The 72,089-nt window shown below is 42.9% G+C and overlaps 1 protein-coding gene across 1 annotated transcript; it reads left to right on the forward strand.

Annotated features, from left to right (window-relative positions):
- Positions 1-3,379: 3,379 nt before the first annotated feature.
- glipr2l (GLI pathogenesis-related 2, like) lies at positions 3,380-28,333 on the forward strand. Its single transcript, XM_069913560.1, has 5 exons — positions 3,380-3,611; positions 3,708-3,816; positions 4,022-4,125; positions 13,345-13,422; positions 24,841-28,333. The coding sequence occupies exons 1-5, from the start codon at positions 3,599-3,601 to the stop codon at positions 24,999-25,001; spliced, it is 465 nt and encodes a 154-aa protein (XP_069769661.1). The 5' UTR covers positions 3,380-3,598; the 3' UTR covers positions 25,002-28,333.
- Positions 28,334-72,089: the final 43,756 nt, after the last annotated feature.

The following is a 72,089-nucleotide window of genomic DNA, read 5'->3' on the forward strand; positions in this document are numbered from 1 at the left end:
ATCCCTTTTTAATATCATGTTGAAGGTTCGCTTCCACAGCCATGCAAGCCAATGTCATAATGTGTAAATCTGCCCTTCTCTGTTCCTTCACTTCTCTCTGTTGTTTAAACCTTCTTCTATTCCATATAGATCCTTGTCCTTTTGCCTCATGTTCCTATACCTCCTTGGCTGCTTCCCTCTCTGCTTCTCCTAAGTACAGTACCAGCCGGATTTTTTCAAACCCTCGTGGTACCTTCCCCTGACTCTGCAGCTCTCTCCATATCTGTTCGTACCGTGCCATAGCCTGTACCTCCTCTCCCTTCGGTAATCCTCCCAGTAATTGATTCCTTGTTTTCTCCCACTGTCGGTTTACAGATGGGGGAACCCCTCTGTCTCCCCCGAGCTCTTGCCCTACATCCCTATTTACTCCTTCCATCTCCGTTCCGATCTTTAACCCTTTAGACTTCGTGATTCACTGGGTCTCTCCCCTGGTAGGATTTTGACACCCTGCAATCTACTTCGTCCCTTCCCACGTTATTATAAACACCAGTGGCACACTACACACGATCCTTAAACAAATACTTATTATAAACTATTATGATACACTAGACGATTCCTAAACAGATACTTATCCACTATAGAAGCAAATAACTATAAAACAATACACCTTATACAGATACTGATTATACACTACTATGGTATACGATCCTTAATCAAATACTTATTACACACTATAAAAACAAATAACTATCACAATGCACCTTATACAGATACTTATACACTACTATGGTACACGATCCGTAATCAAATACTTATTACACACTATAGAAGCAAATAACCATCACCATACACCTTATTCTAATTGGCCAAGTGTCTAAAGCTATCTCTCGATATCGCTACGAGGGGACTCCAACCCCGTTCTACTAGGAGGACTCCAACCCCCTTTCTACTAGGAGGACTCCAACCCCCTTTCTACTAGGAGGACTCCAACCCCCTTTCTACTAGGAGGACTCCAACCCCCTTTCTACTAGGAGGACTCCAACCCCCTTTCTACTAGGAGGACTCCAACCCCCTTTCTACTAGGAGGACTCCAACCCCCTTTCTACTAGGAGGACTCCAACCCCCTTTCTACTAGGAGGACTCCAACCCCCTTTCTACTAGGAGGACTCCAACCCCCTTTCTACTAGGAGGACTCCAACCCCCTTTCTACTAGGAGGACTCCAACCCCCTTTCTACTAGGAGGACTCCAACCCCCTTTCTACTAGGAGGACTCCAACCCCCTTTCTACTAGGAGGACTCCAACCCCCTTTCTACTAGGAGGACTCCAACCCCCTTTCTACTAGGAGGACTCCAACCCCCTTTCTACTAGGAGGACTCCAACCCCCTTTCTACTAGGAGGACTCCAACCCCCTTTCTACTAGGAGGACTCCAACCCCCTTTCTACTAGGAGGACTCCAACCCCCTTTCTACTAGGAGGACTCCAACCCCCTTTCTACTAGGAGGACTCCAACCCCCTTTCTACTAGGAGGACTCCAACCCCCTTTCTACTAGGAGGACTCCAACCCCCTTTCTACTAGGAGGACTCCAACCCCCTTTCTACTAGGAGGACTCCAACCCCCTTTCTACTAGGAGGACTCCAACCCCCTTTCTACTAGGAGGACTCCAACCCCCTTTCTACTAGGAGGACTCCAACCCCCTTTCTACTAGGAGGACTCCAACCCCCTTTCTACTAGGAGGACTCCAACCCCCTTTCTACTAGGAGGACTCCAACCCCCTTTCTACTAGGAGGACTCCAACCCCCTTTCTACTAGGAGGACTCCAACCCCCTTTCTACTAGGAGGACTCCAACCCCCTTTCTACTAGGAGGACTCCAACCCCCTTTCTACTAGGAGGACTCCAACCCCGTTCTACTAGGGGGACTCCAACCCCGTTCTACTAGGGGGACTCCAACCCCGTTCTACTAGGGGGACTCCAACCCCGTTCTACTAGGGGGACTCCAACCCCGTTCTACTAGGGGGACTCCAACCCCCTTTTGTTTTATTCTTTGGCTTTAACGAGGGCTTTTGCAGAGTAGTGACAACACACAATTTATCTTTGCCAATAGCAGAACTTCGTTAAAACAGGCGTCTGCTTACCTCCCTTTGTTGAGTGGCCACTTGTTGTTATCACCACACCACAATCGACCGTTGTTTCGTCTCTTTCTCTTCCGTCACTTCTCCATCTTCATCACGTCGGGGTCACCAAATTGTTGGACTCTGGCTATGTGTCGTCTGAGTCCAGCGTGTTTGTTAAATGAAGTGATAGGAGAAGGTATTCGGTTCAACAGTCAATTTATTACACAGCACAAGAATAAAACTTAACAGAGCTCTGGGTCACTCATTAGTTCATAGGTCACCTGCAGTGAGCTACTCCCCAAGACTGACCCCTATTGTCCAGCTGGTTCAGTTTATATAGGTCAACCTTATCATACAGAACAAAAGTTGGCTTCCTTTGCTAGATTTCATTATCATACAGAACAAAAGTTGTCTTCCTTTGCTAGATCTTTTTGCATAAGGGTTATCACAAGTCATCTCCTGTTTTGCAGATATCTGGGGTGTAGCACTCCCATCTTAATCCTCCAGGCCAGACTATCCTGTTGTGTTGATCAGAAATTAATTCATCCCCAGATATTTCTAATCACCATTCAGTTCTTGTCTGGCCAATTTCTGCTTTTCTCTTTAACACCTCCTCCTGCCTTAATCTTCCTCCTAGACTGGTTTTCCATTCCCTTTGTTTCTTGCAGGCCATTCTTTGTTCTGATCTGGCCTGTGTCTCCTGTGCTACTCACCACCTCCTTTAGTTTGAGCATTCCTCCTAAATCGTTTTATGCATTTCCTCTCGCTGTATTTTGGAGCAGACAATTTTGCTCAGCCAACTTTGCTCCATGCTGTGATTGCCACTTAATCACATTCCTTTTTCCCTGAACCATGCAGTAAATATACACTTATTAATTAATCATTTATTTCATACTGTTTTAACCCCTAGATTCCAACACGCTCCTCCATCATTAATGGAATGTTACCCAAGGTGAGATTATCTTCACAAGATGAACTTCCGAGAGAAAGGGCGATGATTCGGATCTCGTCAGTGATCTCTGCCTTTCATATCATTCGGCTTTGAGAAATTTGACCAATGATCCTGTTTCTCCCTTTACATCTGCTCAGTCACTCTTTGCTTTCCTCTGTCACCATACCTTTCCCAGCACAAACCCTCAAGTCCTCTTTCTCTGCATCTTAAGACCTGTTATTTCCAACTTTCCCACAGACCAGATGCAAGGTCTTCCATCTGCCATATTAACCACAAAGCAGGTGCTTGTCACGAGGAGTGATTTGGGGGGTTCTTTTGTTCCTCTTATATATCCAGGTTGGCTTGTATCGAGATCAACGAGTCAGGAACAGGAATCCGCGGCAGCCAGCACCTCCTCCCCCATCCCTCCCCTCCCCGGGCGCCGGCGGCCCACTTCCACGCGGGCACCCGGAACAGGGATCACTTTCCCTTATAAGGCGCCGGCAGGACGGGCAAAGAGGCTCCGTTTTCGTGTCCAGCATCACTTTGCAAAGATCGCCGGCAAACACCGACCATGGGCAAATCAGGTTAGTCCTTTGGCTTCTATTTGGACCGTGGCTTGGCAAGGACTTTTGGTGGGGTGGGAACTCCTGTATTAATCGCTCTCTTTCATTCGTTTTCAGCTTCTAAGGAGTTTTCCCGTGAAGTTTTAAAATCGCACAATGATTATAGGAAGAAACATGGCGCGCCAGCGTTGAAACTGTGCAGCAAACTTGGTAAAGAAGCACAGCTGTAAGCCCGTTTTCTGTTGTACTCCCGGCCCCTCCAGCTCTCCTTGTGATCGTGTCTGCTCCATCCGTGTCCCCGCTCTACTCTCGCCCCTTTTAATTCTTTAGGCCGACTGTCAATCTTGGCCCCCTTACGGTATCCCTGCCCCCACCCCCGCGCGGTTCCTCCTCATGAGCTGAAGACCCACCTTCGCTCATTCTTTCTGTAGGTATGCGGAGGCGCTCGCCAGCACCCGGGTGCTCAAACACAGCCCGGAATCCAGCAGGGGGCAGTGTGGAGAGAACCTGGCCTGGGCGTCATATGATCAGCCAGGTAAGTCTCATTTTGATCAAGAATCAATATGACTATAGGCCATCCTTAAATTTTTATTTTGGAGACAAAATAGAAATGCATTTCAAACGAGGGGAAGCCGAGTGTTTGGAATTCAATGGGAAATTGATGACCGCATCTGAAGTTGAGGAGCCAGGATAATTCTGTATTTTCCACTCTTTCAGATAACGAAGTATTGACAGCACTCTGGTGAGAAACACAAAAGCTGCAGTTGCTGGAATCTTGAGCAGACAAAGGATTGCTGGAGGAACTTTGCAGTTCTGGCACCAGCCAGGGGTAGAAATGGGCAGTCAACATTTCAGCTTTGAACCCTTTATCAAGACTAAGATTTAAAAAAAAAAGTGGCATCTCAAGGGGGGTGGGTCCAGAACTAGGACATAAGATGAGGGAGATGAATAGACAGGAAAAGGGAGAAACCATATAAAGTTAGAAAAAAAAATCAATGTTCATACTGTTAGTTTTAAAGGTGTCCAGAAGGAAAACGATTGTTTTTCCTTGAGTTTACTATTGGATACTGAACTCTTCTTGCTCTGCCTCTGGGCCCATTTCCATGACTCTTTCACCCCCACCCCCAGACCCTTTCTCAGCCTGGACACCTCGTCCTGGCCATCTGCTCACTCTGGACCTTTTTATTTCCAACTGCCACTGAGACATCAACTGTCTCAACTTTACCACCCCCCGTCTCGTATTCCAACCTCACCTCCGCAGAACGCTCTGCCCTCCACTCTCTCTGCAACCATCCCAACCTCACCATCAAACCCGCAGACGAGGGTGGGGCAGTTGTAGTCTGGCGCACTGACCTCTACCTTGCTGAGGCCAGTCGACAGCTCTCAGACACCTCCTCCTATCTATCCCTCCCACAGGACCTCACCACCACGCATCAAGGCACTGTCTCCAAAACCATCTCCAACCTGATCACCTCTGGTCACCTCCCCTCCATAGCTACCAACTTCATTCTCTCCCACCCCCACACTGCACGTTTCTGCCTCCTACCCAAGACACACAAACCCAACCATCTGTGCAGACCCATTGTTTCTGCTTGTTCCTGCCCCACCAAACTAGATCCATCTTGACTCTTATCTTTTTTGCCTCTGGTCCAATCCCTCCCATCTCAAATGCCCTCCATCTCCTCAGCAACTTCAGATTCCCCAAAGTGGACTGCCTCATCTTCATAATGGACATCCAATCTATTTATACCTCTATTCCCTGAACAGAAGGTCTGAAAGCACTTTGCTTCTTCCTGGACCAATGACCTGACCTGTTGCTCCCTATCACCACCCCCCTCTGCCTGGCAGAACTTGTCTTCACTCTAAGTAACTTCTCCTTTAACTCATCCCAGTTCCTCCATATTAAAGGAGTAGCCATGGGTATCTGGTGGGTCCCAGCTACACCTGGCTGTTTGTGGGCTTTGTGGAACAATCCATGCTGCAAGCCGACACAGGCAAGGCCCTTCAACTCTTCCTCCAGTATATAGATGACTACATTGGGGCTGCTTCATGCACTCGTGATGAGCTTGCCAACTTCATTCACTTCGCGGCAAACTTCCATCCTGATCTCAAACTTACCTGGTCCATTTCTGATAACACTTTCCCCTTCCTGGATCTCTTTGTCTCCATCTCAGGAGATCAACTTTCACTGACACAACTACCTGGACTACACTTTCTCACACCCTGTCCCCTGCTAGGATTACATACCCTTCTCAATTTTTCCACCTCCGCAGCATCTGCTCCCAAGATGAGGTCTTTCAGTCCAGAGCTTCTGAAATGTCTGCCTACTTCCACACACGTGGCTTCCCCTCCACCTCTATCAACTCAGCTTGCACCTGCATCTCCTCCATTTCTCACTCATCTGCCCTGGCCCTCTCTGCCCCAGCCCTCTCTGCCCCAGAAGCAACAAACATGGAATCTCCCTCATCCTCACCTACCACCCCACCAGCCTCTGCATCCAACACTTATCCGCCAGAATTTTTGGCACTTACACAGGATCCCACCACTAGACACATCTTTCCCACTCCTCCTCTCGGTTCCCTCACCAAGGACCAGAGACCCAAACAGGCCTTCCATGTTAAGTAACACTTCATCTCTACATCCTGAGGATTTATTTACAGCATCCAGTTGCAGACTGGGAGATCGCTTTGCTTAGCACCTCCTCTCTGACCGCAACTGCAGCAACCTCCCAGTGGCCAACTACTTCAATTCTGGGTCACACTCCCGTGCTCACATGTCTGCCCATGGTCTTGTGCACCCTGATCACTCGCTGATTGGAGGAACGATACCTTATTTTCTGTCTGGGCACTCTCCAGCCAGATGGCATTAATGTTGACTTTACTGCTTTCCACTGAACCTGCTTGCCTTATCTCCCCCCTCCCCATTTCCTGCCTTTCCAGTTATTTCACCTATACACCTCTGCCTTTCCACCCCTCCCTCCCCCTCAGTGCTGCTGTCCCCTCCCTCCCTTCTCCACCTATCATATCCTGCCCTGTCTTCCCTCTCCCACTCTTATATTCTGACACTAGCATTTTCTCATACTTTGATGAAGGGCTCAAGCCCAAAACGTCATTTATGTGCCTTTGCCACATAAAGGATACTGTTTGACCTGCTGAGTCTCTCCAGAAAAGCGGTAAGGGGTGGCAAGGGGAAGATGTAGCTGGTAGTGGGATTGCACTGAAGTTGGTGAAAGTGTCAGAGGGTAGTGTATTGGATGCGGATGCTGGTAGAGTGGAAAGTGAGGACTCGAGGGATCCTGTTCTTGTTCTACCAAGGGTGAGATGAGGTGTGGGCAGAAGTATGATATGGGTGCGTAGAATCTATGTTTATTAAAGAAGGAGAATATTTTGGATGTTGTAGAGTGGAAGGCTTATCCTGGGAACAGATGTAGTAAATTAATTGTGGGAAACGAATGGTGCCCATGCAAGGGACATGATGGGAAAAGGTGTAATCAAAGTAGCTGTAGAGTGGGTTTGCAATAGATATCCATGGATAGTTTATTCCTTGCCATTTGTAATAAATGTCAAAGAAAGCTAGAGAGGTGCCAGAAAATGGCAGGTAAAAGTAAGGGTTGGGTGGAAGTTGACAGTGAACTGAATAAAATGATGAAGTCCTGCATGGGCCTCTTGCTTAGTGTTACACTTAAGACAGGTTTGAAGTGGGTGGATGGATAGGGGAATGTGGGGTGGAAACAATTTGGGGAATTTGTGTTACCAGATCATGTTCCTGCACTGGGTGATATCGATTGTAGAGATTGGTGGATGTATCTCTCAATCAAATCTTTTTTTTAACTAAGCTATTTCCCATTTTGCATTCTTAAATTTTTGAGACATTTGCTATAATGCTATTTAATAAAAATCTACAAACTTATAGATGCATGTTTGCAATTGTACTTTATTTGGAATATTTTAATTTTTTCCATAAATATACATAACAAAATTTTCTATTCAAACACAACACTCCCTCTCTCTCCACCCCCACGCCCCTAAGCCCTTCACAATATAAATCTGTACATTGTCAGAGCTTACAGTCGGGTTTAAAAGAAAGTCTTAATTGGGGAGGTCACTTATATTTTTATAATGTTGATACCTTTTTAATTTATATTTGGGCCTCTATATAGTACAAATATGGTTGCCATATTTTTATAAATACGTCATAATTGTTCTTTAGATTGTATGTGAATTTTTTTTTCTCCATAGGTATGCAACTGTTCATCTCTATCTTCCATCATGCTATCTGTAGAGGTGTCAGATCTCCAAGTAATCGCAATACATTTCTTAGCCACAACTAAAGCTATTTTAGCTAGTTAATTTGGAATTTAATTAGTTTATTACTTATTTCAATGAACTTGCCCAAAAGATAAAGCTCCGGGTTGTCCACGAAGGCCACTCGTTATCCTTGTTAGTATTTCAGTAATATCCTGATAGAAAGGTCTCACTTTCACACACAACCACATAACATGTACAAATGTTCCTATTTCTGTTCCACATCTAAAGCACATCTCCAATATTTCCGAATTTGATTTCTGTGGTATGAGGTATAATTGGTGTAGAAAATTATATTGTACTAATCTGTATCTTGCACTTGTAATTGATGTCATGCTATCCAAACACCAATCAGACCAGCATCTTTCCATTATTGCAACTCCTAAATCTGACTCTCATCTCTCTCTCGATCTCTGTAAACCTGGTTTTGCACTTTCATTTTGGAGAGCAAAGTACATCTTAGATATAAATTTAGGTGTGTTCCCCAGCCAAAATGTCTTTCCATCTCACTAATTTCAGGCGGGGCCAAGCTTGGTCCCCATTTTACTTTTAAGAATTATCTTAACTGGAGAAAGCAAAAGAATGTCTCATTAACTACTCCATACTTATTCTTAAATGTTCAAAAGACACAAGAGATCCTTCTATAGAACAATCATCAACATATCTTATTCCTTTGTCATACCATGAATTAAATATTTTGTTACTCAGATTGATAGGCATTTGTACATTTTTACATAATGGTGTCCTCAGTGATATACCTGCTTTTTTCCCCAATAAATTCATTTATTTCTTTCTATATTCTAATCATGCACAATAATATAGGATTATGTTTTTTTGACTTAATGTTATTGACTGAACGTTCCACATAAATAAAGTCCTTAATTGTCTCTTTTTTTACTGAATTCAGTCCCATTCGAAAGGGGAGGGGGGGAACTACTTTCTTCAAGGAAAGATGATAGAAATCTTGCTTGCGCTGATAAATAATACTTATTAAAATCCGGGAGTCTAAGTCCTCCCAATTTACAAACATATGTTCACTTTTCCAGTGCAATTCTTGGTATTTTGTTATTCCATAGGAATTATACAATTATGTAATAATTAAAAAAAAAAAAAAATAGTTAGTACAAATAGGCAATGTTTGAAAGAGATACTTTAGTCCTGGCATTACTTTCATTTTTATACAATTTACCCCTCCTACTAATGTAATTGGCAGATTTCCATTTCTGTAGATCTTTTTCTAGTAGAGGGATATCATTAAGCTTGTATAAATTCTGTAAATTATTATCTGTCATTATTCCTAAGTATTTAATTCCATCTTTGTTTCATTTAAATCCATTACCTTTTTTGGTATATTTCATAATCAAAGTTCTCCAATGACATTATCTCACTTTTATCCATATATATTTTCTATCCTGATATTCTTCCATATTTTTCAAATATTATTTGTAATCTTATCAGTGATTCAGCTGGGTCAGACTTGTACAATAGCACATCAGAAAATAAACTGCTTTTATGTGCTTGAATAATGCTGGAGATTGGGGACACCCTTGTCTACTCAATCTACTCATGGGGAAAAATAGATGACATTTGGTATTAGTTATAATATTAGCTTGTGGCTTATGATGGAGAGTTTTTATCCAATTTCTAAATTCTTCGAGCATTTTAAATAAGAACATTTTAAATAATTGATTAAATGTCTTTTTTACACCTAGAGAAATAGTTAAGTTCAGATTCAACCTTGATTTTTGCCATAGGTATTATTGAATAATTTACCAAGGGTATTGGAAGAATGACTAACAAATCCCACCTAATCTGGATGCATTAATTTTGATAAATACTCACCCAGTCTGTTGGCTAGTGCCTTTGCTAGAATTTTATAGACTGCATTCAGAAGTGATGTTGGTCTATATGATAAGATTTTTAATGGATTTCTACCTTTCTTCGGTCGCACTGTAATTATAGCAGTTGAAAGGGTTTTCAGAGGGAGTCAAGTGATGGAGCAGTGGCCGGTAGGGGAATACCAGCCCTCTCCAGAAAAGAAGAAATAAAATGAAGTAAACACGAAGTTCAAGAAACACAAAACACAACAAATAAAAGATAAAGTTGTGGAGAAAAGAAAGAAAATGGCACCCAAGAAGGAAAAAGCAAAAACAACGGGGGGGGGGGGGGGGGGGGGGGGGAAAGAAAAGACGCCGGAAGAGAAAGGAGAAGGCCTTACCTGCTTGAAGAAACAGGGACCACCAAAAGATCTTAATCATAAAGTTGTACATTTTCACCAGTTTGCTTTGGCAAATATCAGAAACATGGACAAAACCCCCATGAATTTTTCACATGATAGGCAATAGAACAGTGGAATGAAAAGGTGTTAAAACTGTACAAATCAGAAATAGGGCTATTTTACTGTGGTGTTATCGTGCATGGCCAATGGGACAAAGTTAAGACCCATGGTAATCGTAAAACACAAAATTAAACTGAAAATGGATTTTCCTGCAGGTATTTTTTACATTTTCATGAGAAAGAATGGAGGGATAAAAATGGTGTAAAACTACAGATAGACAATGTGTGTAGAACAGACAGCCAGGTGGTTTATGCAAGGAACGGAGTTTGCTGGTCTGGGATATGTTTTGTAGCCATTTAATTGAGAACACTAAAAGTAGATTAGCACCAAATAATACTTACACGGCAGGTAGTTTGATGTTTCAATTGCAACCTCTCGATGTCTGCTTGAACAAGCCATTCAAGGGCCATGTGTGTGAGGAATGGAATATATGGATGTTGAAGGCAGAAAAGTCATTTACAAATGGCGGGGCAATGTGTGCTGCATCACTTGATGTGCTGTGTAACTTTGTGCTCAAGTTAAAGTAGAGACTGATAAAATCTTTTATAAAGTGCAGTATCTCTCGTGCGATTGAAGGCACAGAAGATGATTTATTGTGGGACAGTGATGATGAAGGTGAAACTGCCTCATCAGATAAAGACTGGGACCCATATAATGACTGTTTAAACAGTGAGTATGGATGAGCTTGCTGCCATCTTTGCTTCAGACGATAATAGAATGATTTTGAAGGGTTCTCAATGGGTTGTTTTCATTACAGCACAGAAGCAGGCCAGTTCAGCCCTTCTAGTCCATGCCAAACACTTCTCCCACCTAGTCCCATTGATCCACATCCAGTCTATAATCTTTTCAGACCATGATAGCGATTTTGAAGAGTGCTAATAGTGTTGTTTTCAATAAAACTCTCAATGAAAATCTGTTGCAGTTGAGTTTTTTTTTCTTTTTCAAAGGTGCACTTTATATGCCAGTTCAGCTCAGATTGGATTTTGAGCTGAATTTAAGGTCTCAAAAGTATATCCAGCGTATAACTCGACCCCCCCCTTTTTTTTGCGATTTCTTTTGGGTTTCATGACACGACTTGTATGCCGAAATAATATATGGTGTATGATGTCATGGGCTGATGACATAATTGTGACATCATCAGCACACCCCTTTCCAGCCGCCTTTACATTCATTTTTTCTCCACTATAAAAAGGCCTATTCTCGATTCCAAGGTACTACCAAGAAGAAAATAGCATAGGACATGGTTTTGTGACAAGCCCATTTTGTAATGGTCACTTGCAGGAATACAAATTTTAGAAAAAATTTTAATTAAAAACTTTTCTTAAAAAAAATGTTCCAATGCATCAAGTTCAATTGAAGGGTGCATTTATGCCAAGTTATTAGATCCAATGCATCTTGCACTCCGAACCCTTCTCCATTGACAATGGCGTGAAGCAAGGCTGCGTCCTCGCACCAACCCTCTTTACTATCTTCTTCAGCATGATGCTGAAACAAGCCATGAAAGACCTCAACAATGAAGACGCTGTTTACATCCGGTACCGCACGGATGGCAGTCTCTTCCATCTGAGGCGCCTGCAAGCTCACACCAAGACACAAGAGCAACTTGTCCGTGAACTACTCTTTGCAGACGATGCCGCTTTAGTTGCCCATTCAGACCCAGCTCTCCAGCGCATGACGTCCTGTTTTGCGGAAACTGCCAAAATGTTTGGCCTGGAAGTCAGCCTGAAGAAAACTGAGGTCCTTCATCAGCCAGCTCCCCACCATGACTACCAGCCCCCCCATATCTCCATCGGGCACACAGAACTCAAAATGGTCAACTGCACCATTTCATCTGATGCAAGGATCGACAAAGAGATAGACAACAGACTCGCCAAGGCAAATAGTGCCTTTGGAAGACTACACAAAAGAGTCTGGAAAAACAATCACCTGAAGAAACACACAAAGATCAGTGTGTACAGAGCCGTTGTCGTACCCATGCTCCTGTTCGGCTCCGAATCATGGGTCCTCTACCAGCATCACCTACGGCTCCTAGAACGCTTCCATCATCGCTGTCTCCGCTCCATCCTCAACGTTCATTGGAATGACTTCATCATCAACATCGAAGTACTCGAGCTGGCAGAGTCCTCAAGCATCGAATCCACGCTGCTGAAGACCTAACTGCGCTGGGTGGGTCACGTCTCCAGAATGGAGGACCATCGCCTTCCCAAGATTGTGTTCTATGGTGAGCTCTCCACTGGCCACCGAGACAGAGGTGCACCAAAGAAGAGGTACAAGGATTGCTTAAAGAAATCTCTTGGTGCCTGCCACATTGACCACCGCCAGTGGGCTGATATCACCTCCAACCGTGCATCTTGGTGCCTCACAGTTCGGCGGGCAGCAACCTCCTTTGAAGAAGACCGCAGAGCCCACCTCACTGACAAAAGACAAAGGAGGAAAAACCCAACACCCAACAAACCAATTTTCCCTTGCAACCGCTGCAACCGTGCCTGCCTGTCCCGCATCGGACTTGTCAGTCACCAACGAGCCTGCAGCAGACGTGGATATACCCCTCCATAAATCTTCGTCCACGAAGCCAAGGCAAAGACAAAAAAGAAAACGATCCAATTCTAGTGTCATCATTTATGGTGTGAATTTGAAGATTATAGTTCAATTCTTATTGTATTTTACAGAGCAGTACATTATTAGTGTGTATAATGGAATTTCTTTCCATATCTGAAGGGAACTTGTTGATACATTGATGGCGTTGGTAAGCAATGGCTTCTTGCACATCTGTTTATTTTTAAAAGGATAACTTAATATAACTGTTATGTCTCTCCTAACTTCAATGTGAATTAACACTGTTCTCTGGAACCCAGACTGAAGAACACTTGACAATAAATGTTGACTTTTGTTTGATTTTTTTTTAACCTATGTGTAATTCTTCCAAGATAAAAAGGTGTAATTGAGTCCAGGTGCCTGACTTTGAGATTGGTAACGAATATATGGTGATTATTTTGTATATTTGCATGATATGTATATTGTAAAATAATGATATCAGTGTATTTGCTATTATTATTTTTCAAACTTTATTGAAAATTGTTGAGTGATTTTTTTTTTTTCTTCTGCCCTGCAGGTAAGGAGGTGGCTGACAGGTGGTACAGTGAGATAAAGAATTACAATTTTAACTGTCCTGGTTTTTCCTCTGGTACAGGTGAGTTCAAAATATCTACTGCTTTGTTTACAAGGTAGTAAAACAGAAGGTGTGCACGACTCCCAGATCTCCCAGATGGGAGAAGAGTTCCCACAGAGAGTTTTCCAAATATTGGTCACAATAGAGTCAGTTTTGTTCCTTCAGAAAATAATATTCCCAATATATTATGACCTAGAACACAGACAAGTTGTATACTAACAATAGAAACATTTTATCTAACATTATTTAGAAGTATAATCTTTTTGTGTTGCAGAGGTGAAGATGTTTAATAATTTGTGCCCTGGGTAATGAATAATTCGGATTCTCTTTCCCCAAATTGTTACTTTTAAAAGCATGTTTATGTACTTTCAGCCCGTTCTTGCTTTCTACAAGAATCTGTTTCACTTCTACGCCAATATCATGCACATTTCTCCACTGTGTGTGAGAGACATTGTTCAGTATTTTTATTTAAATTCATTTCACGTGTTTTGTTCTCTGGTCCTCATTAAATCAGCCAGTAATGCTGATATTAGAATTGCTAATGTTTCATTTGGGAAAAATTGTATAACTTTATTTCATCTAAACCACGGCAAATCAGTTTTTGAACACGTTATTAATTTTGTGGCCAAATTATTTGCTAAAATTCATTTTCATACAGTAGACACAGGGCTGGAGCCTGCCATGAAATAATCACAGTTCTAAGGTCGCTGCTAAACATTTTTCCTCTCGAGGGTTGGATCTGCAAATGTTGACTGTATGTACTTGCCAAGTCCGGGATTCCCATGCAGATGATGAATTCCTAATCTTGCTCTTCACATATGACTTTCTAACTGCAGTCTGATTCCTTGTAAAGTTGCTTTTTTAATAGCTGTATTATATGCAGGGTCTGTTCTGCCCACTTGCCACTTACAGGACATGCAGCCATCTATTGAGGATCAGGCCTCAAAAATAGGCTAATGATGGTGAACATGTAAACATCAAGTGTGTATTTACCAAGTAGGCCAGCTGTGACTGCTGGCAGCAGGTTTTGGAGCATTAGATTTTCTCGATGAGAAATGGCCAAGATTCATACAGTTTTATCTTTTACCATTCTGCTAGCCCTGTGAAATAAACATTCAATCTATGTCATTAAATATGAAACAGACCCATTAAAGAAGTGAGTAAAACTCTCATTGGTGAGAAGATTTGGATTGAAAGTTGTGCTGCTCATAAATATCTGACAGTTAAAACTTTTAAAGTCCCATATATACTGAATTGGCACCATCTGCTTCCCTTTTCTTTGCAAAGACCACTCCATGGTTTGATCACTCAATTACTCACTTGATTCTTTCTATGCAGTGGCTTTTGCATTTTCCGCTTTTGAGTGGAGTCTTTTCATGAACACAGCAATGGAAGGACAAGGTGAATCACCTTGTCATGTTGAGCATGTGAGAGAGAATGGATTACAGCAGGGGTGTCAAACTCAAATTCACGGAGGGCCAAAATTAAAAACTTGGACTAAGTCGAAGGCCGAACTAAATATTTATTGAAAATTTTCAACAACATCTGCATGTTTTCTCTTCTTTCAACATATGTAATGTTAAACTTTTTCTTATTAAAATAAATGTTTAATAATAGTTTTGGATAAACTCTTTCCAGAAGCATTAACAAATGAGAAATAAAATATTCAATAAATAATATTTCTCTATAGAGGATTTGTCAAATGTTGCTAGTGTGCTGTCGAATAGTAAAATCTGAGGGCTATTGAGAATGTGGGAGAATAACATGATTCCTGAAACAATCAAATGGGTGATTGATTGTGGGCATGAACTCTAGCAGGGTTATTTGCCATGCCCTTTTTCCATTGGTACAGATATCCTTTCATAAAACTTTTCAAGTTTTATGCCTAATGAGCTTGTATCCAGGTGCAGGACCATTTTTAAACAGGAATATATTTATCACTGTGACATGAAACTATTGGAAGATCGTTTTATCCTGAGATACTTACTCAGGCCTGTGTGCGGGAGGGCGGGGTTTGCAGGCGATCGGGTTGGACAACGACAGTGCGGGGGCATCGTCTCTCGCTGCAGGGCGGCATCTCGGCAGATCAGCGGCCCCGTCACCGTGAGTCGCGAGTCGGCCTGCGGCAGGGAGGGGGAGTGGGCAACGGTCCTGGCGAGGTCAGGCCCCCCCTGAGTTTCTGCCGGACCCCCCTTGACCTGCTGAGTTTCTCCCGGACCCCCCCTTGACCTGCTGAGTTTCTGCCGGACCCCCCTTGACCTGCTGAGTTTCTCCCGGACCCCCCTTGACCTGCTGAGTTTCTCCCGGACCCCCCTTGACCTGCTGAGTTTCTCCCGGACCCCCCTTGACCTGCTGAGTTTCTCTCGGACCCCCCTTTGACCTGCTGAGTTTCTCCCAGATCCCCCTTTGACCTGCTGAGTTTCTCCCGCATCCCCCTTTGACTGCTGAGTTTCTCCCGGACCCCCCTTGACCTGCTGAGTTTCTCCCGGACCTCCCTTGACCTGCTGAGTTTCTGCCGGACCCCCCTTGACCTGCTGAGTTTCTCCCGGACCCCCCTTGACCTGCTGAGTTTCTGCCGGACCCCCCTTGACCTGCTGAGTTTCTCCCGGACCCCCCTTGACCTGCTGAGTTTCTCCCGGACCCCCCTTGACCTGCTGAGTTTCTCCCGGACCTCCCTTGACCTGCTGAGTTTCTCTCGGACCCCCCTTTGACCTGCTGAGTTTCTCCCGCATCCCCCTTTGACTGCTGAGTTTCTCCCGGACCCCCCTTGACCTGCTGAGTTTCTCCCGGACCCCCTTTTCTTTCCGTGCTGGTGTCCCAGGACCTTTCTAGGGCAGTCTCCGTGCTCAGGACCGCGCTGGGATCCCGGTCAGCGGTGGAGGAGCAGGTGAGCGCGGCTAATCCCGAGATTGGCGGGGGATTCCACCCTACCTGCCCGACCAGCCTCACTCTCCACGTGTACTCCGGGCACCCGCCGCTGGTCCGGTGGGAAGGCGCAGGGCGGCCAGCGGCCGGCCCCCTCATCGCCCGGAGGGGAGCCCCAATCTTCCCTCCGGCGTCCCGACTCCATCTGCAGCTCCAAGAAACGCTGTGCCACTGGGGTTCCTGGCGATGGCAAGCGGCCTTGGGTTCCCCTGACACTGGCCAGGCCGCGCTGCGGTGGGGGGTGGGCGGGGGGACACGACAGCGTGTTTATAAAACCACCCACCACTACTTTTCAAGGACCAGGATTTTTCTCTCTCTCTCTCTCTCTCTCTCACCCTGGGACACAGCGGTTACTGTGCATGCGCTATACTGGCGCGGCGGCCAGCGGGCCACCTCTAGTACATTTTTGATATGATCTTGCGGGCCAAATATAATTACATCACGGGTCAAATTTGGCCCGCGGGCCAGAGTTTGACATGTGTGGATTACAGCAACATTATTTGCTGTACCTTTTTGTGAGGGGCGCTGGTCCAAGTGACCTGCTTTTGGTAGAAAAAGTCAAAGAATTTTATGTAAGGCTACATTTAGAATGTAACATATGTGAGAATAATGGAACATTTTACCTTTTACCTTTATTAGGGAAATAAGATTGATGAGAATGCCCTCAGAATAGTGCGTAGACATAATGTCCTCAGTCCATGTTGTAAGAAAATATTCTGTGTCACTTCCTGATTTGTCTTTAGTTAAAACAATAACCTTTAGTAATGTGGAAACTAGAATTCTATACACTATTTAAAGCAGTGGTTCCCAACCTTTTACTTTCCACTCACATACCACTTTAAGTATTCCCTATGCCATAAGTGTTCTGTGATTAATAAGGGATTGCTTAAGGTGGTATATGGGTGGAAAGAAAAAGTTTGAAAAACCACTGTTTTAATCATTCCAAATTGAATGTGCACGGTTTCATAACTCCAAAGGAAATGGGCCAATGACAATTTTTCTCAAGCAAAAATATTTCAGTAACAACTGGGTCTCGAGCAGTGATTCGCAACCTTCCCTTCCCACTCACAAAACCACCTTAAGCAATCACTTACTAATCACAGAACACTTATGGCATAGGGAATACTTAAAGTGGTACGTGAGTGGAAAGTAAAAGGTTGGGAACCACTGATTTAAAGGATGGCTGCATTGTTTATCGACTGAACAACTGTTTGATGGTGTGACAATGCAATAGGAAATGATCTTGTTTAGATTAGATAATGCTCGGATAATGATTGGTTTCAATATAAACAGCCTGCATAATACTGATAATAGTAGTTTTCATTCTGAGAATTGTGAAAGGCTCAATTGTGAAGATTAATGGAGAGTGGACTGTTATGTATGGTTTATTACTATGGTTTCCAAAAATGATGAGAGCCAAATGAAACTAATATTCTTTGTCCCATAGATTGTGCATAGATGCCATTTTTAAGATGCATTCATTGAACTTGATCATTTGGTGAGGCCATTGAACAAATTGCAATGCTGCATCCAGTGCTTTAGAACCACAGTGGTTTCCTCCTTTTTTAGGCAAGCATTTGGGCTTTTGTGGACCAACGTAAATAGACACTGTCTCATCCTTCATTGCTTCAACTCAACCACCAAGGCAGTATTTAATACACTTGGCTTTCACTCAGTTTGGTAATCTTCTACCAAGTTCTAATTGCCATCAAAATAATTTCTCTATTTTTGACTATCTCAATCCACTATCCCTTTTAGGATTGAATTTGGGTTAATCCTGAAAACATATGTAAGACTTCTGATCTATGCAAGTTATGTCCACCTGCACATATGACCAAAATTTTATTTTTTTTTTAAATTAAAACTACTGTACAAGTTCATATAATGCTTTGGAAGTACTGTATACAATGGTCCCCATTCCCTGACTTATGACCAAACCCAAGTTACAAACAATCCTCCCATACCCATTACGGTCCTAAGTCAGGAACTACCTGCATCAAAATGCTTCAGAGTAATTGAAGTAATTCTGAAGTATTGTTCCTGTTGTAATACAGTGACCTCACTCAATGACAAAAGACAAAGGAGGAAAAACCCAACCCCAACCAACCAATTTTCCCTTGCAACCGGTGCAACCGTGCCTGCCTGTCCCGCATCAGACTTGTCAGTCACCAACGAGCCTGCAGCAGACGTGGACATACCCCTCCATAAATCTTCGTCCGTGAAGCCAAGCCAAAGAAAGAAGAAGAACAGTGACCTCCACACAACAGGTTCTAACAGACAATAAAAATGATAATTATCAGATAATCTTTCTGTTGAGTTAGGAATATTAATGAGATAATTTCCCTGTTCTTATAACTACCTGAGGAAGCAGAAATGGTGTCTTCTATTATCCAGAAGGCCTTCAGTACAACACCACAATAGGCCTACACATCTGTGAACTACGGAAGTCTATGCTCATATTTTTGGTGTCATGGCTGATAGAGCTGCTGTCTCAAAGCTTGGTCTCTGGGATTTGATCCTGACCTCATTTTCTATCCTGGGTGGAGTTTGTATTTCTCCATGTGCCTGAGTGGCTGATCCCATTTTGTTACACAACCCAATGGTATATTTATTTGCCAATTTAAGTTGCACATGTATAGTTGGATAGCAGGACGATCATTAAGAAGCAGGACTATTTGGACAGTCCAGTCTGCTCTGCCATTTACTAAGAACATGGGTAATCTGCCTTTCTGCTTTACCCTCTTCCCCCTTAATTCCCCTACAATGCAAAAACCTATCCAAATGTGTCTTAACATATTTAATGAGGCAGCCTCAGCTGATCATTTGAACAGAGAATTCCACAAATTCACTACTTTCTGAGAGAAGCAATTCTTCCTTGTCTCCTTTCAAAATGTATTCCTCCACTCTTGAGGCTCTGTCCCCGAGTTCTAATCTCACCTACCAGTGGAAATAACTTGCCTGCCTTTATCTTGTTTCTCCCTTTCATAATTTTATGTTTCTATAAGATCGTCTTGTTCTTCTGAATTCCAGTGAGTACAGTCCCAAGCGACTCAATCGCTACTCGAGTGCTAGCTTTTAATCTCGTATCAATCTGATGAACCTCCTCAGCATCAGTTCCAAAGCCAGTACATCCTTTCTCAAGTTAGGAGACCTGATCTGCACACAGTACTTCAGGTGACCTCTGCAGTTGCAGCAGGGCCTCCGTGCTCTTAAATTTGATCCCTCGAGCAATGAAGGCCAAAGTTCTATTTGCCTTCTTGATAACCTGTTAAACTTACAAACCATCCTTTTGCAGTTCATGCATAAGGACTCCCAAAGTCCCTTCTGTTTTTCTTTCCAAAGTGGATGACCTTGCATTTACTTAATCAGGATCGAGATGAATGGCATGTGAAAGAAATGTTTGTGGGGAAATAAGTGCTGGAATGGAATTGATAAATCACTCTTCATCAAAATTGTACCCACTTCTTTAGCTTCCTCTGGCAGCTCATTCCAGACATAGTCTACCCTTTCAGTGATAAGTTGCTCTTTTCTTACTGTAAGCCTATGCTCTCTAGTTCTACCTTGTTGGGGGGGGTGGAAGACCGAGCATTCACTTTATACTCTAGTGATTTTATATACGTTTCAGGTATACCCCTCAGACATGCGCAGTTCAGGGAATAAAGACCCAGCCTATCACCACAAGTTCTCTTTTGTTCCCGTACCATCTTGATGAATCTTTTCTGCATCAGTACAAACTTAATGACATCCTTCCCAAAGCTGGGTCACCAAAACTGCACAGTTGTCGCCCGTGGTTAGATGGCATCATGCAATAATGTTTTTTTAAATATAAAAAAGCCTAGAGTAGAATGAAAAAGCTGCCTCTGATTCAGAGACCAAGTGCCACTAATTAGTTCACAAATGATGCTCTGGCGATGCAAACAAGGAGAGGTTTGACATAACTGAGGGAGAAGCAAGTTTAGGGAGAGGAGTCAAAACTGAGAATAGGTGTTAGGTTAAAAAGGTTTGTGTAGAGGATTAACTTTGGTGAGTAATTGAAAAGGTGGGGCAGAAATTATGTTTTGATTGCTTCTTGCTTTAAAACAAATGGGTGCATTTGAAGTCAAAGGGGTGGAACTACATTGTGCATTTACTGCACATAATCAAGGACATATTTTTATGCCTATGCCTCTATTGTGTTAACTTCAGACCTCTCTCTGCAGCAGAGAACAGTAACTTTGAAATAATTTTATCTACGCTTTAAAAAAAACTTGATTATCCTTCAGGTTACCTGATAATTTTAAGAAGTGCATGTGCAGTCTTGTTCCCATTGTATTACTCCTGTGTTAGCTAAAACTGAAGGTTATTATCAGTCCTCGGGCCAGAGAATCATAAAGCACAGAAACGGGCCCTTCAGCTCATCATATCCATGCTGTCCATCAAGTACCTATCATGTCTAAGGAGGAAAGGTTGAGCGAGTTAGGGTTTTTCTCTTTGGAGTGAAGGAGGATGAGATAGCAAAGATAGTTGGCCCTTTATAATCTTTCTCAGGAGGAAAGTTTAGTGAAGATGTCAGAAGTAGCTCTTTTTCTTTTACATGGAGTGGTGGATACCTGGAATGCATTGCTGGGGGTAGTGGTTAGCGCTGATGCATTTGGAATATTTAAAAGACTCTTAGACATATAGTTGTTAGAAAAATAGGAGGTTATGGACTGTGATCGAGAGAAGGGTTAGATTGATATTAGAATATGATTACATGAGGGATGAGTCTGTACTGCACTGTTTTGTGTTCAATACAATTCCTATCTACCATCAATCATTCTATGCTATGTCAATTCAAATGCTTCTTTAGATAACGTGTTCACAATGAAAATCAGACACTTGGGCGGCACGGTTAGTGTAGCGGTTAGCACAACGCTGTTACAGTGCCAGCGACTGGGGTTCAAATCTGGCTCTGTGAGGAGGTTGAACGTTCTCCCGTGTCTGTGTTGGTTTCTTCTGGATGCTCCGGTTTCTTTCCATCCTTCAAAATGTACAGCAGTTGTAAGTCAATTTGGTGTAATTTGGCAAAACGGGCTTATGGGCTGAAAGGCCCTGTTGCTGCACTGTATGTCTAACATATTAAGTTTTAAAAAAATTTAAAATTCTCAAATCTACCTGTGTTTTAGTTTTGTTGGGTGCTGTCTTGTTTTTGTTTTGTGAAATGCTCAGCACATAGGCTATTTGAAAGTGCTCAAAATATAAAATTTGGTTTATTTGCTTCATTAGCTCCTTTGCACTTGTTTTGTAAAAGTATCCTGTTGATCACTAGAATCACATAAGCCTAAATAATGACTAGAACTGTCCCATATATTTTGAGGTTTAGGCAGCTCTTAACCTCAAAATTATTAATACATCAAGGTAATATATAATGCTAAGGAACATTATCTGTGTTTGGGCCCAATTCAAATGCTGCCATAATGTTGGTCTCCTTGTTAGAATAGTTACCAGTTCAAAGCATTTGAGCTATTTCCCTCGACTGGTATTTAATATAGAACATTACAGCACAATAGAGGCTCTTCTGCCTTTGATGTCATGCTGACCTATAAATTCCTACCAAAAAAATTACTAAAACTTTCCTACCTTGTAACTCCATTTTTCCACCTGCCTGTCTAAGAGTCTTTTAAATGCCCCTAATGTTTCAGCCTGCATCACCACCCCTTGCAAGGCATTCCAGGCACACCCATATAAAACTCATCCCTGATGTCTCCCCTAAACATTCCTCCCTTTACTTTATGGAGATGTCTCCTGGTGCTTACTATTCCTGCCCCCCCCCCCCAAAAAAAAAACCAGAGGCTGTCCACCTATACCTCTCAGAATCTTGTAGACCTCTATTATGTTCCTTTCATCCTTCTTTGCTCCAAAGAGAAAACCCCTAGCTCTGCTAACCTTGCCTTATAACACTTATTTTCCAATCCAGGCAACATCCTGGTAAATCTTCTCTTCACCCTCTATCACTTTTGCATCCTTCCTTCAGTGAGGTAACCAGAATTAAACACAATACTCTTGTGTGGTCTCTCCAGAGATTTGTAGAGATTGTAAGGTAAAACATCATGAGATGGGAATGTGTAAGGAGTTACCCTGTACAGGGCTGTAACAAGATGTGAATGCATCCTTGTACTTACAAGATAAGAGAGACATTGATGGATTGAGAGGCAGGAAGCTAGCAGGGAAAGGAGAGCAACAGTTTTAGTCATTGGACAAGTAATGATATGATGATGTTCTAAGCACGTATCCAAGGGTATAAAAAATCACCATTTTGCTGATAACGGCAGAATGCATTCTCCGACTAACATTGTTAGTCGCAAGTGTTACAATCCGGTAATAAAGAACAAAGAACCCTGATTTCGACTCAGTCTGGTGTTTGTCTCACTCATTCATGAACAAAGCAGACCTAACAAGATGTAACATGACCTCTTGACTCTTGAAATCAATCCCCCTATTAATGAAACCAAGTATCTCATGGGCCTTCTTAACTATCTTATCAACCTGCATGGCACCCTTGAAAGATGTATGGATCCCTCTGTTCCTCCACTCTGTTAAGTATCCAACCATTAACTTTGTACTTAGCTTTCTGGTTTGACCTTCCAAAATGCATCACCTAACACTTATCCGGATTAAATAGACATGATAGCATGTTTGAAAGGGGAACTTTAATGCTGATATTAAGATCAGAAACATTTTCCCTTAACATCTCAACCTCAAGAGAAGTTTGAGTTTAGCCTAACCGAAGCAATGTTCAGCAAGGTCATTATAGTGTTCGTTACTGGAAATGGTACCTTGTGAACATGTGGGTTTTCCAATTACACATTTGCCTCAAACTTCACTTGGTTCAAAAGAAATGCTGGCAACAGAAACCAGCACAGAGGCACAGGAGACTAGAGGTGCTGGAATTTGGAGCAAAAAAAACCCAAGCTGCTGATGGGAGTTTAATCTAAGAGAAGGAAGTTTTGTGCAATTGTATAAGGCCTTGGTGAGACTGCCTGGAGTTATTACGTACATATTTAGACTCCTAAAGTTCGAATGTATATGCACATTTTTAATTGGTGATCTTTGCATGGGGCCCTAGCAGATGTACATAATTTCAGCGTATCAATACACCAGTCATTCTGCATTAAGGCTCCAGGAATGACCACAAGGAGTTTCTGGCTCCTCCATCTGGACCTGTTGGCAAGGCTTCCCGTGCCACAGCTTTTCCACAGTGACTCACAATTCAGAGAAATATAAAAAGCTAAAAATTACAAAATTAAAATTTTAATTTCTGAAGAAAAACACGACTGTGTCTTGCAGCTTGTCAGCTGGCTTATTAATATTTTTCTTTTTTTTGCTGGATTAATGGAGCCAATTTGTTTTCTTCTGCATTCATTAGCTTTTGTGACATAAATGATGCTGTTAATTGTATTCTTCACTTCCACACATGTTTCTTTTAACTCAGTTACTGACTGGGTTTACAATTTGGTGGAACTCCGACACAGATCAGGGAGGTGAGTCTGCAGTGGGACAGGATCAGATGTGGTTGGTGTAACCAATAATGTACTGAGTGGATGGAATCTAAGTGAGAGAGAAGATAATGGCAACAATTGACTTTATCCATTGGGTACAGTATATTGGATACTTCTGATTAGCCTTGCAGCTTCACAAGGGCAACAAGTGTGCCAGCCATGCCATTTTGGAACTGATGATGTGCTGAAGTAGAGAGAAGGCGGGAAATTAAGTAGTGGTACAACTTATAATTAAGGAGCCAACACATCCTTTGGAAGCAAGATTTAGAGAGGTTAGCGTGGTATGTGGCCTACTTCGTGTCACAGAAAGAGACATATTAAACCAGGTTCATAGCATATTGGAAAGGCTCAAATTATTTTCCTACCTAATCTACATATCCCTTACTTCCTTTTCTGTCTCAAAAGGTATGGGTCTTGTCCCTGAATATTCTGAATATCTCAACATTAGAAGACCTGTTTGATAATCACATGGAAGGCTTTGGCTCCTGAACCACATATGTGAATGTGGGGACCTCAAGAATATATGCTGGGGTCTCAATAATTTGTTGTGTTTATAAACCACTTGGCAAGAACACCATTGTAAACAGCATGGGAAGATGCAGTAAGCTATAAAGAGAATTTTGTAGATTAAGTGAATGGCCAAATTGGTAAAATCTGAGGATGCACACTTTAAATCTAAACAGGATCAAATGAGTAAGTTCCAAATGGCAAAAATCTAGAAATAATAATACTACTGAAGTCCAAGAAGTCCATGAAAATATGATGAACATATAATGTAATGTTAGTAATTGTTACACTGTCGCTGTCCTAAAATGTGATTGAGTCATTCTGCACCAAAGTAGATCATGGTCATGCCTGGAAAGACATTGTAAATCCATGCAGTTGTAGGAAGTATGCCAATATTTGAATTGAGAGTGAAGCAGAATATAAACCACGCATGGATGTTAATGTCCCCAGTGGATTTCCTGCTTCCTAATGTTTCTTAATTTTTCTGCAGGTCATTTCACAGCAATGATATGGAAAAAGAGCAAGAAGTTGGGTGTAGGGAAGGCCTCAGCCGCAGATGGCTCCTCTTTTGTAGTGGCCAGATATTTTCCAGCTGGCAACGTCATGAACCAGGGATATTTTGAGGACAATGTTCTGCCTCCAAAGAAGTAACTTTCTAGCACTTGAATGTCACTAAATGGAAGAAAGAGAAGGGAATGAACTTTCATTGTTATCTCTATTCAGCGATCGAGCTCTGAAATTTATAGTGTTATTGCTGATGTCCTTATCAAGCTTTTGTTCAGAAAGCATCAAACCAATCCACAATGCAAATATGGACACAAATAGCCACCTGCCTAATGTATGATGTTTGCTTTTGCTCATTAAGTATTTATTTCACAAGACCAGTCACCAGTCCTACACACAATTCTGCTGCTGCTGCTACCTGGAAGGCTATGTTTCATTGAGCACGCAGTGGGCAGTATGTCTGTCATCATTGTGGATCACCTTTTCTCAGTCAATAATTGTATTCACTTTAAGTTCAATTGTTTGATTTATTTTGCACCACTCATTGATTCGGTTTTATTTTGCATAGTCAATAATGGCCTCCGGGTATTGTATTCATGGGCCACTACCTGTACCTTAAAGGAAAGGATGTATGACAATGGAAGAGGAGATGCACATCATTGTTAACATTTCTCTTTGTGCACTTGACATGAGCATCAAACCAAGATTGTATAATAATGATTAAAACAAAAGGCTGACCCCCCCCCCCCCCCCCAGCCCTTCCCGCCACTCCTTCCCCACTGCTCATACAGAGGTCCAAAAGCTAAACTGGCATCTTATTGCCACTGTTCTTGTGACCCCTCTGACTAACAAGCTTGTTTCAATGTGGTCTACTGGGTGCACCTCATGGAGCCTTGGTTTCAGAACCTCGAGAGGACCAATTTGCTCTTTAAATAATTTCGAGAATCTAGTTCACCTTGATTTGACCATATAAATCAGTTGAATAGATTTGATGTTGGTTGTTTCCTCAAAAAATGAGAAGCCAAAGATTAATTTCAATGAGAGAAAACAGGTGGTTCTGTTGTAAACCGGAACAACACAGAGTCATGGCAATGGAGGGGTCTGAACCTTGGTAGGAAGTTCTTGGATGTCAAAGGATGTTCTCAACCTTCAAAAGAGAGTCTGAATATGTGTCAATACTGCTGTTAATGCTTATGCAGGTCTTGCTAAAGCTAAACTCCCATTATTAGGAATCAACAAAAAAATAATGTTTATTCTTTTCTGTGCCAAAAAGCATCAAATTCCTGCACTTCGACAACTTGACTACTTTGAGTTTAGTCAGTATTAATCCTAATTAATTTGGTAACTTATGTGACACATCAGTGATCCAGTTATGAAACAGCAACATTTTGGTGGAGGCATCTGATTGAAGCTTTCCATCTTGTGGTTAGAAATGCAACATTTAATTGCTTGAGCCACAAGAGGTTTTTTTTTGCATTAACATGTTCACCATCTTCGGTGGTTTTCTCACTCAAGGAAAACTAGGGGATGGGAAAGAAGACAATTTACAAATAATCTTCCAGGGTTAGATTAAGACAGCACTAATCTTACTGTGAGCTAATATTGATGGATAAACTGTTTGTGTTGAAGGAATTTTTATTCCTCAAAGTTAGCAAAGGAAATGGATTCCCAAAAATGTTCATAGTGGGGCGATAGAGTGAATCCTTAACTTTTGTGGGGAATACAAGTTGATGTGGATGGTCAGAAAAGTAGTCAGAAACCAATTAATCTCCTCCCTGTAAAACATGCAGTTAAATCAAAGGCAAACCACACTTGTTTTGACAAGCTCAACATGCAGGACATTCATCAAATGGGGATTATTATGGAAGAGTTCAGGATCCACAAAAGGATTTGTTTTATTCAAAAAAATTGTTTGTTTAAGATTATTTCTGAATGTCAAGACCAAAAAGAAATATTACTAATTTTTATGAACATTGTTTTAAAGCTATCCCTAACCTTCATTGTAGCCAACAAAAACTTTGTTAATTGAGAAATAAAATCAAACCCCTTTGTAGAGAAGAGTGAATGTTCGCTAACTGGGGGAAGCTGTATATCATGCATTCAGCTCAATTTTTTATATTGTGCTTGCATTTAAAATGTACAGATTATTTAAAATCATTTCCATGATGTGTGACAAGTTTACATTTGAGGCATTGTGGTTTTTAAAGTGGTTGGATGATTGGTGTTCTATCAAGTGGTACTTTGTTATATATTGGATCCTTTTTATACATGGGTTCTTCTTGAATTATAATGAAGGAATAAAGATTTGATATTGATACAAATAGTTCTGTAATTGAACACCAAAACCATAACATACCTCTATGAAGTGCCATGAAGAAATGCCCAAGTTTGTCTTCAGAATATTAAAACAATCTGTCTGCATGTTATTTCTGTGTACAGAATATTGCTTCCCTTTGTAGTTTACTCATCTCTGCCTTACATCCAGAGAAATTGCCTCTGCTCAGTTCCCAGTTTGTAGTGACTCAGTGCTTTAGATTATCAGTTTTGTTTTCCAGCCTACGTTGGTTGTAATGTTACAGCCAGCTTTACACTTCAGCTTCTCAAATTCAAGTATTGCAGACCTATAGAAGTAAGTTAGTATAACAAAATCAAATTCCAATAAACGAAGTACAGAATGTACATAACATGAGTCTATTATTCAAGGCATTTTAACTCCATATCACCTGTACCTTGAATTCCTATTTGCAAATGTCAAGAGATTTAAAATGTTAATTTGCACTTTTTACTATTACCCCTCAATCAGGCAATAATTAAACAGGGAAAATCAAAAAAGTACAGACGCTGGAAATATATTAAAAACACAAATGCAAAATGCAGAGTTTATGGGACCACGCCACACTACAATTTGGGTTGCTGACAACATTTAAGATGTATTTAGGAGAGCACTTGAATTGCCTAGCCATAGAAGACAATGGACCAAGTGCTGGGAGATGGGATTCAATAGAAGGGTGCTCACTGGTTACTGTAGACAAGTTAGACCAAATGGCCTGTTTCCATGCTGTACAATTCAATGACTATCAATGATCTGTCCTTCACCTTTGCATTAATATAATTCTCTGACATCTATGAATTTGCATGTCGGGTAGCATTTGTGCAAAGGGAAGCAGTTAAAGTTAATAAAATGGTTGGGGTGTGGGGTAGATAGAGCAAAAGGAGTATTTTTGATCCAGTGAGATCAAATGAGGATTAATATGCATTCAGGATCAAGGAAGCAAAGTAGTTACAGTACATTTCCAATGATCTGAAAACCACTTTACCGAAATTCTCAGTTATCCGGAAAAATTTCTGGTGGTGGCATAACAAAACAAAAGTTGATTTTTTTTAAACCTTTCATGATTAACTGTTACTGCCAATTTGAATCCATTTTGAATGTTGCTACATTTTGTAAACAGATCATGTAGTTTTTTTTTAATAAGAATTAAACTTTTATTTCATGCTTGAAAACCCTTCCCTTGTCCTTTATTGTTTTAACCACTGATACAAGCGTTATGCTGATACTACTGGGTTGGGATTGGAGTGGGGACCATGGGCTCCTGGACAGGTTCTGTGATGGCGGTGGGAGGTGCTGGGGATCGGAGCGGGGACCTTAGACTTCCAGGCAAGTTTGCTGACGGTGGTGGGGAGGTGTTGGGGATCAGAGCGGGGACTTCAGGTGCCTGGGCAAGTTCGGCAATGGCGGTGAGGAGGTGTCTGGATCGGTGAAACCCCATTATAATATTGCGGTCCATAAAATCTCATTGCAAAAAAATGGGGTCACGCTAAATCGGGGTTTCACTGTATTTTCCTATTTAATTTGCATACCTACATCATTTCAATTTCTCCTTTATTTCGTACAAACCAGTTAATTTGTATACATTTTAAATCAATCTGGCAGCCTGACATCCCTGTTCCTGCTGGAAGACCGAGGTCCCCACTCCTGCCGGGAGCCCAACACCTGAGACCAATGATTCATTGCGTTACATCCAAATTTGCGTTAAAATGGGGCACATAAAATTGGGGTTTCACTGTATTTTGCTGCTTAAACTGGGCTGCTTAAAGCCATTTCTCAGATATCCGGAAAATGCAGTTAACCGATACACATCTGGTCCCAAGTGTTTCAGACAATTGGGAATGTACTCTATTTGGAATACATTCAAAAACACCCTCCAAAAAACATGTCATTGACACACGAGACTGAAGGAAATGATGTTTCATCTGGAAGAACTATTCAGATACCTCAATGATGGAAAGGAAAAAACTAATAGGGTAAGTGTTACATATTGGGGGGGTGGGGGGGGGGGAACACTTCATTGAAACATTTTGAACATTGAAAGGCATGGAAAGAGTAGGTGTAGAAAGGCTGATTCCCATGATGGGAGAATCTAGGACAAGAGGATGCAGCTTCAGGATTGAAGGATGGCCACTTAGAACAGAGATGCAGAGAAATTTCATTAGCCAGAGGATGGTAAAGCTGTGGAATTTGTTGCCATAGGCTGTGCAAAGGCCAAATCATTAGGAGTATTTAAGGCAGAGATTGCAAGGTTCTTTATTAGCCATGATATCAGAGGTTATGAGGAGAAGGCTGGGCCATGGGGCTGAGTGGAAAATAGATCAGCTCATGATTAAATGATGGGGCAGAGTTGATGAGTTGAATAGTATATTTCTGATCCTATGTCTTATGGTCTCAAATAACCTCCCAGCCAATTACATCCATTGAGGGTTAGGTTTTGATGTGATTTGTTTCATTCCTACACAAGTTTCAACAATGCAGACACACTCAACTGTACCTCTATAAAATCCTGGTTAAACCTCACTTTGAGTATTGTATTCACTTCTGGTCACCCCATTACATGAAAGCTTCAGGGAGGGTGCAGAGGAGAATTATAGAATGTTGCCTGGATTGGAAACATGTCATATGAAGCAAGGTTGATAGAGCTAGGGGGTTCTCTCTTTGGGCAATGAGGAATAAGAGGTTACTTATGTAAGATTAGATAGAGTGAACGGCTGGCACCTTTTTCCCTGGGGTAACAATAGCAAATAGCAGAGGACATTGGTTGAGGAGAAATGTTTTTTTTTTGCTCAGAATGGTGGTGGATGCCAGTACAATAGAGGCATTCGAAAGACCTTAGATAGGCTCATGGATGTTAGGTAAATAGAGGATTATGGATGTGAGGTAAGAAAAACATTGTTGTGGGTTACATTTAGATAGGCCAGCAGAACAACATGAGCTGAAGGGTGTGTACTGTGTTTAATATTTTATGTGAAAACATGAAAGTCTGCAGATGCTGTAACTAGCAAAAACACACAGGAATGTTGGAGGAACTCAGCAGGTCTCGCAGTGTCCATCGGAGGTAAAAATATATTAAGAAGGCCTCAGCCCTTCTTAAAGGTAATATTTTATGTTCAATGTTTGCTGTCCTCGTAAGGCAAACCAACCATCACTGGAACCATAGAACATTACAGGACAGAAATAGACCCCTTTGGCCCTTTAGGTCTGTGCCTAGTCCCGGTGACTGGCACCCAGTCCATAGCTCTCCATACCTCTTCCATCCATGTTAAAATTGAGTCCACATTCACCACTTCAGCTGGCAGCTTGTTTTACACTCCCACCACTCTCTGTGTGAAGAAGTTTCCCCTCATGTTCTCCCTAAACTTTTACCCTTTCACCTCTGGTTTGTATCTCACCTACTGTCAGTGGAAAAAACCTACCTACATTTACTCTGTCTATCCCTCTCATAATTTGCAACTCCTCTAACAAATCTCCCCTCATTCTTCTATGCTCCAGGGGATAAAGTCCTAACCTGTTTAACCTTTCCCTGTAACTCGTTCCTGAAGTCCAGACAACATCCTAGTAAATCTTCTCTCACTTTTTCTATCGATATCTTTCCTGTAATTAGGTGACCAAAACTGCACACAATACTCCAAATTTAGCCTCAGCAATGTCTTACACAACTTTCCCATAACATCTGCATTAAATTCCATCTGCCATTTTTCAGTCCATTTTTACAGCTGGTCCTGATCCCTCTACAAGCTTTGAAAACCTTTTTCACTGTCCACAACACCTCCAATCTTAGTGTCATCTGCAAACTTGCTGATCCAATTTAGCACATTATCATCCAGAGCATTGAGATAGATGTCAAACAGCAATGGTCCCAGTACCAATCCCTGAAGGACATCACCAGTCACAGGCCTGCAGTCTGAGAAGCAATCATCCACCACTACTCTCTGGCTTCTCCCGTCCAGCCATTATCGAATCCAGTTCACTACTTCACCATGAATACTTAGTGTCTGAACCTTCTTGACTTGCTTCCCATGTGGGACCTTGTCAAAGGCCTTCGTAAAGTCCATTTTGACAACATTCACAGCTTTCCTTCATCAACTTTCCTGGTAACTCTCAAAAAACTCTATAAGATTGGTTAAATACAAACTGCCATGCGCAAACCAATGTTGACTATCCCCGTGTGTAAATAAAGCCCAAGGTGTTGATGAACCCATCGAACCTATTTTTGAACACAATTCCTTCATTCCTCCGGCACCACACCCATGGCCAAGGACGTTTTAACTATTTCTGCCAGAGCCCCTGATATTTCTGCACTAGACTCCCTCAGGGCCTGAGGCAATATCTTGTCAGGTCCTGGGGAATTTATCCACCCTTATTTACCATTATTTGCTTTAAGACAGCAAACATTTCCTCCACTTAAATCTGTACAAGTTCCATGATCTCACTCCTTGATTTCCTTATTTCCCACTACTCTGTGCCTGTTTCCTGAGTGAATACTGATGAAAAAACCAGCCTAGCAAAATTTCACAGTCCTCCCCACATTATAGTAAGTATAACCTTTCTAAGGTACGGAGACTAAGAATATGACCAATAAGTCCATGCAGTCTCACCAAGGCTCTGCATAAGGCATCCTCATATTTAAACTCTTTCATAATGAAAGTGAACTTGCCAAGTAAATACACTAGCAGACTTGAAACATTAACTATTCGTTTCCCTCCACAGTTGCTAACTGGCCCACTGAGTTTCTCTAGCAGTTTGTTTTTGCTCCAGATTTCAGCATCTGCCATCTCCTGTGTCTCTGATTATCATATTATTGGGCAGAGTAAATTGTGTAAAAATGAAAATAAAAAATGCTGAGACTTCAATACTTTTTTCAATCTCCACCTATCCCACCACCTAATAAATTTTTACAAATCCTTAATAGACGTATTAATTCATTCCTTTGGTCAGGTAAAGTTTCTAGAATTTCCATGGATAAATTAACCTGGGATTATAAATTAGGAGGGTTAAAATTACTGGATTAAAAAAATATATTATTAAGATGCACAAATTTGTTTTGTTGCTGCTTTTTTTAATGAGGCAATTCCTCCCCGGGCTAAAATTGGCTTACACATAGTAGGAGAGGAGATGACAGAAGAATTTATTTATAAATGGAATATTAAATTAACTTAAAGGAAAACAAATAACCCATTATTGAAGCATGTAATTTACATTTGGGATAAAATTAAATAATTTGTGGGATTAAAAGAGGGATTATCCTCAAAGACGCCTCTATCTCAAAACAGTTTAAAACCCATAACTTTGGGTAATAGAATCTTGGCTATCTGGTACCAACATGGTATTGAAGATTGTGATAGTCAAAAGAGGCAATTTGTGTCTTTTGATGAACTTAAAAATAAATATAATTTACCTAATATCACATTCTTCTGTTATCTCCAATTGCAACCTTTTTTGAGGGAAAAGTGGGGACCATTAATGGTCCAACCAATGTGCTCAGACATGGAAATTCTAATTCAAAACGGGAATGCAACCAAATTTATCTCTAATATATATATCCTGATCCAAGATCAAAGCCCAAAATCTAGACTACATAGATTGAAAGAGAGATGGGAATCGGATTTGGAGTTTGTAATCGATCCACAAGATCTATGTGTAGATACTATGACTACCTTAATTCAGTCTAGATATAGACTAATTTATTATAATTTTCTGCACCAATTATATCTCATACCTGAAAAGAAACATAAAAATAAATCAGAATATGCTGATAGGTGTTTTAGGGTGATAAAGATGTTGGTACCTTTTTACATTCCACCTGGTTATGCATAAAATTAAGACCCTTCTGGGTAGAATTGGGAGAAGTGTTGGCAAAAATTGTGGTGGTGAACTTCCCTCTAAGCCAGAATTGTTTCTTCTGGGGTATTTGGCAGTTATAAAAGTTAACTTCTCCAGAAGTAAATCTAAATTTATTAAAATTGTGTTATCAATAGCCAGGAAATATATAGCGGTAATGTGGAAATCCAGTTCCCTACTTCACATTGACCGTTGGAACATGGAAGGGCAAAGTTGTATTCCCCTTGAGAAGATTACTTACAGTCTCATGAATAGATATAGTATGTTCATCGAAATTTGGCAATTTTATTTAGATTACATAAATGCCCAGATTGAATAATTTATTTTGATATTTGTGAAGTAGTATACTCCTAACTAGAAATTTAATATTTTAAAATGATGTGACTCTGAGATGTCGAACCCTGCTCCTGTTGCTTTTTCTTTTCTATTTTTTTTCTTTTATCTCCCTCTGTTCCCTGCTCTCTGTCCCCTTTTCTTTCAAATCTAGGAGTGGTGCTGGGAGAAGAGGGACACTCTTTATTATTTTTTTTGGATCTTATGAATGTTTTTCTATGATTTTATGTTCAATGTATTATTGTTATATTAATTGAGTCCTATACACTGTATTTTCTTAATTAAAAAAAAATACTCAAAAAAGTGTGGGGGGGGGAGGCGTGGTGGTGGGATGGGCTCGCTGGCTGGAAGGGCCTGTTACTGAACTGTAGGTCTAAATTTAAATTTAAGGATTCTGTGCAGAAGACTCAAGTCTTTATATTTTCTTTTTTGGGGTGAATGCAACAATTTGAAGATTCATTGTCTTGAATGTTATTTTTCTGGATAAAATATTTGGTTTAGGATTGTAAATATTCTCAGGACTACACAATTCTAACAGTCCCATACCAGGGTTTTCCTGTCTGACTTTCAAAAACACCGGAGAGGGGTAAAAGATTTTCTTCCACAAAGTTCCAGTGAGTTCATGTTCTGTTTTTTTTTCCCAGATAGGCAGCATATCTGTCAATGGAGCTTTAAAAAAAGCCATATGGAGGATGAACTTTAGCCTGTTCCAGCAAACTTGTCCAAAAACATCAAGCTGACTCAGAAGGGTGGAAAATAAGTGAATCACTAATGCGTTTCTTGTTTTGTTTGAATTATACTTTAAAGAAACATGAGCTAAACAGAAATGTTGATCATTGTGAGTCATTTGTTTGGTTTTGATGCTCTTCCTCACTGTTGCTTAAAGAAAAAAGATCCCTTTTGATTATAACAGTGGAAGAACATAGCTTGTCTGCTGGTGTTCCCTCCACCACTAGTTCTGATGGGTGAGAAATGCTCACTTGTAACATTACCCTTGATCCCTGCCTCATGAATCAGTCGATCGGTTCATGAGATTTTACACCAAAGCAGAAATTAACTCTTTTAAATGGCTGTAGGCACTGGTTCAGTTGAAATGTATTTGACATTTTTATTAGGTTGAAGGGACTTGAAGTAAATGGATGCAGATTGACTATGATTTCATGGAAACATTGGACAGATGAGGGGCTAGTACCTTCCCATTTGACTATTATTTCAGAGTGCCAAATGCTGATATAAAAGAGTAATCTAGCATCATGCAGAGGGTCATTAGGGAATTCAACATTTAACTAGTATTTGAAAGTCTGTCCAGACAATTCCTCAACTGAAAGCTTCCTCCAAAGGTTCCAGCCAAATGTTTTGTGTTCCACCCATCTCTGCATTAGAAAGTAGCAAGTGATGTCATTTATCTTCTAATTTCTTCTATATATACAAGTTTTAGTTATTTAATTATAGCAGGCAGGGCAGCTATATCAGAAATTCTTCACACCCAACATTTAACTCGAAGCAGTTCCTGCAGTGCTTTGTGCAATTTGATGTCAGTCTCTGGCTCAGCTCAAACTGAAACTGAATGTGGCGACACCCTTTTGACATGGGCGATATAAACTTAGCAAAGCTTGCAATTAATGTTACAAAGAATTGAAGATAATTGGCCAAAGAATTTGGTGAAAGGGTATAAAAAAGCTATGAAATGAGGGCAGTTAGAGAGGGAAGTAATTATTGTGCTGTGTATTTTATGCTTATGTATGTGCACTATAGTCTGGAGAAATGTGGTTTCATTTGGTTGTAGGTGTAGTCAGAAGATAATAAATGTGAATTTGAAAACTGTGGTGGAATAATGTAATACATGTATTGTGCAGGTTGACCCGCCCTGATACAGTAACTCCTCCCCCTTCAGGATTCTTAATAAAGGTGGTACCACCCAATCCCCTCCCTCAGTACTACCTTGGAATCAGGCCAACAGCATGTAAGCTATGACTGTGTTTATAGCGATTAAAGTCCTTTAATCTTGTCTTCTGGTCTGTCTGGTCTAATTGATTGCACTATAATTTAATTGCTATACGTACTTGCCATGGACAAAGCTATTCGAGCAGAGAAGCTGGACCCTGACCCCAAAGATCCAGAGGCCTGTGTAAAATTTGATCAGTGGCTACACTGCCTGAATGCTTTTATGAGGGCAACACAACATTTGAGAAGAAGTCGATAAGAGAGACCTGCCGTTTGCACAGGTCGGCCACTGCGTTTTCCACATGATTAGAGACTATGAGACTTATTCAACTCCTATGGGGCTCCTGGAAAAGCAGTACCAGGCCCCAAAGAACGTAATCCACACCAGATACCTCCTGGGCAGCTGTCGACAAGCACCTGGTGAGTCCATTAATGAATACATTCAGGCCATGCGGGAGCTGAGACAAGCTTGTGGCTGCACTGATGTTATGACAGAGGAGCTGATCAGGGATGCCTGTGTGGCTGGTCTCAGGTATCAGGTCTGATCATATCAGACAAAGGCTCCTGGAGAAGGGCACTCGGACCCTGCAGGAGGTGGTTGATCTCACCGAGGCATTAGAGGCAGCCCAACAGAATGTAGAGGCATACTTCTCCTGCAATGCAGCTGCCACATGAGGAGCAAGGGTCCCGCCATCTTGGGACATGGGGTCCCAAACAGCAGCTGCTATCACTGGGCATCCGAGATACTATTACTGAGGCCAGACAAAGCACCTGTGGAAGAGCTGCCCTGCCAGAAGTGCAACCTGTTCCAGCTGTGGAAGAAAAGGACTCTATACAAAGGTATGTAGGTCCAGACCTTCCCTTTGCAGTGCCGAGTGCAGACAGCAGCCATCACCATCTTGGACTGGGTCACTTCAAGTTGCGGAGAACAGCACAGTGGGAACCCGGGTATGATGGCCGGGGGTTGACATCACGTCCTGTGGCGACCGTGTGCAAACCATGGGGGAAGCCATCTTCAGGGCGGACATCTTGGAGGACACCGTTGAACACATACAGTAGCAGAGAGTGAAACAACGAACTGACACTGGCATCCATCATTCTGGAACAGAGCAACCCACATCATTTAACAAGATCCACCATGGTCATTGAGGTAAATGGCCATATTATGAACTGCTTGTTCAACACGGGAAGCACCGAAAGCTCTACACACCATAAGTGGTAATATTCATGCGGACCGGGAGTTCTCTTCTCATTCTTGGAAGAACCATGGAGGAGTAGTAAGGTCGAACTACTTTTCTTTGAATTCATCTTAATCGTCTTAATTGGTCTTATATCGTTAATATTAAACAGAATGCTTTATTTACTCAAGTTCTGAATATTTCAATGTGAAGTTATTCAAAATGTTTTTGTTTTAACAACGAAAAATGAAAGCTTTTTAAAGCTTCAATTACAATGATTTGTTTATTTGGATTGATAAGATGCAATTCAGAATACCGATGCTTACGTTTTCTTGAAGATCATGTTTTAAAAATTGGAAAATATTAGAAGCTGGGAAATCTTGTCTATATGCCACAATGTTCACTGCTTATACTGGGGGTGGCTAACTTAAAAGTGTTCTGATGGAATATGATGGGCCCCACCCTCCCTCAAAGTCCGTAATAACCAACTTTTAAACCATCCGCCCAGCTCCCCAAGCACAGCCAATCAACGACCCGAACACCACCCATTGATCATTACCTGCGGCTTATCCACCCTCCAGGTCCCCTCCCATTCAAAAACTCACTCCTCACTGTAAGCCTGTGTCAACTAAGAGCAGGTGATAGAGCCCCGGGGACAGAGCCTTTATCAAGTCTGAGGCTGCGACTCCTGCCAGAGGGCATCATAGAGCCCAGCACCAGCCTTTGGAGAGTGCAGGTAGTGGTGGTAAAAGGCAGAGAGAAGCACAGGATGGTCATAGACTACAGCCAGGCCATCAACCAGTTCACGCTCTTGGATGCCTACCCCTTCCCCATCATAGTTGACATGGTGAACGAGATTGCCCAATACTGGGTCTTCTCCACCATTGACCTCAAGTCGGCCTATCACCGGCTCCCAATCCACCCAGAGGACATGGTGTTCAAGGTGGACGACGGCCTCTACCATTTCTTTAGGGTCACCTTTGGAGTCATGAACGGTGTTTCGGTCTTCCAGAGGGAGATGAATGACAAGCGGCTGAAAGCCATTCTCCCCTACCTGAATAACATGACCATCTGTGGCCATGACCTGCAGGATCATAATGCTAATTTGCAAAAATTCCTCCAGTCAGTTAAAGTCCTAATTCTCAGAAGAAATGCATGTTCTGCATTTTGCATCTGGCTACACTAGGCTGCATGATGGAGAATGGAATCATTGGACCCGACCCTGAACGTATGCGGCACCTGCTGGAGATTCCACTGCCCCACAACCTCAAATCCCTGAAATTCTTTTCATACTATGCACAATGGATCCCTAATTATGCAAATGAAGCTTGACCACTGGTAAAAACTACTATCTTTCCCCCGTCAGCAGAAGCCCAAGTCATCTTCCCTTGCATGAAAGGCAACATTGCCAAGGCAGCGATGCATAGTGTAGACAAATCCATCCCATTCCAGATGGAGAGTGATGCATTTGACTTCACCCTGGCTGCCTCACTGAACCAAGTATGGACTTCAAGGGCCCCTCCCCTTCACTTGTATTTTCTCAGCATTGTGGTGAGTGGTGGGCTGGGGTTGCCGGTTTGAGAACTGTCGATTACCTACAGTGAGGGGTGGAGGGGGCCCATCGAACTCCATCATCACGCTTTAAAGGTGACATTGAAAATCCAGCCCCAATAGTATAGCAGCGCAGAATGAGACATTACCATTAGTCTAAAGTCTTTATATTCAGTACCCCGCACCATTAGAGTCACCACACAGAAACCCTGGACATCTGCTGTGTGCAACCTGGATGCCAAGGAGACCTTCTGGTTCACCGGTAGTCAAGTGAGAGAAAAACACCACACTGTGTCTGGGTGGATGAAGCTCTACATGCTTCCACTATTGAATAAGCAACTCGTCACGTGGGCATTTACCTGAATATCCATCATTGACCTGGTGAGTTGATGTGGGCTGTCCTGGTTGAGCGTGATGGAGGCTAGTGTCGGGTCACTGCACATCACTGTTGTGATCATCGGCGGATTCCAGGGCCTGCATGTGGTGCTGCTGGGTACCAAAGATGGCACCCCAGATGACAGCCTCCACAAATTGCACATGGTGCAGCTGTCTCTGGGTGATGATGGTGTCTGGGATGGTGCCCCCCACAATCCGCATGCAGTGCTGCTAGGAATTGGTTTGGACTTGCACACTTTGGCATAGTGGACCTTCTTCCCACAACTGGAGCAGGTTGAATCCTTTGCTTGTGCCATGTTTCCTCTGAGGTTTGGCCAGGCCTCTGAAGTAGCACTCTGGGTGCTCCCCAGCACCACGGCTGTGGTCGGGTCACCACCATAGTCAGACGAATGTGGCAGGAGGTGGTTGTGGAGCACTGTTGCTGTATTCGAGTCATTAGTGGAGCGAAAGGGTGGTGGCACGTCCCAAGATGGTGGTGCCCGGGGTAACCACGAGACAGCCACATTGTTGGACAAGTAGACCTCCATATTCTGGAGAGCCACCTCCAGTGTACCTGCCACCTCAACTGCTCTCCGCAGACTGAGCTCCTCTTGCTCCAGGAGTCTCTTTCAGACATAGTTCGACCTGATCCCTGCGACGAAGGCATCCCAGATCAGGTCCTCTGTGTACTCCACGGAGTACACTGCCTTGCATTGACAGGCCCTGCCGAGTGCTCTCTGGGCCTGAAGATATTCAGCGATAGGCTCACCGGGTTGTTGTTTTCAAGTTACTAGAAGGTGTCTGGAGTAGACAACTTGATTTTATGCAGGTACTGTGTAGAGCGCGTCGAAAGAACCAAAGACTTGTTGATCCAAACCAAGGCTTTTATTAACTAAAAGACTGGAGCATATCACATGTAGGTCAACCAGTCCAGAATGTCCTGGTCTGGCTAAGAGCAATCCTTTAAGACCTGCCAGAAGGTGTGGCTACGCTCTCAGCCAATCACAGTCATCCTACACTACAATCTGTACATATACACATTGGTGATAGAATCTGTACTATCACATACTGTCCTTTGACAATGTCCATGGCTCCCTGGTATGTTGTAGCGTCCTTGATCATGGAGTACACCAGGGTGCCAACCCGGGAGTGCACCACTTGTAGTTTGTCAGTCTCTGATCGCACAATGATAGAGGATACCTGCAGGAATGTTTCAAAACAGTACTGCCAGAGCTCAAAGTTTCTAGCTTTTATGTGTTGAGGATCTGCTCCATTGTGAAAAAAAAAATTTAAATCGAATATAAATGATGCACCATCAATCACTCAAAAGACTATTGCTGAGAAACCAATAGGCTTTTATTCACTTAAGAACACAAGCACATCCATATTGTTCAGTTATCCTGCTCTGAGCTGCAGGGGACTGTAGGACAGTCAACTTTATATGGGAGCCTTGCGGGGAAGGGCCATAGGTACAACTGGCCAATAAGTGTGCCTGACCAGACAATTATACAAAACTGGTTTACCACACATAAAGCCTACATAATGCAGAGCTGTTGGAGGTGCCCAGCAGATCAGGCTCTACAAACGGTGAGAGAAAAAGTTAGCCAATATTATGTGTACAGAATGACACATCAACTCCAGCAGGCTGCAAATAGGCTGCCCAAATGTTCCTAAAGCTTTCGTTGTTTCATCAGAGCAGGAGACCAATCCTAATAACCCCTTTTCTCTCCACAGTCACTGGTACATTTCATGCGTCCAGCATTTCTTGCTAATTCCCAGAGAATGTTGAATGATTTGTTTACTGGGGGAAAGCTAAACTGGAGTGCACTAAGGAAAATCAGGTCTAAGGATAGCAAAGGCATAGGTGAGAGTTTCAGCAGTAAATGAGTTAAGGGAAGCTGCAGTTAGGAGATGGAAATGAGATGCAATTAGGGATGGGGTCACATGGTCCGTTGAGTTCCTTCAGCAGATTAGGTGATGATGTGGACATGAGGTCTTAGACTCAAATATTATATCATGATTACAGGTTAGTTTAGTTTTGTAGAGCAGCCAAGAAGAGCGTAGAAATGATTGGTTAGGGAATAGAACAATCAAAGTTGATAGCTTTAATATTCCCAATGTTTATCTGGAGGACATTTTTGCTCATCAGAAAAACCATCTATGATAATATGGAAGAGGTAGAGAGGTCGAGAGAGAGGTGTGGTCAAGCTAAGTGACATCAGAGCACAAATGGAAACTGTACCCTCCCTCCACCCTTCCACCCCGACCCTCCTACTCTGTGCTTTCGGAAAATGTTACTGAGTGGCTGTGAGATTGAGAAAGGAGAGGAGACTGAGGATTGATCCATGGGGACAGCAGGATTAACAGTGCAGCTGTGGGAAGATAAACTGTAGCTGGTGTCCCTCGGGTTGTAATTAGATACAAAAGGATTCAGCCAGACTAGTGTGATCTCATCCAGCTGGATAAGCTGGGAGATGGATGCTGTCCAGCACTGTGAGCATTTGAATCATCAACTCTAAAGAAACAAAGTTAAATGTGAGAACTAATGAAGAAATTGAATTTTGCATTTTAATTTTTTTTAAATGTAAGTTTTGACATACAGCACAGCAATGGGCCCTTCCAACCCACAAGTCCATTCTGCCCAAATACAACCCCTGCACATCTTGAAGGGTGGGAGGAAACTGGAGAACTCAGAGAAAACCCAAACAGACATGGGAAGAGAGTGCTAACACCTTGCAGGCAGCGCTGGATTTAAACCACTGTCGCTGGTGCTGTAATAGTGTTGAGCTAACCACTATGTTAACTGTGCTGTCAAAATGTGCAGGTAAAGACAGAGGTGATAGCTGTTGTGGGTGGGTAACAAGTCAATACTGTTGGTGAAAGAACCTGTTCATAAAAAGATGAACATAGAGTACTAGATGTGCAATATGTGGGAGGAATTATTACTGCCAGGTCTAAAGTACAAGGCATTGGTGAGACTATACCCAGAGTTCTGTGTGCAGTTCCGGTCGCCCAGCTACAGCAAGGATATGTAAAAACACAAAAATGCTGGAGGAACTCAACAGCTCTCACAACATCCGTAGGAGGTAAAGATATAAAAACCAATGTTTCAGGCCTGAGCCCTGCAAAAAGACAGGCATCTGCATTAAAAAGGATGGAGGAGGAAGAAAGGGCGGGGGAGGAGCACAGGCCAACAGGCAAAAGGCAAAAATTGACATGGATAGAAGGACAGGAGAGGAAAGGTGAGAATTAATTGGGGAGGCTCTGTGAATGTAGAGCTGGGGGAAAGGAGATATGAGAGAAAGAGAGAGAGGGAAGGAAAGGAAACAGTGAGACTGCAAGTTAATGGAAAATAAAGAAGTTGATGTTAATGCCATCTGGATAGAGGGTGCTCCAATTTGTAGGTGGTCTCAGTTTAGCAGTGTGTGATACCATGGACAGACATGTTGGCAAGGGAATGGGGCAGGGAATTGAAATGGATGGCCACTAGAAGGTCTACACCTTTGTGGCAGACAGAGTCAATGTGCTCAATGAAGTGATCTCCCAGACTGTGTCCAACATCTCCAATATAGAGGAGAACCATAGAACACTACAGCACATAAAACAGGCCATTCAGCCCTTCTAGTCTGTACCAAAATATCATTCCATTAGTCCCACTGACCTGCACTCATTCCATATCCCGCCAAACCTCTCCCATCCATGAATCTATCTAATTTATTCTTAAACTTAAGAGTGAGCCCGCATTTACCATGTCAGATGGCAGCACATTCTACACTCCCACCGCTCTCTGAGTGAAGAAGTTCCCCTAAACCTTTCGCCTTTCACCCTAAAGCCATGTCCTCTCTTATTTATCTCTCCTAATCTATGTAGAAAGAGCCAACTCTCATTAACTCTGTCTTTACCCCTCATAATTTTGTAAACCTCTATCAAATCTCTCCTCATACTTTTATACTTCAAGGAATAAATTCCTAACCTGTTTAACCTTTCCCTGTAACTCAGTTCCTGAAGTCCTGGCAACATTCTAGTAAATCTTCTCTGCACTCTTTCTATCTTACTGATATCCTTCCTGTAGTTAGGCACCAGAACTACACACAATACTTCAAATTTGACCTCACCAATGTCTTATACAACCTCACCATAACATCCCAACTCCTATACTCAATACTTTGATTTATGAAGGGCAAGATGTCAAAATCTTTCTTTACAACCCTGTCTACCTGTGATGCCACTTTCAGGGAAATATGTATCCTCTGTTCATATTTCAGGGAAATATGTACCCTCTGTACTCCTCAGTACCCTACCATTTACTGTGTATGTCCTACCTTGGTTTGTCCTTCCAAAATGCAACACCTCACACTTGTCTGCATTAAATTCCATCTGCCATTTTCTATTCCATTTTTTCCAGCTGGTCCAGATCCCTCTGCAAGGTTTGAAAGCCTTCCTCACTGTCCACATACCTCCAATCTTAGTGTCATCATTTAGTTCAATTCTTCTCCGAAATAATTCTGGATGTGTATTTTGGGCAAATTGTTCTTCCCTGGCCTTTTTATTTTTATTAGCTATATAGGCAATAATTTGGCCATGCAAATAGGTTGTCATAGTATCCCAAACCATTAAATTAGAAACATCTGGGGTTGAATTAACCTCAAAGAAAAATTGAACCTGGTTTTCTAAAAAAAAGTCAAAAACACTTTAATTTTAAATAATATGATGTTAAATTGCCACTGCTTTTTGATACTCAGAGTATTTAGAAATTCCAAACTTAAAGACATAGGAGCATGATCTGAAATGACTATACTTTGATATTCACACACTTTAACCAAATTAATTAACTGATTGTCAATTAAAAAATAATCTATCCTGGTATAAGCTCTATGGATAGTTGAAAAAAAGAGTAATCCCTACAAGTAGTGTTTAAAAATCTCCATTGATCTGACACTCCCATATTAGAAAGAAAGACTATATTGCTAAAGTCAATTTCAAGAGATTTACTTTCCTTGTAGAAGAACAGTCTAAGAACGTGTTCAAACAACAATGAAAATCTCCACCTAAAATTAATGAGAATTGGAATAAGTCTGGAAAAAGGTTAAAAAAAAATAAAAAACACTGGTTGATCCACATTTGGAGTGTAGATATTTGCTAAGACAACCAGTTTATTCTGTAATGTCCCAGTAAGAATGATTATAGTGCCCCATTTTATCCATAATACTATTATGTAGTATAAATGGCACATTTGGTTGGATTAAAATGGCGACACCCCTGATTTTAGCTTCAGAAGATGAGTAAATAATATTGCCCTCTCCACTTAAACATTGGCCTATTCTTATCTGCCTTTTTTATATGTGTTTCTTGGAAAAATGTGAGGCCTGCCTTTAACTCTCTGACATAGGCAAAAACCCTCCTTCATTTTATGGGTCCATTAAACCCCTTCACATTCCATGAAATAATGTTAACAGGTGCCATCTTTCAAAAAATGTTTTAAAATAAAACAGAGTAAAATTTATTGGGACTAGATTCCTCTTCACCACTGAAGCCACAGCTTTGAATCTTCACCACATAACAAAACAGAAAAAATAGATTATTAATTGCAACCTTGTACCATGCAGACCCAAACAATCCCAATCTACCCATTCTCCAAGGTCACCGAAATAAAAGTGACCAGCTCAAAAAAATCAGATGCAGCCCCCTTTGGCTCCACTGTAGATTTTTCTGCTCCTAATTAATCAAGTAGCATGTTATATTTCTTCCCAATGATAAAAATAACAACATTAGACAAAACACTGATAACCCGCAGGTAATGTCTGAGTAATGTTCCAGTTCTCCATTGTGCATGCTCTGTCTACTATCATCAATTGGACTGTAAAATATCCCATTTAACTGTGAATTAGATATTAAAATTGATATACATATTGGAAAGAAGAAAAGACAAATTCAACCAATCAGACACTCTGTCACTAATTGTCATCTTTGTCTCCTTTAATCTTCTTTAGTTGTAAATCGATATTCCATCTAACAATCATCAGAACAAGGGAATGTTGGACACATGCACAGAAAAAAATGTAACAGTTACCAAGATCCAAACAAGTACTAATGTACAAGCCCCAGAGACATGTCATCTGAAGCCGTTAAACTATAGGTAATTAAATATTTAAATCACAATAATTTTACTCTCTGTTTTTCTCAAGGCGGAAAGACAAAGTAAAAAAAAACCAAAATTTTATTTTCAACTATTGGTTAAGTATTTAAATCAGAATCATTTGTCAATAAATTCAATTATATTAGCCTTTTTTGACATTAAACTAGCAAGAAGAGAAAAGAGAAAAATTCCTTCCTCACTGCGGTTTCAGGTAACAGCAGTTCACTCATCTTGGAGTAGCAGTCGACGGTCCCGGGGTATCCCTTTATGACAAAGCCCCAAGCTACTTCAAGCAAATTTAAAAATATCTTCTGAGTGCATGGCTAATCTTCAGTCTCACTGGGTATAATAGGGCAGGCTTAAAACCTTTTTTATATAAATCCGCCATAATTTCATAGTAGTCTCTGCGAAGCGAAACTACTTCCGGGCAGTTGTCTTCAAGAATTCAAATGCGTGGTCCTTAGTAAGTTAAATCCTTCTTCGAATGAGCCAGCCTCAGGATTATTTCCATTTTTTTGGAAATGATGAAAATGTAAAATAAAGGATCGAGGGAATTCTGCAGAGTTTTTAGAGGATAAAGAGCAGTGTATGCTTTTCAGCAATGAATCCTTTCCAATGGCTTCTTGGCCGAAGATGAACTTCTATAAGTAAATCTGTGAAGAATTTTATTGGTGGTTTATCCTTCTCAATCCCCTCCTTCAGACCTAAAATACAAATGTTATTTCAGCAGCCCTGACCTTCCAGATTCATTGCAAGCATTTTTAATTTATTGTTTTCAGTAATCAAGGACTTGTTCGTTCTTCAAACTTATATAGCTGGTTATTTATCACAGCCCAATCTTGCAAAGTTGTCAGACACAGTTCTAGTTGTGGTATTGACTCCAAAACCAGATCCAACTTTTGACCAATTTCTTTGGCTCACATTTTTAGGGCATTATTAATTTCCTCCGATTGTTTAGAAATAATTTTGGAGGCCATACCAAGCGTGAGAGGAGTATCCTGTTCGGCCTCATTTTCCTCCCATTTGTTCTGTGTCATCTCTTTCTTCCATGGCTTTGAGATGAGATATTTTAGGTACTTTAGGAGTGTTAACTCCTCACTTCAGCATGAGAAGTTTTCTGGTGAGCATATCCACCTCAGAGACAAGCTTTCAAAAGTTTAGTTGATAAAGAACGAGTTTAAGGTTGGGAAACGTTTAAAAAATACTCTGAGCTCACTTCTTCTCAGCATCTGGCCAGCAGCGGAAGAGTTTTGATCTTTGAACACACTTTTTCTTCAACTTTATAAAGGTGGGTAAGATCATTGGAAATGATGAATTCCTTCGATGACGTCTGCTTTTGCAGAGGTAGCTCCTGAAACATGGGAAACGGTTCATATGCTCCATGTTTTCCATGGTCTTGCACCAAGGGGGAGGCAATCGAGGCATCGCCCCTCCCACCCAAATGAGGTATTGTGAATCCACCTGCAGCGCTAGTGTCACTACCTCCACGCTTGTCCATTAAGTCAGAGGGAGGGGAAAGTGTGACAGCGGCACACAGAGGTAGGTTGGCACCACTACCCACTCCTGATGAGCGAGATCTCAAACATCAGATTGTGCCCCTCTGATTAGACTTGTTCTGACCCCAACCCTGGACTCTTGTCAAAGACCATTTTATGGGATGGGGTGGGGGGGGGGAGTTTTGTTGATGGGTAGGTGGAATATTAGCTTCACCTGATGGTTTCCCCATGAACACCAACATCTTTGTACAGAATTTCCTTGTGCACACGTCATTAAATCTCTCAGAAGTAGCACAAAGTGCTTCACATAAATAATAACTCACCTTGAAATATAGTAACCTTGTTTATGATTAACAATTCTAGTCATTTTTTTGTACAACATTTCACAAAGAGTCATGGGATGAATGATCTTGGGTTAAGGTGTATTAGAATTATAGAACTATAGAATATTACAGCACAGAAACAGCCTCTTCAGACCTTCTGGTCCTTCTAGTCTGTGCTGAACTATTATTCTGCCTTGTGTTACTGATCAAACCAGACCAAATTTGTCTTAAAAGTTAAAATTAATTCCTCATTCACCACTTCAACTGGCAGCTCATTCCACACTACCCCAATGTTCCTCCTAAACCTCAACTTGTACCCTTATCCCATGTCCTCTGGTTTGTTTCTCACCTAACCTCATTGGAAAAAGCCTACTTGCAGTTACTCTATCTGTAGATTTCAGATTTATTGTAAGAGTACATACATGACATCACATACAAACCTGAGATTCTTTTTCCTGTGGGCCAGGCAGAATTACCTGTATAAAACTGTACAGAATGTACACACATAAATGACTGAATCTTTTAAAAAAAATCAATAAAGTGCACAAGTAAGAGTTCTTAAATAAGTCCCTGATTGAGTTTGTTGCTGTGGAGTCTGATGGTGGAGGGGTACCAGCTGTTCCTGAACCTGGTAGTGTGAGTCATGTTGCACCTAATCCTCTTTCCTGATGGTAGCAGCAAGAACAGGGTGTGTGCTGAGTGCTGCAGATCCTTGATGATTGCTGCTACTCTCCACTGTAGCATTCCCTGTAGATGTTCTCGGTGGTGGAACTTTTGGGACCAGAACCTTTTGGAGTTTGGAATTTTTTGGATAATAGAATAATAGTATGGCAGTACGTTAAGTAATTGCGCTGATTTCAGATATGCGCAAAACAAAGACACAGTCTAACTAGAATGGTCTCTGGATGGGGGGGGGAGGGGGTTGTGGCAGCACTGGACAGGGGTGTTTGTGGTAGTGCTGGACAGGGAGGGATTGTACCAGCACTGGACAAGGGGATTTTGCAGCAGTCATCTGAATCCACTACCTTTTGGAGGGCTTTACACTCAGGGGTATTGGTGTCCCCATACCAGACTGTAATGTCAACACAGTTTCCACCAATCAGCTGTTGAAATTTGCCAGGGATTCCTGTGTCATACCAAACCTCTAAAATCCCCTGAGAAAGTAAAGGTGCTGACATGCTTTCTTCAAGAAGCCATTGATGTGTTGGATCCAGGAAAGATATTCCGAGATAGTGACTCTGAAGGAACTTAAATTTGCTCACCCTCTCCATCCCTGATCTCTCAATGATAACTGGATCGTACTTTCCTGAAATCAACAATCTTTCACCTGAAACCCTTGGGACCAGAACCTTTTGGAGTTTGGAATTTTTGGATAATAGAATAATAGTATGGCAGTACGTTAAGTAATTGCGCTGATTTCAGATTTGTGCAAAACAAAGACACAGTCCAACTAGAATGGTCTCTGGATAGGGGGGGAGGGGGTTGTGGCAGCACTGGACAGAGGTGTTTGTGGCGGTGCTGGACAGGGAGGGATTGTACCAGCACTGGACAAGGGGATTTTGCAGCAGTCATCTGAACTCCATTCCTTAGAGTTCCACTAATTACTGATATACAGAGACATGGGATATTCAAGCATGAGTTGAGCATGGGTCGCATCAGGTCATGTTTGGCGCAAGGTTGTTGTTGGTGCACCATTCAGTCAAGTTTTTAATCTTCCTCCTGTAGGCTGACTCATTGCCTTTATTTCACACAACCCACTACTGCGGTATCGCCAGCAATTATAATTAAATAAAATAATTTAGACATACAGCACGGTAACAGACCATTTTGGCCCATGCTTCCTTGAAGTCAACAATTAGCTCCTTGGTTTTGGCGTCACTGATTGCAAGGTTGTAGGTGCACCATTCGGTCATGTTTTCAATCTCCCTCCTGTATGCTGACTCATCGCCTTTTTGTCAGTGAATCTGTAGATGGTTTTTTTTGCCATACTGAGCCACACAATCATAGGTGTAAAGTGAATAGAGCAGGAGTTAAGAACGTAGCCCTCTGGGGCTCCAGTACAGATGAAGATTGTGGAGGAGATGTTCTTACCAATCCTCATTGATTGTGGTCTGGAGCTGAGGAAATCAAGGATCCATTTACACAGTGGGGTGTTGAGTCCCAGGTCTTGGAGTTTGCTGATCAGTTTTGAGGGGATTGATGGTGTTAAATGCTGAAACTACAGTTGATAAAGAGCATGCATCTTTGCTGCCCAGGTGTTCCAGGGCTTTGTGTGGAGCCAGTGAGATGGCATCCACCATAGACCTGTTACTACAATAGGTAAACTGAAATGTATCCATGTCACTGCTCTGACAGGAGCTGATATGCTTGATCACCAGCCTTTCAAAACACTTCACTGCTGTTGACATATGTGCTACTGGTCGATAGTTGTTAAAGCAGGTTACTATACTTTTCTTGTGCACCAGTATGATTGATGCCCTGCTGGAGTTAGATGTTGAAGATATCCATGAATATGTTGGTAATTTGGTCAACATAGAGTTTTAAAACTTGGTCGGGTACTCCATCCAGACTGGATGCTTTCCTCAGATTCATTATCCTGAAGGCAGTACGCACAACACCCTCAGATATGGACAAGAGAAGATTATTAGGGGACATGGGGACGTGCAGTGGTGGTTCTTCCTTGTTTGTGTAGTCGGGTGTAGAAGGCATTGGGATTGTCATTTTGTATACCTTATTCAAAACTCCCCTCGTTCTTCTACCCTCCAGGGAATAAAGTCCTTATCTGTCTAACTTTTTCCTGCAACTCAGTTCCTCTAGTCCTGGCAACATCCTAATAAATCTTCTCTTTCAATCTTAGTTGAGCAAGGTCTGCTAGCTCCTACCAGCACTAAAGGATCTATAGTGTTGAATAATTGTGTGAAAACATGTAGGGGAAGAAACTAGCCAGTACATTACATACAGAGGTTATCAAACTTCCAAGATACTTAATTAACTTGTGGAATGAACTCCAAGCATCAGATTCAAGTTTCAAGTTTGTTTATTGTCATGTTATTACCTGGTTCAGTGAAAAAGAGAGAAGCTCAGCAAGTCATCATTGAATTTCAGGTCATGGTGATCCAGGAATGTCAGTAAACTTACTGAACAGCTAAATGTTATGAGGATTCAATGGATTATTTAGATTTGATGATTACAAACTTTATTTGTTAGATTCATGCACAATTTATCAGAAAATAGAAATGAGATAAGTGTGAGCAGTTTTGAAACCAATGATTGTGCAAAAGTAATTGTCATCGTCAGGTCATGCAAGAATCAGAGCAAACTGCATGGACGCCAGTAGTTATTAGTATGTCAGAACCACAAATCCAATCAGAAAACAAAACATTTTCCTGAAGATGATCAACATAACGATCTGGATCATAGAGCATTGTGCTTGGATTCGAAGTCACAAACTCACCTGGCAAGGTTTAACATAGTGCCATATACTAGCTCTGCCTCTGAACATCCAAGATCTGCCTTAGCAGCAGTACGCACTCCAAGGAGAACCACGCATGTTCGCTCCACTTAGATGCATCACTACCTACTGTTAATGCTGCCTTGAATGGTCGACGGAAACACTCAACGAGGACATTGGCCTGCAGATGGTATTGTGAATACAGGTAGTGCCCAGATCAGTGAGAGCTTGGAACAAGGTCGACTCGAACTGCGACCCTCGATCTGTGGTAATAGTGCCCAGAACACCGAAGGATGGAATCCAATGATCCAGGAGGTTGATTTGGTCCGAATTGAAGAGGCTAGTTTAATTTCTTCCTTTGGAAAGCTGCTATATCTTTTCCTGAAAAGTGTTTTAACAAGGATTAAAATCAAACAAAAGCAATTTCAATCACCTTTTAGAATAAAAAAGGTACAGCAAAAAATGTATTTTGAGCTCTTTAATAACATCTAAACAACTTTGTTCTGTGGCTGTTATTAAGAAGCTGAAAATACTTTTTATATCAGTGATTCAAATAATCTGAGTCCCTATGTGTCAACCCTGAAAACTGTATTCTCCATTGTATTTTTTTCCTGACTCAGATGTACAGTTCCCAAGTGAAAGACAGAATGTAGGAAGAGTTTGTTTACTTTCACATTGCTTCTTGTAGCTGCTTCAATATGATGGATTAATTCAGTCCAAAGATCCATCAGCCACAGAAACAGTGAAAGCCAGGACATAGCTATATTAAAAATCTCCAGTTCTGTTCCAGATCTGATGGGTCAGTAGCAATCTCAAACAGGCCAGGCAATTCAGCAGCAAAGATTTCTGCAATATCTTGGAATTACAGCTTGGAATTTGGAAAGCAGACGATGTATTAAAGGGTATATCCCTCTCTAGTCACACTCTCTTCTTTACCGTCCCTTCAGGCATAAGATCCATAAGTTTGAAGGAGTTTCTTTCTGACCATTATCAGGCACCTGAATGGACCTTCCAGCAATATAAGATACCTTGCAAATTTCAACTGCACTTTATTCCATCACTACTCTTCACTTTTGTTTTTTGCAACACAATATTTTTATTCTTGAACCATCTGCTGTACTAGATAGAGGTTGATTTGTCTGGATAGCATGCAAAACAATGTTTTTCTCCGTGCCTCACATGTGACTATAAACAGTTTAATAATCCTACATAAAAAATGTAATCACACAATTCATCAGATCAGATACCATTTATTGTCATGTAATAAAACATTAATGTAATATTACACAAAATTTCCTTTAGTCTGCTATAAGGCAGACAAAAATTTGCTATTGGTATTGCCTAGCACCCGTTACAGTCAGAGAAAATGAAGCAAAAGGGTCATGGAGTGTCCATGAAGCTGCACAAATCTCTAGCTCAGTTCAAAGCATTGGCAACCCGAGTCCAGATCCAAACCTTCAACATGATGTGGAAGCCTTCAGCGCCCTTTGGGGGCCCTTCTTGCCCTCAGCACCCTCTCGAATCCTGTTTCTGATACCTGGTTCTCATGAGTGAGTCTCCAAAAGCCCACAATCTGTTGTGAGCCCTTTGACTTTTGAGTCACCAACAGCCCATAGCCTGTGTAGGTTCCATGCCCACAAGCCACTAATAGTTCACTGCCTGTGTGTGTCTTTCATCTGTTGAGACTCTCACTGGTCTGACATTATGGCCACACAAGCCTACTTACCTATATAATTGATCATGAATCTATTCTTGCTCCTTCAACTTTTTAAACATATATTGTCCCTTAGCACCAACATTTGAAAACATCTAGTTTTACAAGTAAATCGTGGATAGTTAGCTGCATCTCACCATAAGCTTCCTTAACCCTTCTGCTACTTTAAAATTCCCCCACCATCTCTCCAATACCTGAGCTGAAATTTTCTCAAATTACCTATTGTTTTAAGCCCTACCACAAATTCTGTTATAACACAAGGAAGAGGAGAATGAGTAGGCCATTCAGGTCCTTGAACCTGTTCTGTTATGTGATTAACTTCATGGCTGATTCACTCTTGGCCTCAAAACCACAATCTGTTTGTTGCACTCATAGGGACAGAAGCTATCAGAGTTATCAGAGCTTTGGGGAGGAGTTAGCTGTGGCACTCACTTCTTCCATGGTCAGGACAGGTTCTCAGTGACATTGAAAGTTCAGTGGCCTTACAAGTGGTTGTCTTAATTCATTTGTTCGAATTTATAGATCAGCAACAGTGAAAGTTCACTTGAGAGTTAACACCTTCTTTGTTGACTTGTGAGATCCAGAATTCTGAATGCAAAACCACAACAAATGGGCACTGATTATAAACTGGAAGTAATTCCCTTTACTAATTAAATTGAGGTGACATTTTAGTGGGCTGCAAAATGGCAGATGGAATTTAATGCAGACAAGAATGAGGTCTTGTGCTCTGGGAGCACAAACTAGGGTAGGACACAGCTGGTAAATGGTAGGGAATTGCAGAGTGTAGTGGAACAGAGGGATCTGGGTATACAGATGCCATTTCTTTTTAATATTTTATTTTTGATTTTCAAAGACTCATATAAATCCAAACAAACAGCACAAACTCTTTCAACAATAGTATATAACATACAGAGTCCATTTTTCCCCTAGCCCTCTCCCCTCCCTCCCATACCCTAATCCAACAAAGAAAAGATTATCTAAATTAAACAAATACAAAGAACCAAATATCGGAAAAGTCACAAGCCCTTAGGGGAACTTAAGAAAAACCCAATGAAACCTAAAATAAAAAAGGTAAGGAACAAAATACAAGAGCACGTCATCTACGCCACAACCAACTTCACTGATAACCGTATATCTTAATCATTTCGCCACTGGCACAGATTGTTGCATTTCCTTTATTCAGAAGGGGTATAATTACATCTGTGTACCAATGTGTGACAGATAGGGTTGTCACATCCTGACAAATGTGTCATATTTCCTTCTTGAATTGGACGTGATTTTCTCCAGGGGAATACAGCTCTGCATTTCCATATTCCATCATGTAATATTTAGTTGGGATTCAGACTTCCACATGACCGCTATATATTTCCTGGCTACCGACAAGGTGATCTTCACAGACTGAATTTGGTATTTGGACAGTTTAAAAAAAAAACATCCAGAATGTTCCCCAGAAGGTACAATTCCAGATCCTGTGGAAAATCCACTTTAATAATTTTTTTCAGAATGTCCCCCCCCAAAGGATATCACCTTTGTACACAGCTGGGTTGAGTGGTAAAGGTTCCATACCACACCTAAAGCACATTTCTGAAATTTCTGATTTAGATTTATATAATTTTTGTGGTGTGAGGTACAGCTGATGCAAGAAATTATATTGCACCAACCTGTACCTGGCATTAATGACTGCTGTCATGCTGTTCTGACATGAGTTTAACCAGCACCGCTCATGGATTGTTGTGCCCAAGTCTATCTCCCACCTTTTTCTCATCTAGTGTAAGCCCAGCTTTGGGCCCTCACCTCAGAATAGGAGATACATCATATGCATCATAACTTATGCATATTCCACTGTAATAATCGCCATTGAGAAAGTTTCCAGGAGGGTATGCGTCTCTGCCACCTGGTCCACCATCATCATAATAAGGGGGATTAAAAGATCCTTAACCTCTTTATAAAATTCAGCAGGGAACCCATCCTCCCCTGGTTATTTGTTAGCCTGAAATGAGCCCAGGACTTTCTCAATCTCCTCTCTAGAAAAGGGGGCACTCAGACCCTCTCGTTCATCTTGATCCAAACTTGGTAGTTCCAGTGCAAGCAAGAAATCATCTATTTTAGCAGAGTCTCCCACTGATTCTGATTTATACAGCTCCGTATAGAACTTTCTAAATGTTTCATCTCCTTTGCTTTATATGAAATCTTGACTCCCCCCATTTGAATCACCTTGATTGTTCTTGAGCCCTCATCTGCCAGGACAAGACTTTATGGGCCCCTTCCTCCAGCTCATCATACTGTTGTTTAGATCTTAGGATTATCTTTCCTATCTTGTATGTTTGCATTGTGTTGTATTTGAGTTTTTTGTTCATTAAATTCCTATATTTTTCCTAAGAGCCTGATCTTTGATAGTCTTTTTACAATTGGGCTATTTTCTGCTCTAAATCATTTATCTTCTTCATGTGCTCCTTTTTAATTCCTTTGGTATATCCAATTATTTGGCCCGTTAAATAAGCCTTAAGTGTATCCCATCATAAGAAACTATTGGCAGTAGAGAGACAGTTAATCTCATAGATCAAATCTATCTGAGCTCTAATGAAGCTATAAAATTCCGGTTTTCCCAATAGCAACGAATTAAGACACCATCCATATGCTGTGGCCTGTTTCTCTGGCATTATAATGGAAAAGTCAAGGGTGAATGGTCACACAGTATCTGAGCCATGTACTTGGTCTCCACTATTCTACACTCCAATGGGCCGATGCCAAAAGTAAATCAATTCTGTAGAAATTGTGTTGTCTTGAGTAAAAGGAATAATCCCTCTCTCTCAGATATTGCCTTCTCAGACATCTATTAAATTCAATTTCATAAAGGCCAGGGTAGATTTGGGTGCCCTGGCCCTTGTTACTTTCCTTGCTGATTTGTCCAAGACCAGATGTACAGATGCATAATTCCTTGAAAGTAGCATCACAGGTAGGAGAGCTTCTGGCACATTGTCCTTGATAAATCAAATATTCAGTCAGGTGTGGTGATGTTTTGTTGAAGTTGTACGAGATATTGATGAGGCCAAATTTGGAGTATTGTGTACAGTTTTGGTCACCTACCTCCAGGAAAGATATCAATAAGATTGAAAGAGTGCAGAGACAATTTACAAAGATATTGCAAGGTTAAATAGGTTAGAACTTTATTCCCAGGAGCATCAAAGAATGTGGAAAGATTTACTAGAAGTATTCAAAATTATGCGAGGTATAGATAGGGTGAATGCAAACGGCTTTTTCTCTAAAGTTGGATGAGACAAAAAGCAGAGGACATGGGTTATGGGTCAAAGGTGAAATGTTTAAGGGGTACATTTCAGGGAAACTTCACCAGAGGGTGGTGAGATGGTGGGACAAGCTTCCAGTGTAAGTGGTGGATGTGGGTTCATTTTCAACATTTTTGGGAGATTTGGAAAGATACACAGATAGGAGGTGTATGGAGGGCTGTGATCCTGATGCAGGTTGATGGAACTTGGTGGAATAATAGTTCAGTATGGATTAGATGGGCCAAATTGCCTGTTTCTATGCTGTAATGTCTATGGTTCATTGGTTCTGTACACAATGCTTTAGTGCTGTCTTTGGATACCATGGAATAAATTGGTTTGTGTGGTTACAATCTTAGGATCTGTAATTCCAATGAGTACTTTCTGCATACTTGAAATAGCTCCTCTTTATTTGTTGGGGTGGGGAAGATTGAATCATCCTATGGAATGACTTTATTTTTGTCTAGAATTGTAAAATAAAAATGGAAATTATCTACTTAATTAATTTTATAAAAGGCTATTTTAATTTCCTGTTGGCAAATGAAAGGGATTTCCAACATATTTCTTTAAGATAATACAAATAGAGTTTTTGCAAAAGGTTCAGGTTTCTCTATTCCTAGCTGCCTGTAGGTGGCTTCACTGCACAAGGAATAGGACCCAGCCCTGATACTGCCCAGTGGGGCAGTTTTCATTTGGGACTGATCATTGATAACATTGCTGCTTCTCAAAATCTCTCCTCAGTTTTAGACTTCTGAGCATGTTTGAAGTCCAATGACAAGGCAGGCAGCTGGTAGGTGACCTTTTCTTTCTCCTTGATCTCCTCACTTTTGTCACCAAGGCTATTAATCATCATAATCAGGACAGCAATGGCTGCAGTACTCAGCAATTAACTTCACATCTATGATAGGATACTTTTAATTGTCTTATCCAATTATCTGAACTGGACACACAGCTCGAAGTGAAGCCTGTGCTAATTGCCAATTGTGTAATTAAGACTTGCACATACTTTGGCAAACTTAATAACCTCAGAAGAAACAACTTAATTGAAAGGAAAAGGTTTAAAGGTAAAAATTCTGTTCAGGGCATTAAATCTTAATTTGATTATGTTTTAGTTGCTGTTTTAATGACAAAACTATGTTGGTTCATTCTGGTAGCTTTTGAATGTTCTAGAACCTTTAAACACTTTTGGATTGAGTATTTGTGACACAGTTGTATTGTTCCAGGCAGCTCCTATAAATGTATTATTGAATCAGGTCTCTTCTTTTGGCTTGGCTTCGCAGACGAAGATTTATGGAGGGGGTAAATGTCCACGTCAGCTGCAGGCTCGTTTGTGGCTGACAAGTCCGATGCGGGACAGGCAGACACGGTTGCAGCGGTTGCAGGGGAAAATTGGTTGGTTGGGGTTGGGTGTTGGGTTTTTCCTCCTTTGTCTTTTGTCAGTGAGGTGGGCTCTGCGGTCTTCTTCTAAGGAGGTTGCTGCCCGCCGAACTGTGAGGCGCCAAGATGCACGGTTTGAGGCGATATCAGCCCATTGGCGGTGGTCAATGTGGCAGGCACCAAGAGATTTCTTTAGGCAGTCCTTGTACCTCTTCTTTGGTGCACCTCTGTCACGGTGGCCAGTGGAGAGCTCTCCATATAACACGATCTTGGGGAGGCGATGGTCCTCCATTCTGGAGACGTGACCCACCCAGCGCAGCTGGATCTTCAGCAGCGTGGACTTGATGCTGTCGGCCTCTGCCATCTCGAGTACTTCGACGTTAGGGATGAAGGCGCTCCAATGAATGTTGAGGATGGAGCGGAAACAACGCTGGTGGAAGCGTTCTAGGAGCCGTAGGTGATGCCGGTAGAGGACCCATGATTCGGAGCCGAACAGGAGTGTAGGTATGACAACGGATCTGTATACGCTTATCTTTGTGAGGTTTTTCAGTTGGTTGTTTTTCCAGACACTTTTGTGTAGTCTTCCAAAGGCGCTATTTGCCTTGGTGAGTCTGTTGTCTATCTCATTGTCGATCCTTGCACCTGATGAAATGGTGCAGCCGAGATGGGTAAACTGGTTGACCGTTTTGAGTTTTGTGTGCCCGATGGAGATGTGGGGGGGCTGGTAGTCATGGTGGGGAGCTGGCTGATGGAGGACCTCAGTTTTCTTCAGGCTGACTTCCAGGCCAAACATTTTGGCAGTTTCCGCAAAAAAGGACGTCAAGCACTGAAGAGCTGGCTCTGAATGGGCAACTAAAGCTGCATATATAATAATGCTGAAAAATATATACAAAATGTATTGAGATGTGACATTCAAGAAAAAGCCACAGTGAAGCTATGGATTGAAGTGGAGAGGGAGGAAGTTGATTGCTGGAATACCTGTTCTTGGTAAGTGTTGAGTGAACCCTGTAGAAGGTTGCATGAGTGAGAGGCAAGTAAGGGAACTATCAAATTCTGCGGCAGCGATCACCATATTTGAATGGAAAGTTTGAATAGATGCAGTGATCAGAATTCAGCATTTGGAAATGGGAAGCAAAATTCAGTGACATTTTACTGCAACATAAAGTATGAATTTCAAAAGGAGGAAGACTTGTAAAAATAAAAGCAAAGGCTTGAAATTCTAAATTGAAATCTAGTTTGGACCAAATTCTGTGAAGGAATCTTGTGTAAAGTCAAAAACTGGTTAACAAAGCAGTCATTCCATGGTTTTGCTTATGGCAGCTTCACCATTGCTTAGGATCTGGACATTGGCACACAGGCCTGACCATGTAGATTATAATTGTGTGACTAATATTTCAGCAGTTGAAGTGGCCGTAATTTCTCAAGAGCTTAGGATCAGATTCTCAGTCAAATCAGATTTTCAGAGGTGCAGTGAGCATTGTGGAATGGTGATACCCTGAGGTCCAGACCAGGCCTTGGTCTAAGTGATGGAAATGTGAAGAAAATAGGAACTGTTGGAAAGCTGCAGTCCTGTTCTGGAGGGAGCAATATTTCATCAATGATCTGGTCTCTCTAACAAGAAATAACACATGGTCCAGTGACTGTGAATGCAAGGAGAAAATATAAATGGGTAAGATAAGATAGGAATAGAAAATTGGTTAAATGGATTTTAAATAAAAACTGAAAGATCGGAGTTGGCACTGAACAGATGAAGATGAATTAGTCAACTATTGTACATTTTCAAACATTTTACTCAGGAAGTCAAAGGGATACTTTGGATGTAGTTATCATAATGCCAAAAGTTTCAAGATAATTATGGAAAAGGTTAGGCCTCTTAGATTGACATTCTAAATTGGAGAAAGGGCAAATTTGGATCTGGCAAGGGTGGATCGAGACAGGTTGTCTTCTGCTTGGTAGGTTGGAGATGTACAAAAGTGATATTTTGAGAGTACAGCATTTGCATATTCCTGTCGGAATTAGAGAGAACCTTGATTTAAGTGAGATATTGAGGTGCTGGTTAAGAAAGAGAAGGTGCATAGCAGGTACAGGCAGCAAGGAACAAATGAGATGCTTGAATACAAGAAAAGTTTTTTTAAAAAAAAACCTGTCAGAGGGTAATTGGGGCTAAAAGAAGGCATGAGGAGATTCTGGCAGAAAAGGTGCAGGAAAATCCTAAGGGTTTCTACAGGTATATTGGGAGGAAAAGGATAGGTCCTCTTGAAGATCAGAGTGGTCATCAGTGTGGGTGGCACAGTTAGTGTAGCAGCTAGTGCAATGCTGTTACAGTGTCAGTGATTGGGGCCTGGGTTCAAATCCTGCGCTGTGTGTAATGAGTTTGCATGTTCTCCCCGTGTCTGCGTGGGTTTTCTCTAGGGGCTCGGGTTTGCTCCCACAGTTCAAAAGGTATCGGGGGTTGTAGGCCAATTAGGTGTAATTGGACACCACATGGTCCTGGACCCAAAGGGCTTGAAACCATCCTGTATGTCTAAATTAAAAAATTTAAATATAAAATAAAATGTAAATCTATGCATGGAGGCAAAAGAATTGGGGGAGATATTAAAAGATTTATTTGGAGCTTTATTTACCTGGCAGACAAACATGAGTCTATAGAAGCGAGGCAAAGCAGCATAGACCCTACACTAATTACAGAGGATTTGGTGCTTTCTGCCATGAGGCAAATGAGAATGGAGGAATCCTCCGATATACCCTTGGACCTTGACAGAAGCTAGTGTAGAAATTGCAAGGGTCCTAGCAGAGGTACTTAAAACGTCCTTGGCCACTGGTCCAGTGCAGGAGCATTTGAACATGGATAATGCTTTTAAGAAAGGCTCCAAAAATAATCCGAGTACAGCCAGTCCCCAGGTTAAATACACGTTACTTTACATAGGTTTGTGTTTAATCTGAATTTGTATTCAAGTCAGAACCAGTACATATGGTCCTTCTTTAGTGTCAGTTAGTCAAATGTTCATCTTTGTATATTGTATTTATAGTCTATATATTTTACATTTATATGCATATAAAACACTTCCCAATACACTAAAACATCTTAAACATAACAATTCAGTGCACAATACAGGTAATAATAAAGGTAACTACATACAGTCATAAGATCATGATTACAAGTTAACACTTACAGGAGAAGATGACGGTGAGATGGCTACTGTACGGGTACTTTCAATTTAGAATTCTAAATTTTGTGCCTGGCTCCTCCCCCCGTCATCTCTTCCTCCTCTTCTCCCTGTCATCTCCCCCTCCTCCTGTCCATCCCATGCTCTCTCACTGTCCCTCCCCTCTTTCCCCTTCCCCCTCTTCCCCCCCTCGTTCACTTGCTCCATTTGTGATACGTCAGAACAAGTGGGGGTGTGGTTGAACTGACAATAACCACACCAGCAGTGAGAGTATAAGACAGCTTTAATAAACTAATATGTACACTCTTGTCTCTCTGCAACACGAACCTGGAAGGCTAGACTGTAGCTCTGGACTGCTTTATATACAAGGTCACCAGGTTGACATATGACTACATTCATCTCCCCTTAAAAAATCGTTATTCTCTCCCCCCCACCCTGTCCTCCTTCCCTTGTTTGTAAGTTCATAAATCCAAAATATTTTGTGGCTTCCGTTGCCTTCTGGACCTCCTTGGTAGTGGTATAGGGGTGGGGAGTGCAGTCTACCTTTCTTGGTGGAGGTGTGGGAGTGGGAAGTACTAGATGGCCATGTGGCTGTGTGGGCTGGGGATCCTCTTGTATGGGATTAGGTCCTGCCATCGTCTAGGGTGGTGACATTTTGTGGGGCAGGCATACCCAGGGTCCTGATTTCCGGGGTGGGTGGTATAGTCCTCTGGGGTGACTCGATGGACGACTGTTCTAGTGACTGCTGCTGCGCTCCTTGTTGATCCATAGACATCTGTGTTTCCTCCACGTTGTTCACACATCCGGCCGGCGCGAGATCCCTGGTGGCCACCGAGTCTTCTCTTCCGTCTGGGAATGTGACAAAGCCATACTGAGGGTTCGCGTGCCTCAACTCCACTTGATTCACCAGTAGGTCCACTTTGTTGGGTCTGCAGTGCTTCCGGAGGAGGACAGGTCCTGGTGTCATCATCCATTTAGGCAGTACTGTGCCTGTCATGGCTTTCCTTGTGAAAGAAAAAATACAGTCATGTGGAGTCATGTTAGTGGCAGTACACAACAAAGAATGTATAGGGCCTCTGGCAACACTTCTTGCCATCTAGTAACAGGAAGGTATTTTGTTTTGTCAAGAGGACCGTTTACCAGATAGTGGCATTTTCCCTTTCGACTTGTCCATTCCCCCTGGGATTGTAACTTGTAGTGCGGCTGGTAGCAATCCCTCTCTTGTGCAGGTACTGCTGTACTTCTGTGCTCATGAATGCAGCACCCCTGTCTGTGTGTATGTAGTTCGGGTACCCAAATATGCTGAAGATGGGTTGGAGGCATTTTATAACAGTAGCTGCTGATACATCAGGACACGGGATTCCAAAGGGGAAACAGGAATATTCATCTATTACGTTTAGGAAATAGACATTTCTATTATTGGACGGGAGTGGGCCTTTAAAATCGAGGCTGAGGCGCTCAAAAGGTTTGGTAGCTTTTATCAGGTGGCTTTGTCTGGCCAGTAAAATTGCGGTTTGCATTCCACACAGATGGGGCAGCTCTTGTTCACTGACCTCACTTTCTCTACCGAAAATGGGAGGTTTTGGGTTTTAATGAAGTGAAACAGTCTAGGCCCAGCTCATTGTGCAAGCTATGCAACTGGGACGTGTGGTTAAGGATGACACAAGTGCCTCTGGACAGCGCATCGTTGAGTCTCCCGGCGTGGTATAGAATGTCGTAGTTAAATGTAGGCAATTCTATCCGCCAGCACAGGATTTTGTCATTCTTAATTCTCCCCCTGTTTTGGTTATCGAACATAAAAGCCACAGACTGTTGGTCCGTGACAAGGGTGAAGTGTTTGCACACCAGATAATGTCGCCATTGCCTTATTGCTTCCACAATGGCTAGGGCCTCCTTCTTTACTACTGAGTGTCTTACCACTGACCCCTGTAGGGCTCACGAGAAAAAGGCCACCGGTCATCCATCTTGGTTTAGGGTGGTTACCAGAGCCACATATGATGCATCCGTTTCTGCTTGAAACGGGATCGACTCATCTATGGACCACATGGTAGCTTTAGCGATATGGTCCCTAATGTCCCTGAATGCTCTGGTGGCTGCTGGGCACAGTGGGAAAACTAAGGCTTTTATAAGTGGGCGGGCTCTGTCCGCGTAGTTGGGGACCCATTGGGCGTAGTAAGCGAACAGGCCCAAACACCTTTTTAGTGCTTTCACTACACTTTAGTGTGGCACTGGGAGGTCTAGGAGAGGGTCCATACGGGCTGGGTCTGGGCTGATTTCCCTGTTCTGCACTATGTAGCCCAGGATTGGCAACTTCCTGGCGCTAAACACGCATTTGTCCCTGTTGTATGTTAGGTTCCTTTCCTCAGCTACCTGGAAGAAGCATTTTAAATTCGTGTCATGATCCTCCTGAGTGTGGCCACAGATTATCACATTGTCTAAGCAGGGGAACACTACTTTCAGTTGGAACTCATCTACTATTCAGTCCATTTTTCTCTGAAACACAAACACTCCATTGGTGTCACTGAAAGGGAGTCACAGAAATTGATACAGCCTGCCATCTGCCTCAAATGCCGTGTAAATGCGATCGCTGTTTCTAATGGGCAGTTGGTGGTATGCTGCCTTTAGATCTATGGTGGAGAATACCTTATACTGCGCGATGTTGTTGACCATGTTTGTTATGCGTAGCAGGGGGTATACATCCAGTCGTGTAAATTTGTTGATTGTCTGGCTGTAATCCACTACCATGTGCAGGTTTTCTCCTGACTTTACTACAACCACCTGGGCTCTCCAGGGGCTGCTGCTCTGCTCTATAATGCCCTGCTGTAGTAGCCTGTGGACCTCTGTCCTAATGAAGGCTCTGTCTCTCGAGTTGTACCTCCTACTCTTTGTGGCTATTGGTGTGCATTCTGGGGTCAGATGTGTGTGTGAACAGTAGGGGGGTTCTATGTTCAGGACAGACAGGTTGCAGTGTTGTTTCTTCGGAAGGTATAGTGAGGGGTGAGGTCCATTGTGCAATATTGTAATGCTTTTTAACTGGCACTGAAAATCTAACCCCAATAGTACCGGGGCACAGAGGTGAGGGAGTACTTGTAATTTGAACCCTTCGTATTTTGTACCCTGGATTTCTAGAGTAACCCTGCAAAACTGTTTTACCTCAGCCGCAAGGCTGCTGGCTGCTAACAGAATCCGGTGCTCACTCGGGCGTGTGGGGAGGGCAAGGCGGTTGACTAATTCCTGGTCAATAAAACTTTCAGTGCTTCCACTATCTATTAAGCAATTTACTCTCACATCATTAATTTTGATGCACACAGTGGTATCAGATAAATTGTGTGGACTCACCTGATTCATGCATAGGGAAGCAATTCTGGCATGTGCTTCATGTCCTTCTATCCGATGCCTCAGCACCCTCCATGTAATTCAGAAAGCATCTCTGCCAGCGGCCGAAGTGCGTGCCGGCTCCAATATTTCTGGGGTCGAGCTCCAGCCTGTCTGGTCGCAGCACATGGCTAAACCGCCGTCTCTGGTCCCTTAGGTAATGTGGGGGAACCCCGGGGGTCGTTCCCAGTCTCCATGTGGTCTCTGGGTCTAGGTGTAGCAAGGGCGGACCCTGGGATATTGGGAGCTGCTGGTAGAGCCTCTGTGGGGCTTGTGTCTGCTGGAGGAGTAACCTGGGTGCTTGGGGCTGTTGGCTGAGTCTCTAGGTTTGGGATGTTTGCAGCGGGCTTAGGGGGGATCCCAGCAGTAGCGTCAGGTCTCTGTGGTACTGGAGAAACTGCTGCTGGGGGAGTGACGGAAGTGGTGTCTGCTTTCCCTAGCTCTGGAGTGGTTGGGTATTCTGCACATACGTGGCGATCGGGAGCACGACTTGTGGAGATCCTTCCACCCGCACTTGTGGCCCCTTTCTGATCGGACGGGGTTTAGGGTTGGCGGAACCTGTACCAGCAAACCCATGGGCAGGCAGGGCTCTTGGCCATTTCTTATCTGCTCTATCATTCTTCTGTGGTCTTCCCCGCATTCCACCACAATTCCAATACAGTGGTCCCTCGCCATCTCTGTCCTTGGATGCACGTGCGTGATGGTCGTCCCCGGATTCCATTCCTCAGGAAGAGTCTCCAGGTGGTCGGGAATGCTCATTGGAGCAGAAGCAGCTTCCATCCTAGTAGCTATTATATTAGTTTATTAAATTGTACTGACAATAACTACATCAGTAGTGCGAGTATAAGACAGCTTTAATAAACTAATATGTACATTAAGAGATCTTGTCTCTCTGCAAGATGAACCTGGAAGGCTAGACTGTAGCTCTGGACTGCTTTATATACAAGGTGACCCCTGGTGACCTAGTGGTGTCATTACATATCACCACAGTGGTGATAGCCAAGTCGGGGCAAATGGGGATGGGATGAGGAACTGCAGAGCAAGCGAGCATTGGAGGGAACTGTGTTGGAGTGAACAAGGTGTGGGACCCATGGCAGCGCAAACAGTGGGTGGGGGGAAACCACATTGAAGTGAACAGGAGGTGGTGGCTGCATCTGTGTGGGGGGACAATCATGTCTGAACGGGGGCTGAGGGCCATGTTGGAGACCATATCGGAGTGAACTCGGGGGTGGTGGCTGCAATCCTGTGGTGAAGGGGCTGGGGAATTGGGGGGGGGGAAATGGGAAGGCAACACTTTTTGCTTACTTTTTAAATGATACTGAACCACGTTCCAACTGGAAGTTGATGCCATTCTACTTCTTGTCAGCTTGCTGTTTCGTAACTACAGATTGTTCATAAATTGGACATCTTCAACTCAGGGACTGCCTGTAATTGTAAACTGGCGAACCTGACATCAGTCATGGGTAACTTATTGGAAAGTATCCTGAGAGACTGAATATATAAGTCCTTGGATTAAAAGGGACTGATTAGGGATAATCAACATGGCTTTGTGCATGTAGGTCATATCTAACCAACCTTGAAGAATGTTTTGAGGAGGTTACCCGAAAAGTTGAAGGAAAGTCAGTGGATTTTCTCTACATGGATTTGACAAGATCCTGTATGAGCCTTTAGGTAGGGGAGCACCACACTGACCAGAATAGTGAGTCCTGCTGCTATAAGGGCTGTGAGTATCAGGCTCCAGTTCTCAGTAAAAAGTCTAGTCCATCCCACATCAGTCCAAGGTTGCCAAGTCTGAACATGGGCATGGGCAGATTCTTGTCGAAGTCCTGAAGCAGTGTCTTTAACCGCCTGACTGTTGTAAGCATTGTCAGTACTGAGTATCACACAGACGCTGCCTCCAGCAGCCAACGAGCAATAGAGAGGAAGGCGGTTTTGTTGAATCGTTGCTAGTAGCTGCCGTCTTTCTTCAGCAGCGGCCCCGGGCCCGGTCCGGGCATAGGGTAGGCGGTGGCGGCCCCGATCCGGGCAGGAGCAAGGGGAAGGCGGCGGCCCCGGCCTCGGTCGAGTGAGGCAGGCGGAGGCCCCAGTCCGGGCAGAAAGTTGGAGGCGGCGGCCCCAGTCCGGGCACAGGGAAAGCAGCAGTGGCCCCGGCCCCGGTCTGGGCAGAGGGTAGGCGGCGGCGGCCCCAATCCGGGCAGGAGCAAGGGGAGGCCCCGGCCTCGGTCGAGTGAGGCAGACGGAAGCCCCGGTCCAGGCAGAGAGTTGGAGGCGGCGGCCCCAGTCCGGGCAGTATGGACCGACCTAGGAGGGGAGGCAGACCCCTCCAGCCCGGGTAAGAAAACTGCATAGGAGAAGGCCACTCCGATATAAAACCTACGACCCAAGGACCTCACTGCCACGTCCCAGCTTGCTTGGCCACGGCACACGAACCATGGGTGTAAAGGGTGGGGCCATTACTGCGCAAACTGCACTCCACCTAAAAGCTCCTTTGCGCAGGCCTGAGGACAGGTCCACGTCCTCCCCCTCCACGTCCTCCCCCTCCACGTCCTCCCCCTCCACGTCCTCCCCCTCCACGTCCTCCCCCTCCACGTCCTCCCCCTCCACGTCCTCCCCCTCCACGTCCTCCCCCTCCACGTCCTCCCCCTCCACGTCCTCCCCCTCCACGTCCTCCCCCTCCACGTCCTCCCCCTCCACGTCCTCCCCCTCCACGTTCTCCCCCTCCACGTCCTCCCCCTCCACGTCCTCCCCCTCCACGTCCTCCCCCTCCACGTCCTCCCCCTCCACGTCCTCCCCCTCCACGTCCTCCCCCTCCACGTCCTCCCCCTCCACGTCCTCCCCCTCCACGTCCTCCCCCTCAAAAGATGCTCACAAACTCAAGCTAGCGAGCTGGAACATCAGAACCATGCTAGACAAGACTGACAGCCACCGACCTGAACGTCGGTCTGCCCTCATTGCACATGAACTCCTCAGACTTGACATCGACATAGCCGCTCTCAGTGAAGTCCGCCTGGCAGATGTAGGCAGCCTCCAAGAATGCGGCGCAGGCTACACACTCTACTGGCACAAGATGAATGAATGACGCCTATCTGGTGTAGGCTTCATGGTCAAGAACTCCATTGCCTCCAAACTCGAAAACCTCCCGACAGGCCACTCAGACCGGATCATGTCCATGCGACTCCCCCTTCAAAACAAACGTCGCATCACCCTCATCAGTGTCTATGCTCCAACCCTCCAGGCAGAACCAGCAGAAAAGGACAAGTTCTACACTGACCTGCGCAACCTCATTCAACGCACCCCTACAGCCGACAAGGTTGTCATCCTTGGTGACTTCAACGCTCGCGTTGGCAAAGACTCAGAAACCTGGCCAGGAATCCTGGGCAAGCATGGTGTCGACAAGTGCAACGACAATGGGCGCCTCCTGTTGGAGCTCTGCGCAGAACAGCAGCTTGTCATTACAAACACCCTTTTTCAGCAGAGGGACAGCCTGAAGACTACCTGGATCCATCCCCGATCCAAACACTGGCACCTCCTGGACTACGTCCTGGTGCGAGAAAGAGACAAACGAGATGTGCTCCACACCAGGGTCATGCCACACTGACCACCGGCTGGTTTGCTGCAAGCTCAACCTTCACTTCAAACCAAAGCCCAGGAACAGTAAAGCCCCCAGAAAGAGGTTCAATGTTGGAAACCTGCAGTCAGACGAAGTGAGAGGAAACTTCCAGGCAAACCTCAAAGCAAAGCTCGACGATGCAATCCGCCTCACGGACTCGTCCCCTGAAACCCTCTGGGATCAACTGAAGACTACCATACTGCAATCCACTGAAGAGGTACTGGGCTTCTCCTCCAGGAAATACAAGGACTGGTTCGATGATAACAGCCAGGAAATCCAGGAGCTGCTGGCAAAGAAGCGAGCTGCCCACCAGGCTCACCTTACAAAGCCGTCCTGTCCAGAGAAGAAACAAGCCTTCCGTCGCGCATGCAGCCATCTTCAGTGCAAACTCCGGGAGATCCAAAATGAGTGGTGGACTAGCCTCGCCAAGCGAACCCAGCTCAGCGCGGACATTGGCGACTTCAGGGGTTTCTACGAGGCTCTAAAGGCTGTGTACGGCCCCTCACCCTAAGTCCAAAGCCTGCTGCGCAGCTCAGACGGCAAAGTCCTCCTCAGCGACAAGATCTCCATCCTCAACCGATGGTCAGAACACTTCCAATCTCTTTTCAGTGCCAACCGCTCAGTCCAAGATTCCGCCCTGCTCCAGCTCCCTCAACAGCCCCTAAGGCTAGAGCTGGATGAGGTCCTCACCCAGGATGAGACATATAAGGCAATTGAACAACTGAAAAGTGGCAAAGCAGCAGGTATGGATGGAATCCCCCCAGAGGTCTGGAAGGCTGACAGCAAAACTCTGCATGTCAAACTGCATGAGTTTTTCAAGCTTTGTTGGGACCAAGGAAAACTGCCTCAGGACCTTTGTGATGCCATCATCATCACCCTGTACAAAAACAAAGGCGAGAAATCAGACTGCTCAAAAAACAGGGGAATCACGCTGCTCTCCATTGCAGGCAAAATCTTCGCTAGGATTCTCCTAAATAGAATAATACCTAGTGTCGCCGAGAATATTCTCCCAGAATCACAGTGCGGCTTTCGCGCAAACAGAGGAACTACTGACATGGTCTTTGCCCTCAGATAGCTCCAAGAAAAGTGCAGAGAACAAAACAAAGGACTCTACATCACCTTTGTTGACCTCACCAAAGCCTTTGACACCGTGAGCAGGAAAGGGCTTTGGCAAATACTAGAGCGCATCGGATGCCCCCCAAAGTTCCTCAACATGGTTTCCAACTGCATGAAAACCAACAAGGTTGGGTCAGATATAGCAATGAGCTCTCTGAACCCTTCTCCATTAACAATGGCGTGAAGCAAGGCTGTGTTCTCGCACCAACACTCTTTTCAATCTTCTTCAGCATGATGCTGAACAAAGCCATGAAAGACCTCAACAATGAAGACGCTGTTTACATCGGGTACCGCACGGATGGCAGTCTCTTCAATCTGAGGCGCCTGCAAGGTCACACCAAGACACAAGAGAAACTTGTCCGTGAACTACTCTTTGCAGACGATGCCGCTTTAGTTGCCCATTCAGAGCCAGCTCTTCAGCGCTTGAAGTCCTGTTTTGCGGAAACTGCCAAAATGTTTGGCCTGGAAGTCAGCCTGAAGAAAACTGAGGTCCTCCATCAGCCAGCTCCCCACCATGACTACCAGCCCCCTCACATCTCCATCGGGCACACAAAACTCAAAACGGTCAACCAGTTTACCTATCTCGGCTGCACCATTTCATCAGATGCAAGGATCGACAACGAGATAGACAACAGACTCGCCAAGGCAAATAGCGCCTTTGGAAGACTACACAAAAGAGTCTGGAAAAACAACCAACTGAAAAACCTCACAAAGATAAGCATATACAGAGCCGTTGTCATACCCACACTCCTGCTCGGCTCCGAATTATGGGTCCTCTACTGGCATCACCTACGGCTCCTAGGACGCTTCCACCAGCGTTGTCTCCGCTCCATCCTCAACATTCATTGGAGCGACTTCATCCCTAACATCGAAGTACTCGAGATGGCAGAGGCCGACAGCATCAAGTCCACGCTGCTGAAGATCCAGCTGCGCTGGGTGGGTCACGTCTCCAGAATGGAGGACCATCGCCTCCCCAAGATCGTGTTATATGGCGAGCTCTCCACTGGCCACCGTGACAGAGGTGCACCAAAGAAGGGGTACAAGGACTGCCTAAAGAAATCTCTTGGTGCCTGCCACATTGACCACCGCCAATGGGCTGATATCGCCTCAAACTGTGCATCTTGGCGCCTCACAGTTCGGCGGGCAGCAACCTCCTTTGAAGAAGACCGCAGAGCCCACCTCACTGACAAAAGACAAAGGAGGAAAAACCCAACACCCAACCCCAACCAACCAATTTTCCCCTGCAACCGTTGCAACCGTGTCTGGCTGTCCCACATTGGACTTGTCAGCCACAATCGAGCCTGCAGCTGATGTGGACTTTTACCCCCTCCATAAATCTTCGTCCGCGAAGCCAAGCCAAAGAGAAGAGAGGATGAGAGGTTGGTCTCTTGACCAGGTATCCAGAATGAGGTAGTAAAATGACTTTGTGGGAGAAGCCAGGAAGTGGTAGTGAATGATTGCTTCTCTGATCTGCTGAATTCCTGGAGCAGTTTTTTTTTGCTCCAGATTCCAGCATCTGCAGTATCATATTTCCTTATCGAACAATCAATGGATTGTATATAAAAGCAGCAGGCCAGCAAGACGATGCATTTGTGGCTGTACTGTTTGGTGGCCATCATTTCCAACATGCATTGCAATAAACCATTTGTTTCCAAAGATGTCATTTTAATATGTTAATTCAATGAAAGTACATTTATTTAGGCATTTATTAGGTACAGAATTGACAAGACATATTAGACATCAGAGACCTAAGGCTCAGCAGAATTGGATGTCGGAATTTAACACTTTATTACCAGTTGGCAGTGTATGCCACTCAATATGTAAGACTTCAATAAGACAGCAGACCTTTTGCCTGAGAACCGATTTTTTTTTTTTGGGGGCTGATTATCTTGGAAGCTTTAGGTACTGTTGCCTTTCAGGGGCTATAAAAGTTACAGTTCATTTCCAGCATTTTGTGTTATTTTTTGCTTCAAAGGAGGGTTGAGCTAGTGGAGTTGTTCTAGTGAACCGGTGTGGACTTGAAAGGCCGATGTGGCCTGTTTCCATATCGTAAACGGTTATATCACACATGTCAAACTCTGGCCCGCGGGCCAAATATTTGGCCCGCAAAATCATTTCAAGAATGTATTAGAGGTGGCCCTCCCTGCAGCGAAAGCCGATGCTGTTTTTTGGTAATGTCACCCCCACCATCCTCCCCCTTCATTGCACATCCTTCCCCATTGTAACACGAGAAATTGTAACACTAGAAGTCTGTTGATGTCATCAGCCGACAAGCCAGTTGGAAGGCTCCCCGCACAACCAGTCACTTCTCCCACCTGTCGAGCGGTGCGGCGGATGGGCGAGCGCCTGTGATTTCCTGTCGGCGCGACGGGCATGGCAGGCTGCGCACGGCCCCCGGGCAGTGCGAGCCCCGCGCGACTGGCACCGGACGGCCCTTCCACAGCGCGAGCGCACTTCTCCTGGTCGCCACGGCCTTCAGCGCTTGCACCCGCGCGGACCCCAGGGACGGCTGGTTCGGCCCTGCACGTGAAGAGAGAGAGATGGTGGCTGTCCGCAAAGGCTGATCAGCAGCGCGCTGGGCCTGAGTGGGTGGGTAAGCCGGGGTGGGCAGAGGGTGTAGGTGAGGAGTAATGGGCAGGGGAAGTTATGGAGGTGCGAGGAGCAGTTAGAGAGAGGGATGAGTAGAAGGAGGGGTGGATAGGGAAGAGGAAAAGGGGAGGGGCAGGGCGAGTAGGGGAGGGGTGATTAGAGGGTGAGAGACGTGTAGAGGGAGGAACAGGTTGAGGGGAGAGGCAGTAGAGGGGCGTGTATAGAATGGGGTGGGTAGAGGCAGAGTGAGTGGAGTGACGGGTGAGTAGAGGTTGGGTAAAGGACTGGTCAGGTAGAGGGATGGTGGGTCGAGGGTGAATAGAGGCCTAGAGCCTGAGGAGTGAGCAGGAAATGCTGAGTCCTGATGCAGGCCAAAATGGACACAGCCTGTGAATGCTGACTACATCTCCACAGGGACCAAATAGGTTTCTCTCAGGTCAAGCAAAGGGTGAACTTGAGCTACCTACTCCTGACCTGTAACATTATCCTCCTAAAGTTATATCCTAAAGTTTAACATTACATATGTTGAAAGAAGAGAAAACATGCAGATGTTGTTGAAAATTTTCAATAAATATTTAGTTCGGCCTCGACTTAGACCAAGTTTTTAATTTTGGCCCTCCGTGAATTTGAGTTTGACACCCCTGGGTTATATGGTTATATGTGTGATCATTCTTCTATATTGGGTTAAAGAGTAGTTCACAGACAAGTTGCTCTTGTGTTTTGGTGTGAGCTTGCAGGCGCCTCAGATTGAAGAGACTGCCATCCGTGCTGTACCAGATGTAAACAGTGTCTTCATTGTTGTTTTGTCCATTGCAGTAAACTCTTTTTTTTTAAACTTTATTTAAGATTTTATAACATGAATAACATATAGAATTACATTTAAAAAAAATTAAGAACAAAATATTAAAATTACAATACAGTATCAGTAATCTAAATAAACTATACCCTCCCCAATAATTATTACACATTAATAACCCAACTCAAATTAGTCCAACCCCCCCTTTCCCCCCCAAAATAAAGAGTGAAGAATTAATAAAGTTAATAATATATGTGAGAAAAAAAACCCATTTACAAAAAAAAACAAAAACATAACCGATTAAAATACTAACAAAAAGAAAAGTAATTAATACTAAGATATCAGACTTAAAAAACATATTTAAATCAAACTTAAATGCATATATTTAACAGAGTTAAGATGAAACATATATTTAACTCAAACTTAATATAAAAAATTAGTAAAGTTAGTAACATTGTCTATCAAAAATTCTTAAACAATAATCAATTCTTTAAAAAAAATTATAGCATGAGAAAAAAAAGATGAAAAAAAAACTTTCTCTATAGAGATAAACCTTCAAATATCAACTAACTTCACATCTATCATCATATTAGTCACATAAACCACCATCTTAAAACAAAATTCAAACCTCATTAAACATTGTACAATTCAATTTTAGTACTCTTCCACCATTTTTCCCTTTTACTCTTGAATTCTTCTTTGGCTTGGCTTCGCGGACGAAGATTTATGGAGGGGGTAAAAAAGTCCACGTCAGCTGCAGGCTCGTTTGTGGCTGACCAGTCCGATGCGGGACAGGCAGACACGATTGCAGCGGTTGCAAGGGAAAATTGGTTGGTTGGGGTTGGGTGTTGGGTTTTTCCTCCTTTGCCTTTTGTCAGTGAGGTGGGCTCTTGAATAATTATCCAATAAAAGCTCCAATACCACATTTAAATATCCCCAATCATTACGTTAAAATTCAGATATCCAAATAATAAAAACATATCTACAACGAAATCTATATCTTCAACAAATGGAGCATAAACCACAAACAAAATTCAAGCCTCATTAAGAATTGTACAATTCAATTTATAACTTTCACCATTATTCCCTTCGTTCTATAACTAAAATAGCAAAATAATATACTCCAGAAGTACCACTCCTTTCACCTTAAAGTTAAAGAAAAAATATTAAAAAAAACTTATCCATCCCATTCACATTTAAATTTCAAATATTCCTTATCTACTGAATAAACTTTACAAAAAATCCACATC

The sequence above is a fragment of the Narcine bancroftii genome, chromosome 1 (genome assembly GCF_036971445.1).
Source record: "Narcine bancroftii isolate sNarBan1 chromosome 1, sNarBan1.hap1, whole genome shotgun sequence".
NCBI classification, from domain to species: domain Eukaryota; kingdom Metazoa; phylum Chordata; class Chondrichthyes; order Torpediniformes; family Narcinidae; genus Narcine; species Narcine bancroftii.

Bases quoted from the DNA above. Each gene is read 5' to 3' on its own strand.
- glipr2l (XM_069913560.1), top strand. The intron at 3,817-4,021 runs GTAAGCCCGTTT...TTCTTTCTGTAG, and splicing joins CTTGGTAAAGAAGCACAGCT to GTATGCGGAGGCGCTCGCCA. The intron at 13,423-24,840 runs GTGAGTTCAAAA...ATTTTTCTGCAG, and splicing joins TGGTTTTTCCTCTGGTACAG to GTCATTTCACAGCAATGATA.